We start from the raw sequence: 72,089 nt of genomic DNA on the forward strand, positions 1-72,089 counted from the left end.
TTGTTTATTATTATTAATAATAATAATAGTTTTTTATTGTATACTTTGCTCTGTTATATACACACACACACACACACACACACACACACACACACACACACACACACACACACACACACACACACACTCTATATATATATATATATATATATATAATTCTTCAGTATTAGGTGATACCTTTTTTATTTGGACTAACAATGTATGTCATAGGACAAGCTTTCGATAGTTTTCTTCTCTTCCTCAGGTCAGCAATACTGAGAAAGAGAGGAAAACTCTTGAAAGCTTGTCCTATGACATAAATTGTTAGTCCATATAAAAAAGGTATCACCTAAGACTGAAGAACACATATATTCTGCACTATCGTATATGTATGTGTATATATTTGTGTTTGCCCTTGTATTGCTCCTCTAATTGGCTCACCTGGTACAGAATTTGCAAGTGCTATGCCAAGCTGCACATCAAAAGAGGAGGATGAAGATATTAAAAGGGGGCTGAAGCCTCCCACCCCCTACTGAAACACGTACTTGACACAGTTTATTCATAAGGGATGGTTATTTGTGGGGCAATATGGAATAAGGCATTGGCCCAGTACGGTTGTTGAGCTCTCTGCCTTGAGATGTGAGATGTAGGGCGGCTGAGGGATTGGTGTGACTGTCATTTCTTTGATCACAAAGGGTTACCCATCAGTGGTGTCCAACTCCAACCCCCTTGCTGACCATGTCCAAGGCTTCAGCTGATCTGTATGAAGACACGGATTGCATCTGTTCCTATGGGATGAAGTTAACCTGGGATATTAATGACCCCAAACTCCCGCAGGTAAGCTGGGATCCCATTGCAGCGAATGACAACTGATGTTCACATCATTCCTGTTTGCTAATCATCTGCACTTAACTTGCATATTGAGACAGAAACTCAGCAACATTTAAATATGTGTTAAAGGTTAAAAAGGGACGCTCTTGAAATATTTTCTATTCGGTTTTAAGATAAGCAGAGGTTGTTGCAAAACTGCTTCCATTTTCCATGCTTGAAATGCTTGTGTCTTTAAAAATGTGTGGGGCAATATTTTAAAACACACACCTGAAGGAAATTGACACGTGTATTTATTGCAATAATAACATGGATCAATATACTGTACTGTATATACAAATATAGGTCCAGTAACTATGTAACATGAGGTTGAAATCAATGGACATACTGTATGAATTTGTTCAACCTCACCCATCACACTGCAGTATGTAACTATGTCATAGTTTGATACCTGCTCACAAGGGCAGATTTAAGACAAGCAGATTAAGAAAGATAAAGGCAAACTGAGATATAATCAGGTGTTTCTCCTTTGCAAAAAATGTTCAACAGTTGCTTCAAAATTGGAACCCAGAAATATCCCCTCGTTTAGCTGCAGGGGAAGCATTGTATGTGGTGTGATTTCGGGGTGAAGCAGGTGAGGGGACCTGTCTGCGACGTGTCACTGTGCCCATAATACGAGACCTATATTTTTCCCTGAAGAAAAAAAGTAAATATATATGTGTGTGCCTGTGTGTGTTGCTATAGTTTTCGAGAGTATTTTACAGAGGATAACTGCTATTGTATAATGCTACCCTATCTCATTTTAATAATATATAATGATACATTCACAATGGCAATATAATATAGGTGTCATTGAGTAATTGAGTATTTTTAATGCTTGGAATTAAATTGGATGTTTTTGGTATAAGTAATCATTTGATATGTGTGTGTGTGTGTGTGTGTGTGAGAGAAAGTGTGTGTGTGTGTGTGTGTGTGTGTGTGTGTGTGTGTGTGTGTGTGTCCTTGTTTACATCAGCATAGTTTACTTCGCTGAAACGAATTAAAATGACCTTGACATTGTCTTACCTAGAATTCATTTTAATGAAAAATATGAGCCAGAAAGGGAAAGCAAGATACAAAACAGCTAGTCCTACCATTGACAATATTTCGTTATGCCTTTGATTATGTTGAGTATATTACTGAATACTTATTCCATTTGGTGCTATTTTCCAATATATACTGTAGATGACCTGCATAGGAAGCAAGATTTGGAAATTAGAAAGAAAATGACAAATAGATACATCATAGCCTTATCTGCTTCTCTAATATTACTTTTTTTTATAAAAAATGTTAGGAAATTGGAAAACAAAATGTTAAATACTTTTTGTTAAAATAATAATAGTAATAAAAATAATAACAAAAGAAAAAATGAAACGGAATATACAGTATGAGCACTCAGAAATCTCCCCTTAAAAAATGAAATACTTCAATAATATTTCCTCAAAAAAGTAATTTTTTGCTATATAAAAAATGATCAATTAGCTTCTCCACTCCTCCACATCACACTATATATACATCAAATAAAATATATAAACCCCAATTAAAAACAAGAGGACACAGACACCTGAATAGATCTGGAAAAGCATGGAAATCAGTGTGTATGAATTCATGAGACAACTGGCTAAATTATGTTCTATAATTAATATGGAGTCGTTCAAACCATCTATATCCAGCACAAGTCCCAGCAATTGCCAAGAAAGTGCATGAAACTCACTAAAGAGATGTTGACTCAAAAGTTCTGAACAGAAATGAGAAAACTCCCATTATTTCACATACCTGTATGCTTTTCTCTTGAAAAAATGTGGGATTGTTTTTGCACTGGTCCTGCAGCTAAGAGATTGAGACCGATTTTTTAATTGTCTTTTAACTGCAGTTAGGGGAAAAAAAAAAAAAAAAACAACAACAACAACAGCACCTGATTTCTCACCGAAAAAAATCCCATTGGAAGCAATAAGGATTTTCTTGTCATAAATCTGGGGCTGTTTTTTGCTTCTTTTTTCTGCACCCTGTTCTCAGTCAGGAGACAATGATAAATGATCCATAAGGAAACTGCATTAATGTCTTATTAGTCCTCAATACATGAATAAACTATTTTTATTAGGTTTATCCAATGTAATAAACGTATCACCATATTTAGCAAAGGGAAAAGCCCGATAACTTTCAATAATATTTTCTTAAAATGAGTTCCAGCTACTTACATCGGACAATAGGGCCAGTCTCCTGCTAGCAACAACGTATCAATAATATTAAAAATAAAACAAAACACAACATATAGCACCAGGTTCTTAGACTGTGATAAATTGACGTATTCATTACACATTCCTGAGACTTGACGTTCAAATATATATATATATATATATATATATATATATATATATATATATATATATATATATACATACATACATACATACATATATATATATATATATATATATATATATTTATATATATTACAGTGTTCGACAAACCTATACATTTGCTCGCCCCGGGCGAGTGGATTTAACCCCCGGGCGAGTAAATATTGGCCCAAGCAGCACACGTTTGGTACTAGGTGGCGAGTAGATTTTTTTGTGTGGCGAGTAGATTTTTTGGTGATTTGTCAACCACTGTATATATATATATATACTTTTTGTTGCAAATTATTGCACCGTGGCTGTGTGTGTGTGTCAAAAAGTCTTCCTGCATGTATTCTGTGGCAAAACTGGAGCAAAACATTGCACTACAGTATACAGATGCAGCGGCCGTTATTCGAACACTTCATGCGGTGTATAACTTGGAATACCCATGTCATGGCGCATCATTTCTTCCAACCGTACTGCCTTAAGACGTGAGTGCAGGTCAGTGCAGAAAATGGCATTTTAGTGTTCTGGTTTTTTAAACACCTGCAAATTGACACAGTAACACAGTACTGTACACATTAGAATTCATTTCTGCCACGGATACGCGAAGAATTGCACCCAAAGAAATCAGAATCCATGAAATTCAAACAAATCAACCGCCATAAACACAGGTGTGCCTGCCGCGTGGATACAGCAGAGCACACGAAAACAGCTCCGTGAAATGTTAGAATAACGGCCACTGCATTTGTATCTACTGTATCAGATGCGATAGGAATGTTTTTCCTTGATAAACTTGATAAAAAGATTGTGTTTGCAGCCGGGAGACTTGGATAAATGACCCTCATAATTTATAAGCTCCTTAAAAAAAATATTTTGGATGTTCTGCATTGGTTTAGAAAAAACAGTGGTGCCCCTTTCAAAGACCTCCAGGTATACAACTGGGACAACACTGCAGCAGAAAGTGACTCCTGCTGACTTAGTAAAGAAAGAACATGTCTTATTGGGTTTAACGGGAATTTCGTTTCTTGATGAATCCGGTGGCAGGTTTCGCCCCATCTTTCCACCAAATATGCTGTCAGGGAAGCTTGATACATATCCTTCTAATAATCAGACACAATTTACTTGCAGGGATATTACCATTGTATTGTATTGTATGTCTTTATTTGTATAACTCCATTAATGTACATAGCGCTTCACAGTAGTAATACACGTGGTGGTCATATAAATAACAAATAATATAAACAACAGGTCATGGGAATAAGTGCTTCAGACATAAAAATTAACATTTAGGAAGAGGAGTCCCTGCTCCGAGGAGCTTACAATTTTCACAGGACATCTGAATGGGTCTATTCACTAAAGTCTCCCGGCTCCAAACTGGGGCAAATAATGACCCCAGATTTATCAAAGAAACGGGATCCCATATAAAGCATTTTTTTTACACTGGTTTATCAAAGTTTTGCAGTCAGGAGACTTCAACAAATAATAACCCTTCAGGGCGACTCAAAGGGGTTTATTATAAAAGTCTCCCGTCAGTGAATCTGTGGCAAAAGATATTGCATTATTCCCAATTAAAAACCAATGGCGTTTTCTTCTTTAATAAATCTGATGCAATCATTTAGCAGAGGGTTTTGCTCCGATTTAGCAGGTGGGAAAGCCCCAAACTCCTAACAAAGCTGTATTTAAAGAACCTGCTCTTTCATCCTGACACCAGGAAAACATTCACAAGCGTAGAAGTCTGCGATATCTAGTGCAAATGTGTCATCACTTTTACTGGAGTGTTACTCTTCAATTGTGGGCTTCTTCATGACTGAAACCACTGCCCAAACACCTGAATCTCCCATCACTTTGGCATGTTGGAGATTGTATATTAAAAGTTTTTTTAAAAAATCAAAGTCCCCCTGTCTGCATCAGATTGCTCAGATTGATCAGACTGATCAAATTAATCAGATTGGTTTCAAAGGGATATTTGTTTCTTGATAAAGTGCTTTGTTTTTTTGCCCCAGTTTTGCAGCTCGGAGACTTTGATACTGTACATAATCCCCATCGTGTTGTGCAAAAATATATATATTACACTATATGTATCAAAGAAAACAAATTCTATTCATTTCCATTGGAGTTTTTCTTTGACAGATATGAAGCAATGATTTTGCTGTATAAGTGCCTAACTTTTGCCTTAAAACATAGTACTTTGGTCTTATGGGGTTATCTACTAAAGTCTTCTGGTAGTTAAACTGGGGCAAAGTCTGTGCAAAATAATTGCAACAGATTTATCAAATGAAAAATTCCCATTGCTTTAGTGGTATTCCCTTTCATTCATAATTATAGCTCTAGTGTCGCACTGGGTTTGCCCTACGTTTTCAGCCAGGAGACTAGTAAATAGACCCAATAGTCTATAGTTTTGTTTGATTTAAAGTCCAGATTCTTGTTTTCATCTTTCACAGGACCATGTGATGGTCATAAAGATATATGTACATATATCAAAATCTCCTGGCTGCAAAACCCCGGGAACCCATGTGCAAAAATACTGCATCAGATTGATTAATTTCCCTCTCATTTTAAAGAGGCAATCCAGGCCACACTTAATAATAATAATAATAATAATATATATAAAGACAAAAGGGACAGGCACTCCTAAATGCAAAAACGTTCAAATGTATTGACTCAACGTTTCGGTTCCCACTGCGACTTCGAGAATGGTCCCATTGGGGAACCGAAACGATCAGCAAAGACCCTGCTTCCTAGGGTTAACTAAATGTCCGCCTTTAAGTTTCAATCAATTCTTTAGACAGTGTAACTCAGCTGCTAAAATATATTCTTACATTACTAAAGTAACATTATCTATTATTACAGTTTGCAGCTGAAACGGCTGGGGATATTGGCATCAAATGATCACAAACAGGAAAGTGTTACAAAGATCTTGCACTTCTGGGGAGGTGGGCTAAAGCTTGATATAGAAATCAGAGGATGCTCTGTATATTAAAACTTATTAAAAATGGCATTAAGACTTGCATTTAAAACAAAATGTAGTAAGTATTATCTAATACTACAGAACTGATTTATTTAAAAAAAAAAACGCTTGTAGGATATTGCTTGCATTTCTCCTTTAATGGGTATGTTTCTCTTTGATAATTATGGTGTAATATTTGTGTTAGAGTTTACATACATATATATGGTGTGGTGGGTGTAGGATTTGATCCTACAGGGTGTTGTGTGTGAGTTTCAATGGGAAATGTTTGTTTTCATTCTGTGCAGTGTTTGCAGCTGCAAGAAACAAACCCCAGAAAGGGAAATCTAATACTAGCATAATGAGTTATATTATTGGGGCAGGAAAGTAATTTCACTGAAATGGGACTACTTTCTTAAAATTAAAAAAAAAACACGTGTGCTGTTTGTCTGCAGCCTGGAGAATTTGGTAAAAAGTCTACTTATTGAATTCAATCGGGAATTTGAACCAAAAACCGCAGGTCATTATGCTTTATTAGTGCAACTCCCTACAGATGCATTACCCATGTGATCTCCTCCATGAATATGCTGAAATAAAAAAAAGTCACATTCCCATACCCATTGGCTGACAACACATAGGCTAAACATCTCAGGCTGGTGATCACATATGTTGGTTACTTAAGGTTCTCAAGGCTTTGGTAGAAGCAGCTAATGGAGGCTGGAAGTGTATAGAAATGCATGGCATCAAAATACAATGCGTCATGTTTATTTTGTGAGGGTTAACTATATTTCATCACTGCAAATCACACTTGGTTTCTGTGATTTCATCCTATGCAATGTTATAAGATCTGATATTATTATTTGAGTGATGTATTTTGCTATCTCTCTTGGCCAATACTGTATATTGGGGTTTTCCTTGTTTTTAAGATGTCCTTGATGTATTACATCTGTTGCACTTGACAAGAAGTTTTTCTATGGATATTATGTATTTACTATATTCTATCTATTATTAAGTTTTTTTTCCTCCCCCTCCCCCCTTTTTTTCTTTTGACCTGCTTACCATAAATCAGTTTTCTTCTGTTTTTTTGGACATTTAAGGTCTGGAAAATACTTTGTATATACCATGATTAATTTACCATGTTGATATACTATATATTATTGCAACATGGATCTTTATCTAACATCAATGGTTTAGATTGTATAGGAATTCTTTGTTCCTAATTGTCATAGCAACAGATGTGATTACAATTAACTGCAATTACCTTCAGCTGCATTTTCAGTACACAGGAGGGACTATATTAGAGTGCTCAGCACACAGTCCCAACCATACTCCTTGAAAAAGAGCCTGAAACGCGTAGGAGGTTTTTTTCTGTTGTATTTTGTTTGTTGTTTGTTTTTTATGTAGTCCAATAAACTTTTTTTACCCTTCATCCTTCTGGTGAGCTGATGGTGCTTATTTCTGGGACTCTGCTGTTTCGTGCCAATCTATTGTTGTTCATGGTGATCACATATGTTGGTTACTTAAAGTTCGCAAGGCTTTGGTAGAAGCAGCTAATGGAGGCTAGAAGTGTATAGAAATGCATGGCATCAAAATACAATGCGTCATGTTTATTTTGTGAGGGTTAACTATATTTCATCATTGCAAATCATACAATGCCTTTGTAAAATGAATGCCAATGTGACTATTGTTAGGCAAAGGTATACATGAATATAATGTACCAAATAAGGAAACATGTTGATCAGGGGAGTAATCTGATTGCCATAAGTTGGAGTCGGGAAGGAATTTATTTTTCCCCTTATCAGACAGCATTGGATGATGTGTCACTGGGGTTTTTTATTTGCCTTCCTCTGGATCAATATACTGTAAGCACGAATATAGGATAAGTACAGCGGCGGAATTACAAAGTGCCCTTAGGCACTCGCCTGTGCCTGCCGCCTGTGCCTGCCGCCTGTGCCTGCCGCCTGTGCTTTCCACCTGTGCTTGCCGCCTGAGCCTGCCGCCTGTGCCTGCCGCCTGTGCCTGCCGCCTGTGCCTGCCGCCTGAGCCTGCCGCCTGTGCCTGCCGCCTGTGCCTGCTGCCTGTGCCTGCCGCCTGTGCCTGCCGCCTGTGCTTGCCGCCTGTGCCTGCCGCCTGTGCTTGCCGCCTGTGCCTGCCGCATGTGCTTGCCGCCTGTGCCTGCCGCCTGTGCTTGCCGCCTGTGCCTGCCGCCTGTGCCTGCCGCCTGTGCTTGCCGCCTGAGCCTGCCGCCTGTGCCTGCCGCCTGTGCTTGCCGCCTGTGCCTGCCGCCTGTGCTTGCCGCCTGAGCCTACCGCCTGTGCCTACCGCCTGTGCTTGCCGTCTGTATCTGCCTCCTTGCTGCCCCTTCAGAAAACGGCGTCAAATGACGCCACGGACGTCATCAATGTGATGTCGCACGGCACCACGTTACTATTTTAATGCGGCGTCGTTACATCATTTGACATCGCGACATCACTGTTGCCATGGCAATGAGATGCCATGGGACGTTGTTTGTGATGTCTGTGGTGTCATTTGACTCTAGATTTTGAAGGAGAATCAGGGCAGCAGAACGGAGGCGGCCGGCACTCGTAAGTAAGTTCCTTCCCATTAGGTACAATAGGCAGAGAGCACGGCAAATGCAAATGGGGATGCCCCCAAATTTTGCTGCCTTAGGCCCGGGCCAAACGGGACTAATGGAAATCTGACACTGGATAAGTATCTGTTGTCTACATTTAGCATAGGATGAACTTGATGGACATATGTCTTTTTTCAACCTCATCTACAATGTAACTATGTAACTACAATGTAACTATGTAACTACAATGTAACTATGTAACTATATAACATGGCACATCGGAGCATTAGTAAATGATCTCCTGAAAGCAGCAATACTCCTAGAAGCCTCTATGACTATATACTGTAGTGTGGGAGGGCGCAAACTTTTGGAGCTGCACCCCCTGCCTGTTACTCCTCACTCTCACGTCCACTTACCTTGTTTGCCGGCGTCTACTGACGCCGAGGGGTCACGTGACCCTGCAGCGTCATTTGACACCTCATTACCATGGTGACGCATCACAGGAACTATTCTGAATACCGGTAAGTGATTTGCAGGGGCCTCACACGATCCCCCGGCATTTAATTTAAATGCCTCGGGGAAGATGCCGCAGAGCAGCTGCAACCATCAAGCCCCCCCAAAAAATTCTGCACCCCTACTTTGCGCACCCCTGCTCTAGGGTCTTATTCTATATCTACCAAAGCGGCTGCTTGGTTTTGTTTTTTGGTAAAAACTCCCAAATGCCTAAAGGTATTTTTGTCTGAAACGGACTAAGTGACAACTTTGGCAGATATTGTATTACCCCCATAATGTGAGTATCTTTCCCCCTCTTGATCTCTTGGACACACACACATATATATATATATATATACAAATATAGCTGTATGCTCATCTGCATGTCTTAGGCAGGTCTGCAACCCCGCCTTTCCCCATTATCACCCAGCATACAGCACTTCCACTGCAGCAAGGGATTCTGGGAAATGATATGCAAATGAGCACACAGTGTCACTTTTTGCCTCAATAACCATTTTTAACATGGTTCCCTATAGGCTTAAGCTTGCTGCATGGTCACAGCTTTGAGCACAGCCAGGGTTAAGGTGCATACCCAGAAAACCACCCACAGACAGCTGTTTCGACCTTGATGGGTCTCATCAGTGTGGGGTTGATTTTACTGGGAATGCAAGAGAGGCTATGGGATAGGCTAAACCATAATACCGAGTTAAGTTATGGTGAGTAAAAAAAGTGACAAAAACCCTCCACAGGAAAGCAAATATGCAAATATAGCTGTATGCTCATCTGCATGTCTTAGGCAGGTCTGCAACCCCGCCTTTCCCCATTATCACCCAGCATACAGCACTTCCACTGCAGCAAGGGATTCTGGGAAATGACATGCAAATGAGCACACAGTGTCACTTTTTGCCTCAATAACCATTTTTAACATGGTTCCCTATAGGCTTAAGCTTGCTGCATGGTCACAGCTTTGAGCACAGCCAGGGTTAAGGTGCATACCCAGAAAACCACCCACAGACAGCTGTTTCGACCTTGATGGGTCTCATCAGTGTGGGGTTGATTCTAACTGGGTCGAAACAGCTGTCTGTGGGTGGTTTTCTGGGTATGCACCTTAACCCTGGCTGTGCTCAAAGCTGTGACCATGCAGCAAGCTTAAGCCTATAGGGAACCATGTTAAAAATGGTTATTGAGGCAAAAAGTGACACTGTGTGCTCATTTGCATGTCATTTCCCAGAATCCCTTGCTGCAGTGGAAGTGCTGTATGCTGGGTGATAATGGGGAAAGGCGGAGTTGCAGACCTGCCTAAGACATGCAGATGAGCATACAGCTATATTTGCATATTTGCTTTCCTGTGGAGGGTTTTTGTCACTTTTTTTACTCACCATAACTTAACTCGGTATTATGGTTTTTATATATATTAATATATATATATATATATATATATATATATATATATATATATGTATATATGTGTGCATTTTGGACCCAATAAACCACTTTTATATTATAGTCTCTTGGGCTGTGCCGGTATATTGCATCTCTAGGGATCCTCACAGAGTATATATAGAGTTCTCCTCTCGAAAGCTTGTCCTATGACATAAATTGTTAATCCAAATAAAAAAGGTATCACCTAATAGTGAAGTATTAATTTATTCTGCACTTTCGCAACTGGACTAACACGACTATTTTGATTAGCACGGTCTCCTGCTTTAATTATACTGGTGTAATACTGATTCAAGGCACACATGGTACTAAAAGTAATTGTATCCTGTCCCTGATATCATGCTTCTGTGTAGGAGCTGAAGCAGTTTGACAGCTTCCAAGAATGGACGGATGGCTATGTGCGCTTCATATACAGCGGGGAGGACAAGAACGCCCAGCGCCACCTCAGCGGCTGGGCCATGAGGAACACCAACAACCACAATTGCCAGATCCTGAAGAAGTCCTGCTTGGGAGTGGTGGTCTGCAGTCGAAACTGTATCCTGCCAGATGGCAGCAAGTTGCAGCTCAGGCCCGCGATCTGCGACAAGGCACGTCAGAAGCAGCAAAGTAAGTAGGAGGACCTTTCAGCAACTTTTGTAGCTTTGTTAGGCACGGAAAAGAATGTATATTCGATGTTGGGTTTGATACCATTATGTTTTGTGTAGGTGATGTGCCTTTGACGAGTCAGTCCCTGGACCAAAGTGAAGTGCTGGCAGTGGCATATTTATTAGGCTGAGATTATACCAAGTGCTGCAAGGTGGCAGCACAATTCTGTGCCGTCACCCAGCGCTGCCGCAAAGCAGCATCTTGATTATACCTGGGAGAGAGAGCAGAGGAGGCTTGGAGGCGTGGTGGAGGCGTGGCAGTGAGCGGTTCGCCCTCATTGGCTGAACCGCTCATGTGACACGGCCGTCACAAGAAAAAAACTAAATCCTCTGTCTCTTCCCCAGCCGTCTGTTTGGCAGTCGGCCACTCTGCGACCATCGCGTGCGGTAGGATTTTTGCATATTATTTTGGCGCCGCTACACGCGATGCAGCGCGCGTTTTTGGGTATAATCACGGCCTTAGTCTAAATGGACTGTAACTAACACAAAGCAATTGGGATAGGAATCACAATCAGGATAGGAGCTTGCGGTATAGATACTCTATTGCAAGAGTTACCCCAAAGTAATATAGTAACAGAGGTTATAAGGTCTAAAAAAAATAAAAAACTTTATTAATACATTACAATGACATAAAATAAGGACAAATCTGGTGAGCAGTTGAGTGAGGGGTTAACCAGAAGTTGGTGTAGTAATAAATTGCTGTTATGGGAGCTAGATCCCCTGTATTGATTGGAGTAACCAGACTAATCTTTTTAGTGCACCATGTTAGGTAGTCTAATAGCATCTGCATATGGTTCTGGATGGCAGTAAGAATCAAGCAGGATCTAGAGGTAACCAAGCTGATCTTATTAGATCATCACATTAGGTGATCTGTGCGAATGGTGACACTGTGTGTCTGGTATAAGAGCTTGGGAGAGAGAGCCCCTCCCTTCCCCCCTCCCTCCTCCCTTTCCCCCCCCTCCTCCCTTTCCCCCCCCTCCTCCCTTTCCCCCCCCTCCTCCCTTTCCCCCCCTCCTCCCTTTCCCCCCCCCTCCTCCCTTTCCCCCCCCCTCCTCCCTTTCCCCCCCCCCTCCTCCCTTTCCCACCCCCTCCTCCCTTTCCCACCCCCCCCTCCTCCCTTTCCCACCCCCCCTCCCCCCCCCTTCCTCCCCCCCCGCTCTCTCCCCATTTAGACATTTATCCGAGGCTCCCAAATCTTAAAACAGGGAACTCATTCTATGGCGCAGGAGGGCTGTCAGCCTCTCCATCCTCATAACCTCATTAATTCTCCTCGCTACCATACGTTTTGCGGGAGTATTCTGATTCTTCCAATATACTGAGATCAAACATCTTCCTGCCGTTAGAATGAGAGATCAATTTTTTATTACTGTGATCAATGTCCTCTATTCGGTTGCCTAGAACTATAATTAATGGATCCCATGGAATTTTAATTGCTGTTAACCACCTCTATCAAACTTTGTCCTACCTTCAATACCTCTGAATTTTGGGGCATAACCACAAAATAGGTACAAGATCATCAACCTGGCCACAACTCCTCCAGCATATATTTGAAGCTGCTGAGTGGTAAACAGTGTGATACACACTACATGCCTTTTACCAACTTTTTTCATGTACGCAGATATATTACCCCCTTTTTAATTCTATAATATATTGTTGAATTTGCTTCACTATTTGGCGTTGTGCGCTGTTTTCTTTTGTTTCCATTCTCTTAGTGTGTGTGGGGTGCTGAGCCACCCCTGCGTTTACAGCTGCAGACGCCATTATCCCCAACACGGTTATGTGGCACTTATTATTTAATGTATAATTATCTCACTGTGGGAGTTGTGGTTTAATTTTTTATAAATTTGTTATCACTAAATTGATGGTATAGTCACTGCACTGTATATATTTATACATTTAAACTTTATAGGTAGTTAGGTAGTAGCGCACAGTTTTGTTTTTTGTGTATATATTTGAAGTACCTGGATAAATTAGAATAAGTCTCTTTGGAGTCAGATATCAGCGAAAAATTTATAAATATATATATTTCTTGATCTTTCAAAGTCTCTGTAGAAATAGTCCCTCTCCCCTCGCGCCCCCCTCCTTACCGTGGCTCTGATGTTCTGGCGTCATGACATCACGTTGCCATGGCAATGCGACGTCACGTTGTTATGGCGATGCGTCACCAGGAGACTCTGAAGCAAGGTAAGAGAGCGTCACAGAGGCCTTCACCGCTTCCCTGGCATTTAATTTAAATGCCTTTGGGAAGCGCGCCTCTGTAACCCCCGCGCCCCCCGCCCCCTGCAGAGAATTTTGCGCCCCCCACTTTGCACACCCCTGTCAGATAGACAACTGACGATATCTATTTTACTATTATACTACATGATATCTATTTTAGGGGGGGTGGGGGGCTCTCTCTCCCAAGCACTAATACCAGACACAGTGTCACCATTTGCACAGATCAGTAGATTACCTAATGTGATGATCTAATAAGATCAGCTTGGTTACCTCTAGATCCTGCTTGACTCTTACTGCCATCCAGAACCATATGCAGATGCTATTAGACTACCTAACATGGTGCACTAAAAAGATTAGTCTGGTTACTCCAATACAGGGGATCTAGCACCCATATAAGCAATTTATTACTATACCAACTTCTGGTTAACCCCTCACTCAACTGCTCACCAGATTTGTTGTTGCTTTTAGGTTTTACTTTCATTACCCCTATTTAATTACGCCATTGTATTAATAAAGCTGGTTTTTGTACCTTCTAACCTCCGTTAGTACGTTTCTTTAGGGTAACTCTTGCAATAGAATATCTATACCACAAGCTCCTATCCTGATTGTGATTCCTACTGTACCCCAATTACACATACTCCAATTACTTTGTGTGAGTGACCGAGTGCATGCAATCTGGGGACTTCTAGTTTCTCTACATCCACTCTGGGGGATGAGACACCTGTGTTTGTCTGCATGTATACCTAGTGCCTGTGTTTGTCTGCATGTATATCTTCTCCCCTAGTGCCTGTGTTTGTCTGCATGTATATCTTCTCCCCTAGTGCCTGTGTTTGTCTGCATGTATATCTTCTCCCCTATGGCACCCGCTACACCCCGCATTCTAGGAGTGCTGGTATCTATTTTGTTTGTAAATGTACTGTGGGTTACCTGCACGTGTCTTTTTTAAGATCAGATAAATACCTATTTTTCTAATGCTTTCAATGTAACTAAATGCTTTGTAGTGTTTTTACGACCTTTACCTTATTTCTTTTGTATTTAGACTGTTGGTTAACTTCTCTACAGTATGTATCAGCAAATTGTTATTAATCCATGAGGGTTTTCCCTTTTGGCGAGGGGCGCAAACCCGTTATGACACCATCGTTAGGGAAAGAAAAAAAAATTCCCAAGGTTAAAAAAAGGAAACATATTCGTGTGTACTTTATTTTTAAAAATTACCAAGGGAAATAAACATTGATAAAATGTTTAAAAACAACTTTTTGGCCCAAATATTTCAGTCTGCCTCTTTAAGCAAGTAGTGATACTGTGCTTGATTGTGTCAGATCTAGAGATTGGCAAAACTGTCAAAATCCATCTCGTAGAATTTCCTGATCTTTCCTTTTAAAATCTGCTTGCCGGTGTAAAATCTGTCGGCGAATGGTCCCAGTTTCAATCCATTAGGATGAATCAAAGACCGCCATTGGATACAATCGCTGGTGGATTTAAACGATCCAATCCGCGAGGCGATTGCTGAATCTGCGGATTGGATGGTCGAAGAAAAAAAAAAAAAGTCAGAAAAAAAACGAATCTTTTTGAGACAGATTAGCGGAAATCCGCAGACCCAACAAACCGGCCAATCCGAGGCGGTCCCAAATCCGCAAAACAATTCGCCCGTGTCTAGCGAGATCGCAAACTTTTCAACGATAAGGATTATACTCTTAAGGAACCGTTTTATTAATTATTTTTAAAAAAATATATATTTTACCAGGAAAAAATACATTGAGAGTTACTTCTCGTTTTTATGCATGTCCTTTGACATACTTGAAAACGAGAGGTAACTTTCTAACAAAGTGTAGAAAATGTATGCAGGTTTAACAGAGAGCCTCCTATCCTTATAAAGGAGGGGGGGAGGGGGTAGTTAGATGGACAAATTAAAAAGTAGTGGTACTATTGATTATATTGAGTCCTTCTTATTATAGAAGTTCTAATACTGTATGTGAACTTTTGACATCAGTCCATCAAAAAGTAAAGGTTATGCACACTAAATATTATTAAATAACAGCAATAATATATTACAAAGAGGTTACCAGGGGCGTCCAGAGAGACAAGAAGCCACATAATTGAAATCAATGGAAAGGTCTCCAGGTGCATCAAACTGTCTTTTTTTTTTTTTTCAATACAAAATAGTGTTTATATCTTTATGTAAAATAAACACTATTCTGTATTGAGAATACAGCTTGGAGTGCATAGAGATCTTTGCAGCTTTTGACAACACACACACACACACACACACACGCACACACGCACACACGCGCGCGCCTTTGGCATATCTGAAAAAGAGACTCCTGGTCTGAAAAGGTCATATATTTACCTGTAGTATTTGTGTAAATCCTATGTTCTATTATACGTAGTGAAGAAACAAATATATAGTTTTTTATTGATACTAATTTAACGCATTCTGCTATATAGGGATTTATATTTAAATAATGCTTTAATGTTTTTTGACTCTCTTTAGCTTGTGGTATCTTTTATTATATTAACATGACATGAATATATGTGTTTTTCCATACATGAGATTTCAAGACCTTCCAAAAGGTCACTTGTGTTGGAGCTCACATCTGAGAAAAATAAGTTTTCAGTCCTAAAACTCATGAATAAGAAAACACATGCATCATATTCATTTTAGTATTTAAAAAGGTATCAAAATCTAAAATGGATCAAACTTTTAATAATCTTTAAAATCCTCACTTGCTATATATTGATTCATTTATTACTTTTATATACTGTACCTATTACATTTTCTTTTTACATTTAAAACAATGCCATATATATAACTTTCTAAGGACAGCACATGTTTATTGTATGTGGCATAATTATGTGTGTATATCTTTTTTTTGTATATAGCGCTATCCAGGTACATTGTGCGTCATAGCAGTAATACAAGTGACATAATATTATAACATATAGTGGGCATAAGCACTTCAAACATAAAAGTAACAATGATTTCATTCATATTTATGCAAAATCGTGTGTAGTGTAAAGAAATAGCATTTTAATGTTATTGTTTTACATATGTGTTTCACAGTTTTTCATGCCTTAAGACTAGACATCTTTATTATATGAGAAAGTGCTGATAGTACTGTAAGTATTCTGGCCTGGATAAAAGAACAGACTAACAGCTAGATGTTCTAAAACATTCAATCGAACTCGTGAAATCATCAATGCACTTGAACACTGGTTACTCAAACAAAATGTAGAGGTTTAGCGACACACCACCATCCGCTCAATAGGAGAAGGAGTGGCTCAGTGAGTAAAGACACTGACTGGCACTGAGTTTGAAGTAGGGGAGCCTGGTTCAATTCCTGGTGTCGCTCCTTGTAACCTTGGGCAAGTCACTTTATCTCCCTGTGCCTCAGGCACAAAAAACATAGATTGTAAGCTCAATGGGGCAGGGACCTGTGCCTGCAAAATGTCTCTGTAAAGAGCAACGTAAAGCTAGCAGCGCGATATAAGAACATGCTATTGTTATTATTTATTATTAATTGGAGAAAGAGGGTGACCACATTTTGTTCAACATAACATGTTTATTGGAACATGGTAGCTGAAGAAAAACGACCTACATGTTTCGTACTACGCACTTGCTCACGGTGAGACCTTTTGCGTAACGCGAAACATGTAGGTCATTGTTCCTCAGCTACCATGTTCCAATAAACCAGGTTATTTCGAACAAAATGTGGTCACCCTCTTTTTCCAGTTGAGCGGATGGTGGTGGTCGGAGTATTTCTCTTTTATCTACAATAATATCAGAGCACAGCTCCAACGGAAGATGTGAGTAGGAGGTTGTACTTTCTTTTTCACACAACTGTGTGTATATATATATATATAATGAAACTCCACCATTGCATGTGTTTTTTTTGTTGTAGAGAAATTGTGCAGCAACTGTAACTCTGCTCTTGAGCTGATCCCCTGTCGAGGTCACAGTGGTTATCCTGTCACTAACTTCTGGCGACTAGACAGCAAAGCCATCTTCTTCCAGGTAATTCATTGTGGCATGTCAATTTAAATATTAGCTATGTTATATGAGCCTAAAGAAAATAGACATTTTATACACACACTATAGATTTTTTGTATTGTTTTCAGTCAGTATTTAGGTTGTGTAGAAAACTAGATTCTTTGCAGGTGTGGTACCATTTGTGAGATTAAAATAAAAATTACTCCCATGTATGCATGAGCAAGGTTAACTATATGTAACCCTCCTTGCCTGGCTTGTAGGGAGATTACATCCGTATACAATATTTGGCTACTCAGTGTAGGTTACCCTAACTCAGGGTGCTGTATTCAGACGGCAGGGCGATGAGCTAGCAAGGGGGAAAATAATGGGTGCCAGGAATTTTTTAGTACAACATCAATCTTTATTCATGTCCCCAGTCACTGGGACACATCACACACATATAACAATATTGCACTATTCTCTCGTGGTTATTCATGAATACTGTGCTTCCTTAAATGCCCACTCAACCCTCAGAGGGAGGTATATCTGCTTAGTTGCTTTACTGGTATTGGACCCGCCCCCCCTTGTCTTTCAGAGAAGTTCTGTTATGCCCATTTAAGCTGGGCCCTTACTAGGATCCTGGCTGCAGGTGCAGGTTATACCTTTGTCCTGTCTGGAAACTGCCACTTCAATACAGGCTGAACCGAATACTGGTATGGATCTGCTGTAGAGCAGATCCTCTGACACCCGGGAACCCTCTGTCTGAGGCCCACTGTGGCATGTCACTTTCCCCTCTCTAGGACCTGCTAAATTCCTCTAGCATCTTCTTGTATCATAACTTAGAAGGCACTCTCCTTATCTACATGTAGCCATGCTGTAAAATGGCTGCAGTCATCTCTCCTGCTGACAGTAAGGCCTGGTAAGTTATGGGGATGCCAGCAGTAATCATGGAGGTTTGCCCTCACACCCTGGTGAGGTGCCCTATGTATGGATGGGAGTGGTCACAGGCTCTGACTCCACGGTTAGTGATGTCAGAGTTGTGTCAGCCCCAGAGGATACATAAGGCACAGCACTGATCAAAAGTTAGCGAGTTGGAAGTAGAGAGTAAGAGTGTGTTTGCTGAGTTATGGAGGAGGAGTTAAGAAGCTGTTAGAAGGACAGTGTTGGAACTGTGACCAGGGACCTGGTCACAGGGAGATATCCCTGCGGGGATAGGGAATCCCTACATTAGGAGGACTATACCTTTCAAAGGGAAGTACGGTGAACAATGGAGGGCTAAATTCACCCATTGTGGAGGGCAGCTGGCCCACCGTGCAAATAAAGATGTTCCTGTTGAAAGATACCCTCGTGTGTAAGTGTGGAGTGATTACGCAGGGGGCTGCACCACAGAGGAGTTCCTCACCAGGACCATCCACAAGCGGACGCTGGGATCCTGATGAGGTGGAGGCGCTGCACTGGATATAGGTAGGACTCAGCACACTACCTCAGCTGCCTGTCTGGGTTGGCAATCCCCAACACAACATCATGCGGGAGACTCAGGAGTCCTGTTGCCAACAGGTGCACCACCAGACATCACACTGTAATGGGGACTGGTTAGACCACAGGGGCCAATATGAGATTGGGTGGGTCAGGCCGGTGCAGAAAACCCGTTACATTTGGAGGCGCTGCTGAGATAGACCTGTCAACAGGACAGGCTTTTGCTAGGTCACTTGGAAACAGGGAGAGTGTCTGCTGCCACTTTGTGCTGCGTTGGGACGGACCTAGGGGTAGTCAGGGGGCTGATGGAGTTTGTCAGTTCGCAGGGACGACCTAGGGGCCTGAAAGGAGTTGGGGGTTTGGAGCCGGGCTATAGCTGTCCTAGTCACCTTGAGGTAGTGCTAGTTGGTAGGATGCCTAAAGGGATAGCCTGTTAACGTGGTCAGGAATCCTGGAGAGGGTCTGCGCTAGGCTAACCAAGATAGGTAGACGCCCAAGTACTGCATGGAAGCCCCAGAGTACTCTAGCCCATTCCAGACCACTTACCGTAGGGAGCACAGACTGGGAGGAAGGAGATACAGCAGACACTGAGAGAGTGAGCCTAGCCTGAGGTAGTGCATACATGAGTCCAGCCTACATTAGGTACATATTGTGGTGCATCAGGGAAATCTTTATTGTGCCGGTGTGGTTGGCTGCCCCGCAGAGAGGAGCCCCATGTACAATCAGGACAAACAAAAGATGAATACAGCGACCGCAATAATGGAGGATCCGCGCGGTGCGGATAGTCCAAAGTGGCGACCGGAGGCTGATGGGGAGAGCACACCTGGCGTGCGTCCCACTGAAGAACAAGCTGTTGTCGACATGTCTGTCACGAGCCTGCTATGGAGTGGAGTAAGAGCCGTGGCTGCCCCGTTTTGGTCCTGTCTGGGACACGAGGCGCTACCCTGGAAGACTGTGTTGAGGACATTGTTATAACAGGAGGAGAACACAGTGAGAGTGACTGTCAGTCGACTTGCAAACAGATGAACGCTACCTCATTCATTGATCAGACTGACAGAGTGACCCAAAATGGCGGCTCCCGCTTCCCAGGGAGACCGCGTGGGCCGATGGCAGACTATTCTGCAAATGCACAAGTTACAAAGAATTGGCCAGAAGCGGCGCCAACAGGAGAGCCCCGCCCGCATGGGGGGTATGGCGCAAAAGCTGCGGCCGCGCCTTCATGGACAGTAACTCACCCAGCCACAGTGCTGAGTCAACCGATTAGTCTATGGGACCCTCCCCTAATATCAACCAGGGGGAGTGGTTTCCAGCTATGCCCCGTGGGTATGAATCCCGCGGGCCCAGGAGCTGGTGCGCTGACGGCACAATTACCAGAGGTAGTTCCGGCAGCTGAAATCGTGTGCAAAAAAGAAGGATACTTTGCACGCAAGGCAGCTGAAAGAAAACGGCTGGAATTGGCGGCAAAAAAGGAACCCCACCCTGTTGGGGATAAGGGCGCGAAAGCTGTGGCTGCGCCCTCTAGGACTGAAAGAGGTGCGGCCTCAATTAAAGGACATCCTATTCCCTTGTGGGACCCGCCCATAATCGCTACTCTTGGGGGCAGATTCCAATTGTGTCAGATGAGGGCGGAGCTGAACCAAGGTGTGGCTGATCACCCAACCCCTGTTGGTCACTCACGCGGAACCAGCTTCCAGAACAGACCAGTGTTGAAAGTGGCTCCCACCAAGACAATGGCCTGCTCCCCAGACATGAACCGGATGGTATCTACTCAACCCTACGCAGTACCAGGGGGGTACTAGTGATACGTGTAGGGGACGCGGAGACAGTAGTGGGCCTCTGCCTGCAATGCAGACTGCCCGGCGGCACCATGGGCACGGTGGCGCGCTGTCCCCAGTGTGGCACACAATACCTGTGGCCGATGCCCACATTTGTGCCCATTCAGACCACTGAACCAGGGGGGAATACGGCTAGGCTGTCCGCCGAGTCCCCCGGTGCCCTATGGACCAAGGGTGCGGATCCAGAAGAGCGTGAAGTGATCGGTCAGGCCACTGACCGAGAGAAAAGAAGGCGGTCGCCGCGCTCGGCGACCCCAAGTACCCTTAGTGCGGATCCCTCGGACGAGGGGCCCAAGGAGTTAACCAGTACCCTAGTCTGGCCGGTGGCGGTGTCCTGTGGAGGGAATGGAATAAAAAGACCACTTACCGGAAGTGACAGCGGAAGGAGCCGAGTGTCACCGGTGGAGCGGAGACCGGAGAGGCGGAGCCCATCTATTCCGGGGGCCGGCGGGCCCAGTGGCAACGGGCGATCCACGCCCACCCTGCGGACTGGTAAGGATAGTCCCTGTCCTTGCCAGGCTCCGATACCACCGCTAGAGGAGGAGAGGCCGTGCCAGGCCAGGACGGCGCACGTGGGTGCAGGCGGACTTCGGGACATAATCGTGGAGGAAGAGATCCCGCATGGGGGTCCATCCCAAGATGGCGGCGTATCCGACTCCAGCGATGACGGCGTTTCCGGCGGAGGTGGCGGAACCAGCGGAAGTAGAGGACACGCGTCTCAGCGATCGGGTGGTGGTTCCCGATCGACTAAAAAGACCCGGAGCAAGCGGCGGACAAAGAAGGGTGAGACGCAACCGGCGATACCATTGTCCAGTGGTACGGGACAATCTGATGACGACGAACGGGTCGGAACCCCGCGGCTGCCAACTGCCTACCCCTATGCCCAACCCCACGCCCTAGATAATGCCCCTGTCCCAGTCACCTGTTCCCGGGGATCATCATCCAGTTTGGGGGTGTCGGAAGAGTCCTTGGGGGTTGGTGAGAACCGGACTGGGGAAAGACTGGGCAGCTTTGCTTCCGAGGGCGGTTCAAGGGGAGGAGGACAATTGGGACAAGTATCAAAGTCCCGGTGGGTGCCTGAAGAGGCGGATGTGCCTTCTGGGGAGGGCCCAAAACATGAGAGATGGTCCAGGCCCCGTTCCGCAGGGACCTCTGGGGTATGCTCCTGGGGGGGTACAGATGAGGGAGACTCTCTAGAGTCTGGGCCCGAGAAGCCTAGGGAGACCCGTTGGTGGGCGCCCTTATTTGAGGGGTACGTGGGGTGGATGGACCGCACGCGGTTCTTGCTAGAGAAAGATGACATCGTGGACTACTGGTGGGCTAAAGGGGAGTTCACGCCCGCCGAGAGGAAAAAGGAGATGCAATTCAGGTGGTTCATGATAGGCAGGAATGAAATAGAACCCATGGGTCCTGATATATTGTCAGACCCTGTAGACCCAGATGAGCCCTTGTCCTGGGTATTACCAGGGAGAGCGGGGAACGCCAACCTAACTAGGAGTAGTCGGGCTGAAAGGGCGATCACTGCAAAATATAAGTACTCCCATGGGTTGGAGTTCCCGTACGTCCCTGAACCCCTCATGCAGGAGCTTGAGGATAACAGAGACCAGTGGTTAAGGGAGACCATAGAGGAGTATATGGTCAACAAAGGGGGAGCCATTACTGGTAGTAAGGCAGAAGAAAGGATTGAGCACCTGATAAGGGTATGGAGTATCGGGCGAAGTGTGTACAAACATAAAGTAATGTACCGGCCTGAGAGGGGTCTGCCGCGCACTTACAGTGTGACGGTACTGGACATGGGGGGTCAGGAGGTGAAGAAACCCGATCCCCGGCACTACTATTAGGAGGTACTGGGTAGCATTACGCGGGTTTGTGGCTGCTGGTCAGGGCGTGCTTGGCGCAATGTGACTTGTTGTTTTATAGATATGATGTATGCTAATACTAATAATGTGTGTTCCATTTTACAGTGCTTCCTGGGGAAAGGTATTCAAATTTAGGTCCCAGCCGGGGACGGTGGGATTCACCAGGGGGAGAATGTAGCCATGCTGTAAAATGGCTGCAGTCATCTCTCCTGCTGACAGTAAGGCCTGGTAAGTTATGGGGATGCCAGCAGTAATCATGGAGGTTTGCCCTCACACCCTGGTGAGGTGCCCTATGTATGGATGGGAGTGGTCACAGGTTCTGACTACACGGTTAGTGATGTCAGAGTTGTGTCAGCCCCAGAGGATACATAAGGCACAGCACTGATCAAAAGTTAGCGAGTTGGAAGTAGAGAGTAAGAGTGTGTTTGCTGAGTTATGGAGGAGGAGTTAAGAAGCTGTTAGAAGGACAGTGTTGGAACTGTGACCAGGGACCTGGTCACAGGGAGATATCCCTGCGGGGATAGGGAATCCCTACATTAGGAGGACTATACCTTTCAAAGGGAAGTACGGTGAACAATGGAGGGCTAAATTCACCCATTGTGGAGGGCAGCTGGCCCACCGTGCAAATAAAGATGTTCCTGTTGAAAGATACCCTCGTGTGTAAGTGTGGAGTGATTACGCAGGGGGCTGCACCACAGAGGAGTTCCTCACCAGGACCATCCACAAGCGGACGCTGGGATCCTGATGAGGTGGAGGCGCTGCACTGGATATAGGTAGGACTCAGCACACTACCTCAGCTGCCTGTCTGGGTTGGCAATCCCCAACACAACATCATGCGGGAGACTCAGGAGTCCTGTTGCCAACAGGTGCACCACCAGACATCACACTGTAATGGGGACTGGTTAGACCACAGGGGCCAATATGAGATTGGGTGGGTCAGGCCGGTGCAGAAAACCCGTTACATACAACATAGTAAATAAGGGGGCCTGGTCTGTTCTATTACTTTATGAATACATCCCTTTCTACTCTCCCCTAGGCCCTTCTCCTCTTTTCCTTGCAGAACCTGAACCTCTAGAACCTTGCTCCTATCCGAAATACCCCCATTGTGATGTAAGGATACATATGACAACACAGGGTGGGGCCCAGCATACACTAACCCTCTAGTAACCCCTTAGGAGGGGGGTTACATATGTAAAATCCTTTTGTCTATCTAATATAAAGTTATATACAAGAATGTGCTAAAAAAATATATATATATATATAAAATATATAAATATAAAAACAAGGCATACGCTAATCAATGAAATCAAGCATATATAATGCTCAATTGTGCAGGTTTTCTTGTGAGTACAAATCCACTCGTCTATTAATTTGTTAATGAATCGGTCCAGTAAGATCGTTTCTTTTTCTTGAAAGGCTAAAGGAGTCCATGATCATCCAAGGCCGGAGAGTAAATCTGAGACAGAAGCCAGAAGAAGTGCGGTGAAACGGCAGATGTCATCTTCTCACCTGTCCCATAAAAAGAGGCTTTTGGAGTCTGAGGTACAGTAAAAATGATCTATCATCCATCTTTCTTAGCTAATCATCTATCATCTGTCAATTTATCTAATTATCTATCATCTATTAGTTGTATATTGATCTAATTATCATCTAATATCTGTCTTGTTATCTAATTATCTCTCTGTCTGTCTATCTATCTAATTATCTATTTATCCATCTATCTGTAGCCCCTCTATATTCCTGTACTGTACCTCGTACTATACGCCTGGTGCTGAAGTGGGAGCCTTATGCCTATGATAAATACCACATGTGGGTGGAGCAAACAAGGAGACACAGCTGCCACAACACTTTGTTATAATGAGAGGTAACTCTCAATGTATTACTTCCTGGTAAAACATTTTATAAATAAATAATATAACTGATTTGATATATATTGAACGGGTAGCAAGAACCTCTTGATCCTTAGAAACAGGATCACAATATATAACTCACAAGACATTCTCATTACAGTTTACATAAGCACTGTGCGGGTGTGTGTTTTAATGTCAAGTCAAAAGGCCTCCCAATCCTGGGTACTCAGGCCTATATTTGAGGTGCTGGTACACGTTGGAGCTTGTGTTTGTAACTGGGTGTAGCAGGCCTGTACTTTACAAAGGTTTATTTTGGTACCACTGTTTTCTATGACCGTTAGGGAATCCAATCTGTTGGCTGTCTCCCCTCAGTACGACTCCCAATCTCAGCTGCTCTCCATCGTCTCAGCAACTGCAATCACACCCACTCGGGACAAGTGCAGGTCCCATCACACAGATTGCTCTCGATCAAGCCTGACTCCTTCAGGCCCATGCAGATCTGCCTCTAACTGACATGGCTTCTGCAAACAAACAGACAAAAGATTCCCCCTTGAATGCACTCAGATGGATCAAGTAGTAATGATGTAATATATTAAAATCCTTTTAATCAATAATAAAATAGTAGTTGTACAGAGGGGTGTGGTACAAAGGTCCAGGGCCACCCCCTTAATGACATACCAAATAATCTTCCCTATTGAAATAAATAGGGAAAAAAGCTAAGAGAGTCATTACATCAAATCACATTGGTATATTAGCCACAGTATTCATAAATAGATTCCTGCAGAAATGTGTGCTAACCTATGATAAGGCAGCACTTTTGTCTAAAAGAATCACCAGTCTATACAGATATAAGGCTGCTGATGCTAAATCTGGAGGAGATGGATACCATGGAGGTAATTGTAAAATACCAAAAACAGGCTGACTGTAATAATAAGCCTGTCTAATCTATTGTGATGGTGTAGATCAAAAAACAGCGTAAATGTCACATTACAGACACAATCAGATCAATATGTATAATCGGCATAATGAAATGGAGAAAAACAACTAGCAAACATATGTAATCCTGGAGAGGGCTGGCACAAAGTGTGCATGTGTAATGCCCTGAGGCACGGTTCACCGACCGTATCAAGTTATAGCCTCATGATCAGAGAACTTCATATACACTAGCTTTTATATGAAAAGAAATGTATGAGATGACAACATATATCAGATGAATTGCTAGTGTCCTCCTTGTACTGAAACACTAAGTATGAGTCTCACAAAGAGTGTATATACTGGTGGTAGACAGAAGGATTATATCAAATGCCAATCCTAGTTAAAGTCAGACTCATATTGCAGCAGTCTAAATTAACACACTGCTGTGCCACGCACATATACACAGAAGTCTCATTATGTAGCAACTGTATAGTAAATAACTTACAGACATAGAGACACTTGAAATCATGAGTACCCCCTCTCAGAGCATAATAGCATGATGTCAACATAAAGGGCTACAAAAACGATACACTTAGCTTAGTTTCTGGTGTATCAGATGCTGGATTGTACTGCCCAAAGGAGTGGGGGTCGGGAGACTGCACAGCAATGTAACCGCAGAGTAGCAGTGATGTAGCTGAAACAGCTGAAGTAGCTGGAGCGCGTGTCAGTGTGATCCGTGCTGTAGAGTGTCGTCACGCCGTATGGTCACCTGACACTGTACGTTTCGCGCGTGTTCGCGCTTTCTCAAAGGTGAGTGCACGCTGTGGGCATGCGCAATAAATAGCAGATGGTAGTCATGGCAGGCTCAAGGAAATTTAACCCCTATGCTGCTGTTTAGGAACCTGTCACAATGCCAGAAGCTGTCTGTGTTAGTTATCTTCTGTGCAGGCTAACAGCGTTTCAGCTAGCTTAACGATAGTAAGTGTGATGTGTGCTAGCAGGGTAACTAGCACACAGGACCCACTACATCAAGGGTCATGTAGAAATATACAAATGCCCGGTAGTGGATGGAATTTTTTTTTTTGCTGATCAGCTGTTCGCTCAACAATGGCTGTAGGGCTACGTTAAGTCAACGTTGATGGCTTACATATGCTTATGCAATTTAGGATCTCTGTAAGGTATCTATATGCCCCATGCTATGGGAAACACATATGGCCAAATGCCTATACGTTACAAAGATCACTTGAGTGAGTCATTAAATCCCAAAATGTTAAAATCAATTGGGACAGTGAAAAACCTCGAAATCCAGACAAATGCAGAAACAAAGTAGGTACAGGGATAAGGCAAGTAGGTCAGGTGGATGCCCATTCAACCCTGAGGTGTAACTGAAAACAGACCCAGGGTAAAGGTAGGGCAAAGGGTAAAACTGACAGGGATGGTAAAACAAATGCACAATCGCAGAGGCTAGAACAAAAGGACACCTACATTAAGCAAAGGGGTTCAAATAAAGGGAGAGAACACAAATTCCTCATTAAGCCCCTTCGGGGTCAGGGTTCCTAAGGTGTAGATCCAACGAGATTCTCGTTTAAGAATCTCGTTGTCCCAGTCCCCCCCTCTGCTGTGGTTGGAGACAGCTTCAATGCCAATGAACTGTAAAACTGTGGCCAAGCCCTGATGGTGGTTGTGAACGTGGTTGTCAACTGGAGTATCGCGGTGATTACGAATGTCACCGAGATGTTCCAATACTCTGTGTCGTAGCTGTGTTTTAGTTTTTCCAATGTATTTCTTGTTGCAGGTACAAATAATCTAGTATATAACTCCCACAGTTCTACAGTTAATAAATTGCTTTATAATGAAACTGTGTGTATCGTTCCAGTTATTGAATGTTTTTGTTGGTGTGCATGATGAACAGGCTCTGCAGTTGTGACATTTGAAGAAACCAATGGACCTGTTGGCCAGCGAAGTGCCAGCGGTTGGTCTCTGGTAGTGGCTATGGACCAACAGGTCACGGATACTAGTAGCTCTTCTGCTGACTAGAGTAGCTCTTTCGTGAAGTATCTCTCTAAGTTCTTCATCTTCACGAAGAACGTACCAATATTTATTCAGAATGTTTGTAATTTCTGACCATTGGTTGTTAAACGTACCGACAAAGCATATGATCTGTTTCTCATTCGTGGAAATCGCTTTGTCGGCCAAAAGTGTGTTCCTTTATGTTGTACATTATGTTGTGGATGAGGTATATAGACGATATCTTTGTCTTGTGGAGGGGCACCAAGTTGCTCTTTGACGAGTTTATTGGTAAGCTGAATATTAATTCCCTCAACCTCAGACTTACATCTGAGATTGACCATACAAGCATTACGTTCCTTGACCTCACTATTTCTAGGTCTCCCCAGGGAGCCCTACTCACATCCTTGCACCGTAAATCCACTACTACCAACAGCCTCCTCAGAGCTGACAGTCACCATCCGAAACACCAAATTAGGGGCATCCCCATAGGTCAGTTCTTACGCCTGAGGAGGAACTGTTCATCTCATGAGGACTTTGAGATACAAGCTTCTGCTATGAAGCTTAGCTTTAAGGCCAGAAGATACAGTAATAGATCTATCAAAAGGGCCTATCAAAGAGCTAGATTCACTGACTATGCTCTGAGAGGGGGTACTCATGATTTCAAGTGTCTTTATGTCTGTAAGTTAGTTACTATACAGTTGCTACATATTGAGACGTCTGTGTATATGTGTGTGGCACGGCAGTGTGTTTATTTAGACTGCTGCAATATGAGTCTGACTTTAACTAGGATTGGCATTTGATATAATCCTTCTGTCTACCACCAGTATATACACTCTTTGTGAGACTCATACTTAGTGTTTCAGTACAAGGAGGACACTAGCAATTCATCTGATATATGTTGTCATCTCATACATTTCTTTTCATATAAAAGCTAGTGTATATGAAGTTCTCTGATCATGAGGCTATAACTTGATACGGTCGGTGAACCGTGCCTCAGGGCATTACACATGCACACTTTGTGCCAGCCCTCTCCAGGATTACATATGTTTGCTAGTTGTTTTTCTCCATTTCATTATGCCGATCATACATATTGATCTGATTGTGTCTGTAATGTGACATTTACGCTGTTTTTTGATCTACACCATCACAATAGATTAGACAGGCTTATTATTACAGTTAGCCTGTTTTGGTATTTTACAATTACCTCCATGGTATCCATCTCCTCCAGATTTAGCATCAGCAGCCTTATATCTGTATAGACTGGTGATTCTTTTAGACAAAAGTGCTGCCTTATCATAGGTTAGCACACTTTTCTGCAGGAATCTATTTATGAATTCTGTGGCTAATATACCAATGTGATTTGATGTAATGACTCTCTTAGCTTTCTTCCCTATTTATTTCAATAGGGAAGATTATTTGGTATGTCATTAAGGGGGTGGCCCTGGACCTTTTATCTAAGCTAACAAATGCCTCTTCTCTTGGTATACAACATCATGGGTATGGTGGAATCAACACACAGACAGTTCTTACAGATTGCATTATTGTTACACCACATGGTCCTACAACTTCCAGGGTCACGAATTTCTAATGTTATTGATACCGCCCATTTAGCCACACTAACCATGGGTTTTCTGTCGACACACCTGGAGAATCATAGGTTAGTCTCATAAGAGACAAATATAGGTAGGAACCTCGCTCTGACCCCTTGGTGGTAGAGGCGTGCTTCCTAGGGAGTAAATCGATAGATTTTTGGGGGTGTATCTAGAAAGGTACACAGAAAGGGTCCCTTTGTAGCGCACCGCAGACCGTTATAGAATAAAAGTCAGGGGTGAAAATAAAAGTGTATGGCACAATGTGTTCGTATTTTATTTATCAACAAATGAAGGTGTAATAAAAACAGTATATATGTTTCTATTCTACTAAATATACTGTGTTAAAATAGACACTAGACAGGTCTAGAGAGTCCACTATAGGCTCCCAGTAGGCATAAGTGTCAAGTAGTACTTGCTATTGCTGAGCTATAATGGATCACTTTAGTGACTATGAAATTGTTCATGCATCTATACTCGTTCAAGGGTAATACAGAGCACAAGGTAAGTACTCATCAGTAGGATGGATATCTGTTGATATTAGGTCTTAACCCAAGCCCTATTCAATACTCTAGATGGCTCAGAAAACCAGGTGTGGTGAACGTTTGTGGATAGACACTGTGGTTCTAGAGGTACAGTGAAGTGGGCACTGGTGTTAACGTATGCACTCGTGGTCATCCGCATGTAGCTGGGGTCCACTGCGCATGTCTGATGGCACGTGCAGGGGTTACTGGCTGCCCACTGCGTCTGGCAAGGTAAGTGTGATTTGTTTCTAGAGGAGTCTTGCCAAACAGAGCTTCACATAGAGGAGGAGGTGGGATTGATGTAGTTCGAGGTGTGGACTAGGGGTAAAGTGTAGTTTAATCCCCTCGAGAAAAGAAAGTATACTTGTATCCTCTTGTGTCAATTTAATGTATTTGACAGGGTAGTTTGTTAAGACCCACACATGTACTGTTCTGAAGTTAATGCTGTTCTCATACGCACAGATCAATGTTTTGGTTAGAAATTCTAACTGCGTATGCGTCAACTTCACTGGGATTTGCTGGGTGTATCGTGAGACTCTGATAGTCTCTATAGGGAGAAACTGATGCTGCTTGTAGCACTCGATGGTAAGTATGGTTTGAACAGTGTCGCGCCAGGGGGTGTTACCGGGTCCCTTTTGGGAAAAGGGGGGGGGGCAAGTTTGAATGCAGAGTCTAAATAAACCCTGCTTAGTGGTCCGCACTTTGCGGTAAAGTACAAGGGCTATTTGTCATGTGTCTCCTAGCGCCCCTTGATAAGTGTCCGCGGACCCCGTATGAAGGCACTTATTTACGATATCCGTGCTAAGTAGGTAAGTATAGGTACTGTTAGTGGCTAAGGTGATTACGGTGATACCACAATCATCCCAACAGGTATTTCTGCCCCAGATTCTCAGAGACATGGTACTCCGGGCACTACATAACGATCATGGTCATTTTGGCATTGACAAAACTTTTGCGTTACTTCGTGATCGATTCTATTGGCCGAAAATGAGAGAATCAGTGGAGATACATTGCCGGCAGTGCACTCGTTGTATACAGAGAAAGACACTCCCCACCCGTGCGGCCCGATACAGTCAGATACGCTGACTCCAGTGAGCCAGCCACTAGACCTGCAGAGCACGTGCTTTGTGCCCAAAAAACACTGTGTAGACATATTGAGCCCCTCAAGGGCAGAATTTGACGTGCCAAATGAGACTTGTTACTCTTCCGAGGAAGTAACCGAAGAGCAACTTCGCAGAAGCCAAAGAACTGGTTAACCTCCAATGAGGATGGCTTACGATCAATTTGGGGCACCCCATTATGAGGCTCAGTAGTGGGCTTGCCATAAAGTGAGATCTGTAAGTGGCATGTTCAGTGAAATGTATACCTCATGTAGAGTATATAGAATAAGGTGTACAAAATGTGTAAATATGTTATGGTTACGTTCCCAAGCGGGGACGTTGGATTCTGCGAGGGGGAAAATGTAGGGGTGTGTTAGTTGCTTCCTTTTGCTGCAGCGCATCTACAGAGGAGTGTTGGAGGGTTCCTCGGCGGCCTGACAGCATAGGGTGCCGCCATATTGTTGCGCAATAGTAAGGAGCACTGTCTGAGCAGAGAGAGGTCACGCATGCGCAGGGCAAGCGTGCGAAAGACGGACCAATAAGATAGAGGCTCCGCCAGTAACTACAACCCCCAGGAGCCTTAGCGAAGTCACCTGACACCAGGGAGCGAAAGGAAGGGCTGGATTCGTGGGAGGCAGGAAAGGGAAGCGTGGGGGAAAGGCCACGCTAGTCAGAGGGCACCGGAGGAGCAAGGGAAGAGGTAGTGTGGGTGCAGGGGATCCGTGACCCACCTGCATAGGATAGATCTTCCCCGTAGGCCCCAAGAGATTCCCTGAGCCACAGTAGATTGTGTTGCTGCAGGGACGCCCTGTAGTGATAGCCATTCATCCCTTACTGTATAACAGATAGGGACAAAGTGTGCGGAGTTGCAGTTGCAGTTGCGACTAGTCGTCTGAGACCAGACGGTGGAGCATCGTGACATCGGAAAGACTGCGCTGGATCGGCGGATCCTTTTTGAAGCTATTACCGGTCACCACAGTGACCGGAAGGTATTTACTAAAGTGCACCAACACCGGTCAACAGGCGCTGATCCTGCCTTGGGGAACACTCTTTGGGGACACTAGTGGAGTGGCTAAAGGACTGAGCCTATATACGTATTACGGTACATAGACACGGTGTAGGGGCACGCGGTGACGGGACAGTGACATTACTCATTATGAGAGTGGCCGCGCCACTAGTGTTATAGTATAGTATAAGCTAATGAATGTGTTATGTGTCTTGCCCTAATTAAGTACTAAGGGTTACACGTGCGTTGCAGTAAAACAGTTCCAATCATATGTGTGTTGCTATTGTTCTTACCCAGGGGAATCTTACGCGATGGGGATCCTGGGTAAGTGGAGGCGCTGCCAATAAAATAAATATTACCCCAGACTCCCAGTTAGCGGTGGCCCAGATCTCCTGGAGTTCACAGGTGTGTGCAGTACCCATAGTCACTCTAGAGCGTAGGAAAGAGGGCTACATACTCTTTTTGTCATATTGGCCCTTGTTTCCCTTGATTCTTTATATCAGCTGCAGTGGTGACCTGCTTCTATGCTTCTTGTACTGTTCCTTAAGTTTCTGCACATACAGTACTGCATGTAGGTGATAGGGGATGTGCCATTTGCAGCCAATCAAAAAGCGTTTGGTAATCTGGGTTCTCGTCCAAATATCAAATAGTAGGGTGAATAACCTGTTGAGTCATTCTGAGTACAGTTACGGTATATGCATGCACCAGATGGTGTACGTGCTGGCTCCACTGTTCCTTCCCTTGGGAATTTAAGGTGCCCATCATGTTGAACAGGGTCCTGTTAAAACCTCTCTGGCTGAGGATCTCCCTGAGGGTGATTGAGCGTAGTTCAATATTTTTCTATTTCACAGAGGCATAACGGCTCTTTGATAAGGCGACTTTCAAAACCCAATCCTTGATCAGAATATACCCTAGCTGGCAATCCATAATGGAGCAAATACTTTTCCCAGAGCACCTTAGTGATGGTAGTGGCAAGCTGCTCTTTTGTCAGGAATTCGTGGGTGGCACAGTATAAACATCATTATACTGTTTGATACACTAGTTAGCATAGCAGCTTCCCCCTGTGTTTAACACCAGGAGGGAGATTCATTAAGCTCCTGGAAAATTAATATGCATCTGATACCTGTACCTCTGTGCCAAAGTCAAAAATAATGATAATCAAATATTTTTATATTGTACATTGATACATGCTATTGTAATGCATTAAGTAAACCCTTCCCTAACACCTTGTTACGCCGGAGTAGCCCGCAGACCAGACCTGTCCCTAGAACTGAGGTGGCAGGTATGAATACACACACCGACAGAGCCAGGGACGTGTCCGGGTTGTGGTATTAGATGGTGCCAGGCCAGATGGGGTGTATTGCGTGAATACTTGCCAATACCGTTTTCCCAGAAGAATGGTCGTTGCCGTTGCCGAGATCAGGGGTAGGAGACGTATGGAGGGATCGAGATGAGTGCCGTGGTCGAAGGGAGCCAGAAGGCACGTAAACAGGAATAATCCGAGGTCGAGAGCCAAAGGGGGTAGTTTGCCAAGCCACGTCTAAACCGAGAGTAACAAAGAACAAGCACTGTGAAACACCCATACAAAAACTATGACGAGCAAGGAAGCACAGAACAGAGAGGGTATATAAAGCTGTAACAGCCAACCAGGAGAGGGGGCGTGCCTGGAGGAGCCCAGGGAGCTTCAGTGCATTGGCTGCTGTTCTTAGAGCTCAGGTGACACTCAGCAAGAGCCAGATTGTAACCATGCGGTGTTTGGGGGCGGAGCCTGAGTGGGGATAAGTTCAAGGGCTTTTGTGTGTGCACTGTAAGTCCGACGTGTGCATGAGAGGAAGCAACGTGGGGTGCGCACGCCGCGCCGATGGCTGCGGCGCAGAGCGTGGAGGAAGAACCTCGTGGAGCGTCCCACCATGCCGAGGGGTAAGTGATGAAGCTGAAGGGGGCTTGCGTGGTTGTAGTGGAAGGGTCTGAGCAGTGTAAGGAGAGAGCTCCGCCTGAGGCGCTGTGTGATCACATTCCTAACAGTACCCCCCTCTTCAGGATCTGCCTCAGGACGATCCAAGAACGGCTTGTCTGGAAATTTCCTCCTAAAAGTCTTCAGGAGGCTGGGCGCATGGATGTCTTTGAGCGGAACCCAAGACCTCTCCTCGGGTCCGAAACCCCTCCAGTGGACCAAAAACTGAAGCTGCCCCCTGGAGATGCGGGAGTCCAGTAAGGCTTGTACCTCATATTCCTCGTTATTGAGTACCGTGACTGGATCTGGCTTGCTGGTCTGTTTAGAAAAGAAACGATTGGCAATGTGGGGTTTTAATAGCGAGGCATGAAAAACGTCTGGGATCCTCATGGAGGGTGGTAGCTTAAGGCAAAACGCCACTGGGTTAATCTGCTCCACGACGGGAAAGGGTCCCAAAAACCTAGGAGCCAGTTTAGGGGAAGGGACTCTCAAGTAGATGTTTCTTGACGAGAGCCATACTAAATCCCCTGGCTTGTAGTTGGGTGCCGGCCGACGATGGTGATTGGCCTGAAGTCTACCAGTATCGGCGGCCTTGTGGAGAGACTTTTGTACCTTGGACCAAATGTCTTGGAGAGTGGAAATCCGTTCGTCTACCGCCGGTACCCCAGAAGCCAGATTGGAAATGGGTAGGCAGGGAGTGTGAAACCCATAATTGACAAAAAATGGAGATTCTCGGGTGGATTCACTTCGGGCCGAATTGACCGCGTACTCTGCCCACGGGAGGAGTTGGGACCAATCGTCCTGGGAATCGGAGATGAAACATCTGAGGTATTTCTCCAGCGACTGGTTAGTTCTCTCTGTCTGTCCATTGGACTGGGGGTGGTATGCAGAGGAGAAGGAAGAGACAATTCCCAGTCTTTTAGTGAAGGTCCTCCAGAACTTGGAGACGAACTGGGATCCTCTGTCAGAGACAATGGAAGACGGAATGCCATGGATCCTAAAGATATGCTCGGAGAAAATGTCTGCTAGGGCGGGAGAGGAGGGCAGTCCCTTGATGGGGATGAAGTGGGCCATCTTTGAAAACCTGTCTACGACAACTAAAATGGTGTTGAAGCCCCTAGACCTAGGGAGGTCGACTATGAAATCCATGGAGATATGGGGCCATGGACGAGCAGGCACTGGCAATGGGAGGAGAAGTCCCTGAGGTCTCTGTGGAAGTGTCTTGTTCTGGGCGCATACAGGACAAGCGCGAGTGTATTCCGCAAAGTCTTTAGACATACTGGGCCACCAAAAGTTCAGACGAATTAAGTCTAACGTGCTTCTGAAGCCCGGGTGACCTGCGGGTTTAGAAGAGTGTCCCCAATCTATGACCTCTGGAATGAATCTGGGCGAGACGAAGAGCCTGTTAGAGGGGATCGCCGTGTTTGAAGGGATCTGTTGCTGGTTCCTTTTGATCTTGTCTAGCGATTTGAAGTAGCCAAAATTCTTTCAGGAGGTAGGATAGGTTCCAAAGTTGCCTCAGGCCTGTCTTCCGAGGAGTATTGTCTGGACAACGCATCTGCCTTCATGTTCTTCGTTCCCGGGATATAGGATAGGTGATAGTTGAAGCGAGAGAAAAAGAGTGCCTAGCGAGCTTGTCGAGGACCGAGGCGACGTGCTCCTTCGATATAAAGTAAATTTTTGTTGTCCGTTAAAATAGAAAATGGCTCCCTTGACCCTTCCAACAGATGTCTCCACTCTTGTAGTGCCATTTTAACGGCCAATAACTCTCTGTTGCCAACGTCGTAATTCCTCTCGGCGGAGGAGAATTTCTTGGAGAAATACGCACAAGGGTGAAGTTTATCCTGGGGCGAGTACCTATGTGATAGTACAGCCCCTGCACCGCAGTCCGATGCGTCAACTTCTATTACAAAGGGAAGATCCATGTTGGGGTGGCGCAGGATCGGTGCCATGACGAATGCCTCTTTAAGGGCCTGGAAGGCGGAGATAGCTTCGGCCGACCAGGCAGAAGGGTCAGCCCCTTTCCTAGTCATCGCCGTGATGGGGGCCACTAGAGTGGAGAAATTGCGAATGAACTTCCGATAGTAGTTCGCAAATCCTAAAAAGCGCTGGATAGCCTTGAGAGTTTCAGGTCTGGGCCATTCAGTAACTGCCTGGAGTTTACCTGGATCCATCAAAAAGCCTTCATTCGAAATAATGTAGCCCAGAAATTGGGTAGAGCGTTGATGGAAGGTACACTTCTCTAGTTTGGCGTACAGGTGATGTTTGAGTAGACGTGAGAGAACGTATGAGGTGTGACGAATGTGATCCTGGAGATTCTTGGAGAAGATCAAAATGTCATCTAAATAGACAATAACAAAGATGTTGAGCACCTCCCGAAATACGTCATTAATAAAGTCCTGAAAGACAGCCGGGGCGTTACATAAACCAAAAGGCATGACGAGGTACTCATAATGCCCACAGCGGATGTTGAAGGCCGTCTTCCACTCATCGCCCTGCCTGATGCGGACCAAGTTGTAAGCCCCACGGAGATCCAATTTGGAAAAGATCTTAGCCCCACGCAGTTTATCGAAGAGTTCCGTGATCAAGGGGAGAGGATAGCGGTTCTTGATGGTGATACCGTTCAAGCCCCGGTAATCAATACATGGCCTCAGAGTACCATCCTTTTTCTTCACGAAGAAGAACCCTGCTCCCGCCGGGGAACTGGAGGGCCGTATGAATCCTTTCTCAAGATTCTCCTTTATGTAGTCTTCCGTGGCTTGAGACTCAGGTATCGACAATGGGTAAGTCTTGGACTTGGGCAAGGTGTATCCTGGGACCAAATCGATGGGGCAATCGTAGGACCGCTGAGGAGGCAATTGTTCTGAGCGGACCTTGTTAAAGACCTCGTGGAAAGGGTGGTACACAGGGGGAAGAATGGAGTCCTGAATCATTGTGTTAGCCAAGAGTTTGGGAGACTTCCCTGAGCTCGGTTTCCAGGTGATGGGGTTAGGTGAGACCCAGTCAATTGGAGGGTTGTTCTTCTGCAACCAAGGTAGGCCGAGGGTTACCAGCGTACCTGGGGCGTGGATGGCGTCAAGGACCAGGGTCTCGCTGAGGGAGTAGGTAGATAGGAGGAGAGGTATGGTCTGTAGCGAGATAACGGCTGGAGACTGCGAACGACCGTCAATCCCAACCAAGGCAATAGGTTGGGCCTTCTTCACCAAAGGTATCCGGTTCTGTTTGGCGAAATCGATGGCTACAAAGTTTCCTCCAGCACCGGAGTCGATAAAGGCAGCAGTAGATGTGCGAAACTCAGCGCCTACGAGAGAAATAGGAATCGTAAGTTTCTTAGGCATTGCCTCCTTGGGGAGGGGACGAGAAGAGATAACACCCAGTGAGAGCCCCTCCATACTCTCTGAGTGTTCCCATTTCCCGGACGCAATGGGCATGCACGGACCAGATGTTCAGGGGATCCACAGTAGAAACAGAGTCCGCCGGCGTAGCGGTGTTGTCGTAGTGGATTCCAGATCTGTTGCATCCCTAATTGCATTGGCTCGGGAGGCTCCAGTGCCAGCTGCTGCGAAGGAGGCAGTCTAGGAACCAGAGGAGAGTTGGGGAAGGGTGCTTGGAAGGTTAGTGGCCGGGCATGCTGACGCTCCGAGTGTCGTACCTGGATGCGTTGATCAATGCGTACGGCCAAGTCGATGATCGCCTCCAATTGGTCCTGGGTTGCCGAGCAAGCTCGTCCTTGATGGACTCTGAGAGACCTTGCCAGAAGATGGAGACGAGCGGTCTTAGTCCTCATGCGAAATTCCACCGCATACTGTGTCACCGATCTTCACCCCTGAGTTATCTGGAGGAGGGAAAAAGACGCCATCTCCCGGCGTGCAGGGGAATCAAAGACTTGTCGGAACTCACCCTTGAAGGCTAGGTAGTCTTGTGTCAGATCCGGGGTGCCATTTCAAATTGAACCTCGCACTGGTTAAGTAAACCTCTGCACTCCTGCTGGTTGCCAGCGTACAGCTTGGGAGGCGGTATCTTCACGTCCTGACTGCTGGGTCTGACTGGTTCTGCAGCCTGTGGAGGAGAAAGAGGAACAGGTGCTTCCGGTACCAGAGCCGAAAGTTTGGCCATTTGGCGTGTTAGGGCCACAATCTGATCGGCCATGGCCTGGTTTTGCTGTATCAGCGTAGAGATTGCTTGCCTCAGTTCGGCCTGGTCTGCGTCTTGTGGGCTCGTCATAATGTTACGCCGGAGTAGCCCGCAGACCAGACCTGTCCCTAGAACTGAGGTGGCAGGTACGAATACACACACCGACAGAGCGAGGGATGTGTCCGGGTTGTGGTATTAGATGGTGCCAAGCCAGATGGGGTGTATTGCGTGAATACTTACCAATACCGTTTTCCCAGAAGAATGGTCGTTGCCGTTGCTGAGATCAGGGGTAGGAGACGTATGGATGGATCGAGATGAGTGCCGTGGTCGAAGGGAGCCAGAAGGTACGTAAACAGGAACAATCCGAGGTCGAGAGCCAAAGGGGGTAGTCTGCCAAGCCGCGTCAAAACCAAGAGAAACAATGAACAAGCACTGTGAAACACCCATACAAAAACTATGACGAGCAAGGAAGCACAGAACAGAGAGGGTATATAAAGCTGGAACAGCCAACCAGGAGGGGGGGGCGTGCCTGGAGGAGCCCAGGGAGCTTCAGTGCATTGACTGCTGTTCTTAGAGCTCAGGTGACACTCAGCAAGAGCCAGATTGTAACCATGCGGTGTTTGGGGGCGGAGCCTGAGTGGGGATAAGTTCAAGGGCTTTTGTGTGTGCACTGTAAGTCCGACGTGTGCATGAGAGGAAGCAACGTGGGGTGCGCACGTGCGTGCGGGGTGGCGATTCTGTGCCGATGGCTGCCGCGCAGAGCATGGAGGAAGAACCTCGTGGAGCATCCCACCATGCCGAGGGGTAAGTGATGAAGCTGAAGGGGGCTTGCGTGGTTGTAGTGGAAGGGTCTGAGCAGTGTAAGGAGAGAGCCGTGAGCTCCGCCTCAGGCGCTGTGTGCTCACATTCCTAACACACCTACAGTACAAGTACGAGTAGTAATTAAAAAATTCAAGTGCAAACTGCCTTGATATACCCCTTTGTATCTAAAGCCCTCTCCCGCCTTAAACCTTTCTCACTGACTGCCCCACACCTCTGGAATGCCCTTCCCTCAATATCCGACTAGCACCCTCTCTATCCACCTTTAAGGCCCACCTTAAAACACACCTGCTTAACGAATCATATGAGTAGCTCCGTAATAATATACACCTGATACATAAAGCTTGGCCCCTTGCAGATGCACTTACCAGTATGCCCTCCTACTGTATCTGTATGTTCCTCCTACCAATTAGATTGTAAGCTCTTACTCTTTTGTCTGAATCACTTATTCCCATGATCTGTTATTTGTATTATTTGTAATTTATATGATTGTCACGTGTATTACTGCTGTGAAGTGCTATGTACATTAATGGCGCTATATAAATAAAAACATACATACATGAATGAATGTTCAAAATGCCATTTAGTCGCTGGTGGTGAATGCAATTCTCACTGCTTAGGAGTCTTTGTATCAATGCAGAGAAAAGTGTGTTTAGACGCACTGGTCTGGTTTTTGGAGCAAAGCTGCAGCATACGTAACAACAGTTTCTTACAATCTGTGCACCATGGAACGCCTCCCAAACTCCTGCTACTGACACTCCCAAAGGTGCATGCTGGGGCAAAAGGGGACAACATTGGAGCAAAATGCTTTGATATGTACATTGGATGAAAATGCTGTTTTTACGAGTAATCAATTAACAATTTTGTCTAGCAATAGAATGCTAAATGTTAGATTGTAACATTACTTCAATGTGTCATACGAAAACTTCCTGTATTCCAATATCTGTTCTGGGAAGCAACGTGAACATTTGATCGATCTCTCTCACTCTCTCTCATCATATTAAGTTAGTGTCTATAATATGTGAATGGTGATGAAACTGTAAGTTATAATCTTCTCATTCAATTTTGTCAAAATAGAAATGTATAAAATCAATGTGTTATTCCCTTTTTTAACTTCGACCTGTGCTCATGTTACTTTTCAGATGGGAAGATACAATGATAGTGGAGGCCATTTCACCAACATCCATCCTGTGTCTTGCATGGAGGGCTCAGACCGGTTCAGTCTCGTAACAGATGGCAATTTCCCCATTCCACCTCAGCACTATGCTTCATTTCAGAACACAGACCCTTACAAATCTACCTATGAGTCTGTAGGATTTCAGGGGGATGCTGTGTCGTCATTTCAAAAATGTTCCAATACAAGAATATATATGCCCAGAGCACCATGTGGCTATGATTTTCCTGTACCTAGCTACATAAATTCCAGTTCATACCCAGCACTTTATAAAGATTCAGTAAGTAGTCTACCTGATGCCGACCGAGTTCAATTAAATGGGCCTCAAACTAACCCCACTGCCATGAATACACATGAAAGGAACTATGATGGTACTGGTAAACATCACGGTTGGAAGCAGATCTTTGGAAAAGCTGGCTATGGAGACAGGAGTGACTATGGGCAGATCCAGGCAAGCACTGGTCACTCTTATTACAATGGAGAATACCCCTGCAGATATGGTAGGACTCCCTCTCCAGTTTCTCCGGCCTTACAGACTGTTATAACAACAACAACTAAGGTATCGTATCAAGCCTACAAGCCTCCTGTGGTGAAATACAGTGACAATATATGTGATGTCAAATCTCTGCAAAACTGTACCCACATGCAAGACAGTATTTCAGAAGGTATCTTTCCGGAAATAAAAGCTCAAGATGATTTTAGTGTAATCAAAACGGCACTCGGATACCAGGACCAGATTCCTAACAAGCCTGAGAGAATGGATAACCTGGACTTTTATCGATACGGCCCATGCATGGGGAATAACTTCTCAGGACAATCTTACAGATATGAAAACGCTGAATATTAAACAATGGAGACATAGTCAACAGCCTTAATGATCTGCATTAATTTAATTCAAATATGAGTTAATCTAAAATTACCATCATTTTAATGGCATGCAACACCTGTATCACATCTCAACGTTATTGGGAAAATGTGTAACCAAGCAAACTACTGTATATTGTCACCACTTCAGACTGTGTAAATAGCTGCAATCAATGTATTTATGACAATGTTACTGAATATTAGCCATGGGCAACATTTGTGCCGGAATTCGAATCTGCTGCGAATCGGCCAGTTGCTTTCAGCCGCGGATTTCCGCGCATCAGGCTAACAAAAGGCAGATATTTTTCTGACACTGAAAATCCGTCCAACGGATTCTGACAAATCCAGTTGGGCGGATTCGGAATCTCTGAAGTTTGACAAAGAGAGAGAGATCTGTCTTTGGATTTTGATGTGGGTATTGGATTTTGGAGAAAAAAAACAGTGCCAAGAAATGTGCAGATCTGATTTTGACAGGTTTTCCCATCTCCACTGAATATCCCGTGTACAATGAATTATTACTTCATTTAATTTCCAACCCACAGACACATGTGGATAGCAGTTTACAAAGAGTTAGATGAGCAGACTGCCTGTTTTTTCTTGGGGTACAATCTATAGGGGAAATAAACTAAGCTCCGATTCCACGTTCTGCCAATCAAGTTAATGGCAGTTAACCCAGGATTAGAATGCGGTACCCTGCATCGGAGTTTAGTGAATACCAGAGTATGAGAGAGAGACCAGAACCCTCATCAAAACTGTTTCATGTGGTCTTTTATGATGAACATTAATTGTGAAATATTGGTTATGATATCTCTTTGTGTTTTCAAGTGTTAGTTGCAAATGTAGAGAAAGTAAAATCTGTACAACTAATATTTTATTTTACATAGTAGGGTAGAATATACTGTACCCAGTTAATTTCTTGTCAACAAGCTACAAGCTATGTTAATTGTAATATCATCACATGTATGACATCTCAGTAAATTATATCGTTGCAAAGTGGAATTATTGTACTTTTTTTGTATTTAGATTTTCTTAATAATGTGTGTATATATATATATGTACACACAATATATACAGTGACAATAAGCTCCCTTACATAGCGCTGCCGCCTGTCCTGGCTCTTTATGATAGTCTCTAGGGTTATCAAAAAGAACATGTAGCAGGGTTCCCCCTGGGCCCCCCTTACCTCCGCTTAGTGGGGGGAGCTGTTTCAGGGAGCTGCAGGGGTGAGTGCGTTGCCGGGGGCTCCCGGCGGCATCTGCAGTCCGGCTCCTCCATTTTGTGTGCGTTCACGCATGCGCGGAAGCTCGCGTCTGCGCCGTGTAGCCCCAGGAGATGTGGCGGCCATTACCGAGAGGGAGGCAGGTCGCAGATGGCACTCCATAGTGCAGGGATCCCTAGAAGTCGCGCATGCACAGTTAGGGCGATGCGGCGGCCATGACAGAGCTGCGCAGGCTCAGTTGAGAGTAGCAGCGGCCATTAGACATCGCGCACGCGGCCCCAATGAGGTCTTGAGAGGACTACAACTTCCAGCAGCCTCTGGGGACTGCCCTTTCACCCAGATCACATGCAGCCAGACAGCCACTAAGGCTGACAGATTCTCATGCTGCATTTGGATACATTGTTGTGTGCAGAGTCAGGAAGCAGAGTGTGAAGCACATGAGTTAGTCAGACTGAGGAGACAGTGGGGGAACGAAGGGGGGCAGAGAGCTGCAAGCTTCTGCCCTAGGCCAGAAGTACCCCAGGCTAGAGTTGAGGCCCTGACCACCCACTAGTGAGGGTGGGTGTTCATAGGGACAGGCCCTTAGGTAAGGACCCTGTGCCCCTTCAGCTGTGTGCTAGGCAGGGACCTAGTGATACTGTAGTGTCCGCGGCAGTTCCTTAGTGCAGGGAAGGAGAGTGAGAGGCCCTGCTGCAGTTCCTTAGTGCAGGGACCCAGTGATAGTGGTTGCTGCATGTTCCTGTATGCTGTGTTGCTGATCCAGAGACTGTCCTTACGGTCGGACGTCCGGCTGGACCCAATCCTACGCGGAGGTACAGATCAGTGCTGGACCAAGCAGATCCGGTAGACCCTTTGCAAAGACACCCAGGTGCAGGGGCACCTGGGCAGGTATTTACACCCTTCCACACGTGCACCAACTTTACCTCGCTCCTCACATGTGACAGGCCTGTTCACACACTTGGGTGGGCTTGGACTCTCTGGACACGAGGTTGGGAAGGGGGTGTAAGGGTATAGCCCAGTTAGGGGCAAGGTATAGCCACCAGCTAAAGGCAGAAGGTGGCCTATATATATTGTTGTGTATGCTGATGTGTATTATGTTATGTTATGTATAGAGCTGTTGATACTCTGTAGTATGATACTGTGTGTTGGGTTGCTTGCCCAGTAAACCTTTTAGCCATAACCCTGGTGTATGTGGTTTCTGGGTGGGTTCCTATGCTAGAGCCATTCTACATTCCTATAGAATCCTACATAGGTGGAGGCGCTGACCGACGAGAGAACGTTCTAGAGAAACACCCCAGGTTCCCATCAGCAGAGGCTCAGCCCTCCTGTGGACCTGCAAGTATACGCACCATGCCTGGTAACATATAGGTTCCCCCTCACATGCACTCTATATGGGAGAATACCCGTTACAAACACATAGCACAATATTGGATCATTCAGGCTTCTGTCTGTTTTTATTCCGTCCCAGTAGGGGACTGCAACTTTAACGGATATATATATTTGAGGAACTCTGTCCTTAACCTTCAGCACACTGTCACTTTAAGGGGAAAAAAAGCATAAGATGAAAGCCTACTCCATGGTAGGGAGACTAACTATACAACAATGTCTAACTAACACACTGGCAGGCTATCTCCAGTTACCAGTTTTAAACAAAGCACTTTGTATCGTACAAACCTAACTGCCAAAATACCTGTTACTCAATTAGGAGAGCAGGCGAGGGGAATTAGAACCATTGTGAACTCATCATCTGGATTTCCCTTACACCAGCCTCTGTAACTGAGAAGCTGTGGGATGGTTCACATTTACTCTCAGGCTGCACTTTCTGATCTAAATCTGACAGAAAGCTGCCTAATATCCTGGGCCTATGTCACAATAAATATATATTTATTTATATACTGTATGCCTTTAGGGAGAGGGACTGAGTTTGAAGTAGGGGAGCCTGGTTCAATTCCCGGTGTCGGCTCCTTGTGACCTTGGGCAAGTCACTTTATGTCCCTATACCTCAGGCACCAAAAACATAGATTGTAAGCTCCAGGGACCTGTGCCTGCAAAATGTCTCTGTAAAGCAATACATAAAACTAGCAGCGCTATACAAGAACATGCTATTGTTATTATTACAGCTTAACCCCGTTATAGCGTGATCCGCTATTACGCGAATCCGCATATAACGTGGTATTAACGTGACTCCCATTTTAAAATGAAAAATAAATAAATAAAAATTGGGGGGGGGGGTGTGGGGGGATGGGGGGTTTGGGCAAAATTGGGACAAAACATTAATAAAAGCTTAAAATAAAATAAAAACACAAACCCAGCAAAACAGCACAATAGAACAGAAGAATACTGTATAAGTGAATAGGACATAAGCTGAAGATCTCCTACCTATCCTCTTTATGGGATTGTGCTGCCTCTGCCACTGCTCTGTGGGCAGCTGTGGGTGCTATTTGCGGGCTTTGGGTTCTGTGCACTGTGCGTGCTCTGTGGGAACTCTGTGTGCTGTGGGCGCTGTGTGAGTTCTGGGCGGCACTGTGGGCACTCAAGGCCACGATCACAATGCACCCAACCACTTCAAAGGCCAGCATCTTTCACGTTAACCAAAAGACCACACAGAATTACCCCCCTCCCCAACTCACACAGTACCCCCTGCTCACACAGTACACCCCCTGATCACAGTACCCCCCCCTGCTCACACAATACCCCCTCCTGACAGTAACCCTCCCTTCTCACACAGTACCCCCTCCTGACACAGTAACCCCACCTGCTCACACAGTACCCCCCTCCTGACACAGTAACCCCCCCTGCTCACAGTACCCCCTCCTGCTCACAGTACCCCCCTGCTCACACAGTACCCCACCTGCTCACACACACTGTCGCACACACTCATACTGTCACACAATGACACACACACACACACACACACACACACACACACACACACACACACACACACACACACACACACACTGACACACACACACACACACACACACACACACACACACTGACACACACACACACACACACAAACATATACTGTCACACACACACTGTCACACACACACACTGACACACACACACTGTCTCACACACTGATACATACTGTCACACACACACACACACACACACACACACACAGCAGCAAAGAGAGAGAGAGAGAGAGAGAGAGAGAGAGAGAGAGAGAGAGAGAGAGAGAGAGAGAGAGAGAGAGAGAGAGAGAGAGAGAGAGAGAGAGAGGCAGAGGCAGAGGCAGAGAGAGAGAGGCAGAGAGGGAGAGAGGCAGAGAGAGGCAGAGAGGCAGAGAGAGGCAGAGAGAGAAAAGCAAAGAGAGAGAGAGGGAGAGAGGCAGAGAGAGGCACATAGAGAGAAGCAAAGAGAGAGAGAAGCAAAGAGAGAGAGAGAGAGAGAGAGAGAGAGAGAGAGAGAGAGAGAGAGAGAGAGAGAGGCAAAGAGAGAGAGCAGCAGAGAGAGAGAGCAGCAAAGAGAGAGAGAGCAGCAAAGAGAGAGAGTGAGAGAGAGAGCAGCAACAAGAGAGAGAGGGCAGCAAAGAGAGAGAGAGCAGCAAAGAGAGAGAGAGCAGCAACAAGAGAGAGAGAGCAGCAAATAGAGAGAGAGCAGCAAAGAGAGAGATAGGGAGCAGCAAAGAGAGAGAGAGAGCAGCAAAGAGAGAGAGCAGCAAAGAGAGAGAGCAGCAAAGAGAGAGAGAGCAGCAAAGAGAGAGAGAGCGAGAGAGAGCAGCAAAGAGAGAGAGAGAGCATCAAAGAGAGAGAGAGAGAGAGTAGCAAAGAGAGAGAAAGAGCAGCAAAGAGAGAGAGAGAGCAGTAAAGAGAGAGAGAGAGCAGGAGAGAGAGAGAGAGAGAGCAGGAGAGAGAGAGAGAGAGAGAGAGAGAGAGAGAGAGAGAGAGAGCAGCAAAAAGAGAGAGAGAGAGAAGGAGACATGATGGAGGGGAAGAGAGAGAAGGAGACATGAGGGGGAGAAGAGAGAGAAGAGAAAAATATGCTGGGAAAAGAAACCTCAGGTTGTTAGAGAGAGGATGACAGGGGAAAATATATGGGAGATTAAATAAAGAGAAAGGCATGTGTGAGAGAAGAGGGAGAAAAAAGACATGAGAGGGAAATAAAATAAATACATGAGGGGAGAACAGAGAGAATATGAGCAGAGTAAGAAGAGAGAGTTGTGGGGGGGGAGAGAAAGTAATGGCGGGGGTGGAGAGAGAAATGCTCGGAAGGCAGGAGAGAGACATGCTGGGGGGAGAGTAAAGAGAAACATTCTGTGGGGGGAGGAGATAAAGATTCTGTGTGGGAAGGAGAGAGAAAGATGTGCTGGGAGGAAAGGAGAGAGACATGCTGGGGTGAAGGGAGAGATGCTGGAGGGGGGAAAAGAGAGAGACATGCTGGGGGGAGAGGAGAGAGATGCTTGAGGGGGGAAACGAGAGAGACATGCTGGGCAGTGGAGGAGAGAGACATGCTCTGGGGGAAGGGAAAGAAGAGAAAGATAATAAGGAGGAGGGGGAGAGATGATGAGGAGGAGGGAGAGGATGATGAGGAGGGGGAGAGATTTGAAGGGGAGAGAGGATGATGATGAGGAGGAGGGGAAGAGATGATGATGATGATGAGGAGAGATGAGGGAGAGAGGATGAGGAGGAGGAAGGGGAGAGATGAGGAGCGGGAGAGAGGATGATGATGAGGAGGGGGAGAGATGATTAGGAAGATGAGGAGGAGGAATGATGAGAGAGAGGATTAGGGACAGGATGGGGGAGGGAGAAAACAAATCGCAATCAGAATAAATATTAATGGACCCTGAATTTTTTTGCCCGGGGGCCCGCGCATGTCTAGCTACGCCACTTTTTCATTACAAAAAGTTACATGTGTCATACAAATTTACATATATATACAGCTCAACCCTGTTATAGCGCCATCCGCTATAACGCAGATCCGCTTATAATGCGGTTTGAGCTGGACCCCGAATATTAAAGAAAAAAAAAAAACACTGCACACACTCACACACTCACAGCATGCACACAGCCTCACCCCCTGCCTTTGGTGCCAGCTGCTGGGGCATCGTGGGGCTGCTGGATCGGGATTGGTGCGGGGCTGGGGGGGGATCGATATGGAGCTGCTGGGGCATTGTGGGGCTGCTGGATCAGGATCAGGATTGGTGCGTGGCTGGGGGGGATTGGTGCGTGGCTGGGGAGGTGGGATCGATGTGGAGCTGCTAGGGGAAGTGAGTCTGCGAGGGGAATGCTGGGATTCTGGTGGATTCTTGGGGATGTGTAGGGCTGTCGGCACCTCACTCCACCTCTTCCTTCCTCCTCCCCCCGATCGGGCGCGCGGTGTCCATTTAAAAGAAATTATCGCGATCCCGGTTATAGCCCAGTCGGATCGGGTGGCCCCCGAGGACCGCGCTATATCGGGGTTGAGTTGTATATACACTGGCGACACACTTTATTCGAGCTCGGCTAGTCCCACGAATTCGGGTATACCCGGGTGTATTGAGGTTTGTGACTGTTTTCTGCCCGAGTGCATTGGGTTATTTTCCAGGCAGGGATTGAAGCATTTTATTCCCCCTGGCTGCAATACTGCACAGTATATATATATATACTGCATTACAATTCATGAATTTATGCCATCTGGTAGACACGCGAAGCATTGCAGCCTATTAAATCCTAATCATTATCATTTAACAGATCAGCCGCCCGTCAGCCAGGCATGAACCATGGCTGGGAAGGCAAACGCAACGGGGCTTGTCAGAGGTGAGGAGCGGCGCATTCCAGGTATCTGCCAGGTACATACTGGGTATTTGCTCGAATAAAGTGTGTCGGTGCAGTATATGAAACACATCATATACAGCTGCGTGAAAAAGAAAGTACACCCTCTTTGAATTCCATGGTTTTACATATCAGGACATAATAACAATCATCTGTTCCTTAGCAGGTCTAAAACTTAGGTAAATACAACCTCAGATGAACAACAACACATGACATATTACACTGTGTCATGATTTATTTAACAAAAATAAAGCCAAAATGGAGAAGCCATAGGAATTAAGATGCTAAGTAACAGACAGGTGCTGCTAATCAAATGCCCCTGATTTATTGATCACCAGCAAGTGTACCCACCACTATAAAAGCCGAAGTTTTAGCAGTTTGCTGGTCTGAAGCATTCAGGTGTGTGTTAACACAATGCCAAGGAGGAAAGACATCAGCAATGATCTTAGAGAAGCAATTGTTGCTGCCCATCAATCTGGGAAGGGTTATAAGGCCATTTCCAAACAATTTAAAGTCCATCATTCTACAGTGAGAAAGATTATTCAAAAGTGGAAAACATTCAAGACAGTTGCCAATCTTCCCAGGAGTGGACGTCCCTGCAAATTCACCCCAAGGTCAGACGGTGCAATGCTCAGAGAAATTGCAAAAAACCCAAGAGTTACATCACAGACTCTACAGGCCTCAGTGTCAGGGTTCTGCTCGCCACAAACCAGGGTCGGACCGCGAGGCTGAGGTGGGGTTGTAAAAGCACCGACCTGAGACCGCGCAGGCTGATCCGGATTGCGCAGTTCGTAGTCATATGTCGCAGGATCAGGATTGGAGAAGACAGCGTCGTCGTTGTACAAGCCAGGGTCAGAACAGGAGACGTCAGGATAAACATTGTCCATGCAGGAGTTCGGCAATAAGGAGATAGGAGAGACCCGCTTCAGCTTAGGAGCGCGGGGTTGGCCTTTGCGCGAGCGACGACCATGGCCCATGGTGCTGGTCACAGGAGATGGTAGGCAGACCAGAATAGCACACCGTCTTGCTGCACGGGTGCACCAGTGCTACAACGCAAAAGTCCTGAGCGGGCAAGGGAATCCACTGTTTCAGCGCAGGAACCAGGACACGGCCTCTCTATATTAGGGAAAGAGTAGGCCCCAGGAACCAGGAAGCTGTAGATACAGGGAAACCTCCGCTTCAGTGCAGGAATCCAGGAGACTGCAGAACGCAGGGACGAAACCTCTGCTTCAGCACAGGGGAACAGAAGCTGAAGGACGCAGGGAATACCTCCGTATCAGCATAAGGGAACAAGCGGCTTGAAGGGAGCTGAAGGATGCAGGACGTAACCTGGAATCAGCATTGGAGAACAAACGGCTTGAAGGAAGCTGAAGGACGCAGGGCGTGACCTGGTATCAGCAAAGGGGAACAAGCGAGAGCTTGTGGCAAAACAGTTGACATCCAGTAAGGACTATGCTCGGCAGGGAGCATTATGGGAAGACAGTACTTAAAGGCCAGCAGGCCAATCCCCGGAGGGGTGTGTGAAGGTACTGCTCCAATGAATGAATGCAAGTCTAGGTTGCAGTGATAGGCTGCACAGCTGCAGTAGATACCAGAGGGAGTGTGTATTGCTTTGATGAGTGAATCCAGGCTGCAGCAAACCTCAGGAGAGCTGATCCAGAACTGCACTGGTCTGCAAGGTAAGGCAACCAGTAAACCATGGAGCGGATTCCTTACAGTACCCCCCCCTTCACGCGAGACCTCCGGGCGAACATGAGCACTCATAGAGTTGGAGGACCGGGAATTGTTGCTGAACAGTCTAGGATTGGGGTTAGAGTCGTACTCCAGTGACTCATGATTAGTCCTTAGTGTACCCCCACCCCCCGGTGAGAACTGTGGCCAGACAGGACCATCCATGGGCCTTGGGGACATTGGGCCTCATGCAGTAAGCGACGATTATGTGAAATCGGCAAGCTTATCGATTAGTCATGTTATTGGCGTTTTTCCCTCTCCGTATGCAGTAAGTGCCGAATACATTCAAAATCAACCAGAAAACAAATCCGCCCACTCTCACGATGATGAGCCGATCACACACAGGTGTATCGGCGTGCGTGGCGGGGTGCTGTTAGGTTGCACAATCACAAATCTTGCTGAATCAGGCGAAACAAGCATGTTTTTGATTGCGCGCCATATTTAAAGGCAACGTGTACTGCTAATCATTCTCTGTGTTGTTGGGAGTGAGAGAGAGAGAGAGACGCACAGAGCTGGACGATTGAAGATTTGCATATTGACTGAGAGACTTGTTGTGTATTGGGTGAGCTTTGTCCTTTGTTGTTTTGTTTACATCTTTGTCTTGTTTTATATGTGGAAGTGTTTCGTGTGATTGCCTGTACATTTCTTGTCTGTTTTTTGTGAGTGCTGGAAGTATGCCCGCAAAGCGTGGGAAGAGTGATGCTGGTGGGAGTGGGAGTGCTACTCGTGGGAGTACGCGTCGGAGTGAACGTACTGTTCAGGGGAGTGATGTTGCTGGTGCACCGAGTGGTGTTGCTGGGAGTGGGAGTGCTGTTGCTGGGAGTGGGAGTGCTGTTGCTGGGAGTGGGAGTGCTGTTGCTGGGAGTGGGAGTGCTGTTTCTGGGAGTGGGAGTGCTGTTGCTGGGAGTGGGAGTGCTGTTGCTGGGAGTGGGAGTGCTGTTGCTGGGAGTGGGAGTGCTGTTGCTGGGAGTGGGAGTGCTGTTGCTGGGAGTGGGAGTGCTGGTGCTAGGAGTGGGAGTGCTGGTGCTAGGAGTGTGAGTGCTGGTGCTAGGAGTGTGAGTGCTGGTGCTAGGAGTGTGAGTGCTGGTGCTAGGAGTGGGAGTGCTGGTGCTGGGAGTGCTGCTGGTGGCGCAGTTGCTGATGGGGTGTCTGGTGGTGGCGTGCTTGCTGGTGGCCAGCTTTTGGAGGCTCTTCCATTGGAAGAAGGAGAGTCCAGTCAGCACCAGCCAAGCTCTGACCCTAAACCTGCTCGGAAAAAACGTGTGGAGAAGCCACGTAATCCTCGCTTCAATGACCAGGAAAATAGGGCTCTTGTCACTGGCATTCTGGAGCACTATGACAGTCTCTATGGACATTTAGTAGGTAAGTGTAACTTTACGTTTATTATTCAAATACATGTGATCCTAGGTCATCTGAGTTTTGTTCATATGCAAATATGGGTACACAATATCTTTCTATGTTCATTAGTGTGGAAACACAGCTTTTTATCATGCCTTACAAGGACAAATAAACACAGGCGGTCAATTTGCCAGAACTGCATACAATATGAATGCAACCTTGCTTACATGTATAGGTTTAGTAGTGAATGCTCATGTGCTGCACATATTACACATAAAACAGCATGTTTGCTATCTCTTGGAACAGCTAGCAGTGTAGGAAACTGGTGCTTATATTATTATTAATTTACCTCATATCTTTTATATGTTTTTCAAGGGCGGACAAGTGCAGCAAGCAAAAAAGAAATGTGGGACACAATAGTCATTGGTGTCAATGCCTGTGGGAATAGTGTCAGGGACAAGTATCATTGTCGGAAAAGATTTGATGATATTAGGTCCAAATTGAAAAAGAAAATACAAGACCAACGCGTGCATGCTACTGGCACTGGAGGTGGGCCCACACCACAACGTCTCATATTGACTCCATTGGAGGAGCTGCTTCGGCCAAAATTACTTACCGTCGTCGTGGAAGGCTTGGCTGGTGACCGTGACATTGGAATTTATCCGTCACAATTTCCAGCAGGTGATAAATATTACTGTACTAGGCGTGTCGTTGCTTACAGTTATTTTGCATATTTACACTGCTTTTTATACTGTCTTCACAATATAAGCATACCTGCATCTATATATGTATATGTCTGATTCTGTATATATATATCTCAAAATAGACATATATGTAGTAGTCCTACTAAAAGCAGTAACTAATATAGCACGTGCCATTGCGTGCTCATTTACATGTGAATTCCCAAAATGCATAGCTGCAGTGGAAGCAATTGATGGTGGGCGAAGATGGGGAACAACAGGGTAGTACACATGTGTAACACATGTTCATGAGAAATTATTAGTAGCTACAGGTACAGAACAGAAATATGTATCATATTATTGTGTATTTTATTGATTTTACTCCGACAAACATGACATTACTGCCTATTTTAAGCATGCATCAAAGAAATTGCATGTAACGGCCTACAAACATCACTGGCACTAACACATCTATAGTTGCTTATGAAAAGGTCCATTTTTGCTTTATGTCATATACAGACAGCATAATGAGGCACACGTATCATATGTTATGTCATTGTTTTCATAACTTAAACACTGCAGATGACTACTTAGCTCATCTACCATTGTGTTAAAGCAGCTGCAATTAATATCTCATCACAGCATACACTTCAACAGAGGGGGTGGGGTTCAGCACACACACTAATTACAGCCTCATTTCACGGTCAACTTAGTTCACACCATTTGCACCTGTTTCAAGTCATTGAAAGGTGTGGCTGATTAGGCTTTTTGGGGAAGGGAATACCTTTCTTACAACCTGAATAGCACAACTGAAGTTAATCACACTCATTTGAAAGCTTAACTCTAGCTACTAAATGCCCCAACAACTCATTACTTATCAAAGCGTACGTCACACATTAGTTCACTCATATCTATAGTTGAACTACTATGAAAGACACATTATCACACACTGCATGTGTTGTCTTGTTGAGTCACAGCCACATTCAGGTGTGCCACATCTTCGATTAATGTACCACACATATCCTCTACCAAAAACAACACTTTTTGCAATATGACCACCTTCATGATAACCATTGTGAATGGTCATCTCATGATAGTTATGTACATTATGATACTGATATCACTACACAACATATGATTTTTATGTACTCATTTAATCTATTTATCCTCACGCTTTACTGCAGAAACATAGTATGTTGTATGTTAGGGAACTCAAAAATTCTAAGTACACAGGCATGTACAGTGTTATTACAACTATTTATGTTCACTTTCACACACATTTTCGGTTAAGGAACTGATGTTGTTAGTTAATCATAAATACAGAACATACAATAAGTGTTTGTTCAATATTTACACATGTAAATGTAAAACTTATGTTATTGTTATATATAGTTGCCCCTGGAGGACATGTGTCACCTGAGATGGAACAAGTGTCTTCACCTGGGTCAGCCAGCTCAACACTACTAGAAGGTGAGTGTATCATTTGCTGGCCATATAATATGTGCTCTTCTATATGTTATGTTGTCATGTGCATTATTTGTTTTGCACATCTTCTTTAAATAGGATTACTTAGTGTCAGTGAAAATTAAGTGTAAGGCAACATGTATTGTGTTAGTGATGTTAATTATCATGTAGGACTTCTGAGTTTAGAGCAACTTTTCATTCATTCATATTTCATACTGAGTCCAAACATTATTCGTAAGTCAAGGTAGTTTTTAATGAGGTTATAAAACGTATGCTAACATGTTAGGTGTTACTTAGGACACAGTACAATTACATAGTAACACAGCATACATTAACATGCCATTTAATAATGTGTACATTTCTTTTTAGAACATCATGGTGATGAGGATGATGAGTATGATGAGGATGACGCCACAGAAGAGACTGAAATACAATCATGTGACCATGAAGAGGTGCCAATAGAAACTGTTGTACCGCCAAATCGTCCATCAACTTCCACATACGATGCAATTGTAGCTTCAGAGGGAAAAATAGTGGACGCAGAAAATCGTCGCCATTCAGACATGATGACAGTGCTGGAAAGGATGATTGGACTGCAGGAAGAAACAGTATCACAATTGGCACATCTCCACAGAGTCTTCATTGAAGTGCCTAAACAGTTGCAAAAAATCAACACCTCATTCGAAGCATTAGTTGTTCAGCAAACACAAGCTAATTACTGGAGAATGACTAATGTACCACAATTCAACACCTCCCAGCCAGGATCTGTTCATGCAGGTCAGTTTTCACCACATTCATCTGATATTCATTCACCAGGCCCAAATGTTACCGGTCAAGTAGCAGACATTGCTGTGCAGGTTCCTGATGACATCCTACCGCTGCCATCTGTACAAATTCAGCAGCAGACACCTACAAAGGAGGCGACAAAAACAAAACAAGACACACATGAAACAGACCAACCATCACTTGTGCAGTGTCTACCAACTTGCTCACATGTGTCACTGGGCACAAGCCCTGTCCGTGAACAGTCACTACCCAAAAGCCCTGTAGGTGAGTCGCTGCCCAAAAGCCCTGTAGGTGAATCGCTGCCCAAAAGCCCTGTAGGTGAATCGCTGCCCAAAAGCCCTGTAGGTGAATCACTGCCCAAAAGCCCTGTAGGTGAGTCACTGGCCACAAGCCCTGTAGGTGAGTCACTGGCCACAAGCCCCGTAGGTGAACAGTCACTGGCCACAAGCCCTGCCCGTGAAGTGCCAGAGGCCACTCAAAGTGGCTCTGTTGTGCCTAAAGTTGGTGGCAAAAGAAAAAGGAAAATTCAAGAGACAACAAGCAGGCCTGTTACTCGCTCGCAAAAGGAACAAAAAAAATAAATGTTATAATTCAGAAAATATGTGTTTGGCCTTGTTTTGTTGACTTCAGATTATCTAATTACTATTGTATGTATGCTGAAGACTGTGTTGTTTCCAAACTTTCAACTATGTTCTTGTACACGTGAAGTTTTGGAAATGTTAACACTCATAATTAATTGTGTTATAAATATTTATGTTGTAATCGTCTGTTCAGTAATGGTCCACCAGGAGCCAGTTGCTAAGTTTAGAGAAGCTGCCATTGACTTTGCAGCAAAACATTGCATTTGGGTGTGTTAATTGATGTAAGAATTGCATATGCATATTAGTCACATGCAATTATTAAAACACCTAAGTAAGTGCAAACATCTTTCTTGTACGTGTACAGCAGGATTATGTGTAAATTATTACTTACCTTTGCCTTGCTTGGCCATTGTAATTTTGTCCTTTAATCAGTTGTGTGTTCGTTTCTATAACATCTCAGAATGTATAATAATATATATACACACACACACACACACACACACACACACTGAGTGTGAGTGTGAGTGTGAGTGTGAGTGTGTGAGTGTGTATATATATATATATGTATATATGTGTATATATATATGTATATATGTGTATATATATATATATGTATATATGTGTATATATATATATATGTATATATGTGTGTATATATATGTATATATGTGTGTATATATATGTATATATGTGTGTGTATATATGTATATATATATATATATATATATATATATATATAGTACTATATAAACTGGTATACACAAACTAATACACTTCATGCTTCCTTGTGAAAGCACACTATTTTAATAATACAGGCCTAATGTTTGAGAAATATCCTAAGTATGAGACTCTAACAGTATTGTGCTTAAACAAATGTTTATTACTTCATTCAATCATGTTTCTCACCATTTAAATAGGTTTCATACAAGGTATACTTAATGCCATCAATGTTGTGTGTACTCCTGCAATATAAAAAAAAAAAAAATATTATATATAAATATATATATATTTTTATAAGAGATATATTTATATATATATATATATATATATATATATATATATATATATATATATATATATACACACGTATTTAAACTCATGCAGACAGGGAGTTAACCAGACTTTCACATACACACAGAAATGTAAGCGGGGAAAAAACATTTCTTTTTGCAGGTGTGTTTTTACTGATATGCCTGGCTAAGAAATATTTTCACACACTGGTCTTTGTTAGTTTTCAAAAAAACACTATGTGAACGCATTCACAGTCTAGGGATGTTTTTCACAAACGAGATAAAAGAAGGAGAAATGTTTCTCCCACAGTCCCATATCACGAACCACAACTGTTAACCCAATTAGACAAACAAATCCAATTGGCGTTTGAAATAAGGAGTCAAAGTAGTTACTTTTGTTGACCTTGACAAGGAAAAACAGGAGTTTGTTAGCCATTCAGCACATTCATTTTGATGAGCAAATAACACAGACCTGCACACAGCTTTTGTGCTACTCAGACATGGCTGATGAATTCGTTAACAATATTAATCCCCTTTTAGGGTATAAGTACATGATCTGTGAAGCCATCTTGAACAGTCGCGGACAGAAAGCAAGCACACGCCAAATCGATGATTTCATTCGAGCAAAATATCCTTATTACCAAGACCGTAAGCATGCACGGAATTTTAATTCCTCAATAAGATTCACTTTATCAAGTAATGACTTTTTTGAACGTGACCAGGATAAGCTACAACACACCTATGGTTTCTGGAAGATTGCCCCGGAAAAACAATTTATCCTGAAAGACGGCACTTATATTGTCGTGAAAGGCATATTTATTCCTAATGGCAATAGCAATGTATCCGCTACTACTGATCCGTTTGAATCGATACGTGCTGCAATATCTGCAGCCTCCATTCCTGAAACCCACATTGTACAAGAACAAAAGTACTATGATTATGTACCAAGCCTTTCAGCTGAAATTGCATTGGAATGGGAACCGGAAGAAATGAACCTACCTCCCGACCAATTATTTGAAGAAAGCAGTGGCGATTCCTATGAGCGCATCCTGGAGGAGATATGTGCCATACTGGATTCAGCGGTTGGGTTAAGCGTGGATGAAAATGGCTTGCATTTCTGGAGCGACCAGTTGCAGCCAGGCGAAGAGTTAATTCTAGAAGAATGGTAAATATAACAATCGTTATGCGTTGACTCTGCGTTTAAATTTTTTTTTTTTTTGTAACCACCATTTTCACTTTCAATGCGTGGATACAGCGTAACATTGCAGACTGCATAACATGTAGCGATCACAAACAAATTGTTTCCTAATACAATATAGTAGGACCTGAAAGAGTAGTACACATTGCTGACGGAATAAATATACGTACTTTCCTATCCCTTTAAACATATTAGCAACATTTTACCATTACTCTAACACATACCTGTTTTGTTATCATGCAACATCTACAACATTGAAAACCGGGTCCACCACGTATGACGTGGGACCCTTGTCATGGGCCAAGGCGTCCTTAAAAAGGATTAGTGATGTAAGTCCCGCCCCCAAGCGACGTGCGCGCCTCAAAGCCTATTGGCTGTCATGTTTTGTTATAGTAACGGTAACTGCAGTGTGTGATGCGTGCGGCTCAGTGTTTGTAGGCGTACCCTGGGCGTTAGCTGAATGTTAATTGAGTGGGAGGAGTGTTAGCGTGCGTTTCACGCTGGCTTAACATGACGTCACACGTATTGCATTTGCGCATTGTGTTATCGGCCGTGCTTTCTGTTCAAACACGTCTGTTTAAAAAGAATACAGATGTACTCGTTTAGAACGAATGTAGTTTCGTCTTCATTGTATTTGAAATAAAGATGTTATGTTTACTGGTATTTTCAACATGTATTGAACGCACAACGTACGCTTTGTTTTGCGCATGCGCTAACAGTTAGTGGAGCCAAGCGTGAAGTGCGTGCGCACACAAAGATGTGCGCGCACATCTTTCAGTATACAGGCAACGTTCACTTCTTATACATAGTTATGCCTGCTACAAATTTAAAGAAACATTACATACTGATGAACAGTTTTACTTCTAACATATAAGTGAGTGACGTGTGTATCTACACAATCATATAGAGCTGCGTAACGCGTTGTCACGGATGCATATCTAGTAAGGTGCCATCTTTGACCATCATGTGTTTGCTGTATTTCAGAGATGTCGGGGAAGATACAATCGGATCAATGTATGATTTCAGAAGAGTCTACCTTTATATGAGATGATTGTGAGGAGGAGCCACCGACTACTATACTACATATGGAACTAATTTTATATTGCTTGCAGCGCTTATTAACAAACAATTAAAAATGTGATACCCTTATGCCTATATTGCATAAGCACTTAATTAACATAATGATGTTGCAAAAGAGTGCCTCATGAATTTTTATTGAGTGTTCTTTAATGACTACTAACATTTTATGACATGGTGTGTTTTATATATAACAACCATTCCCACTCTGCTAACACATTTGTGTATTCTAATATGTAATGGAACGTATGACTGTCGAAACTATGTAACAATAATAATAATAATATGAGCATGTTCATGTATAGGGCTGCTAGTTGTACGCAGCGATTTACAGACACATGTTTCAGCCTGAGGTCCCTGGCCCGTGGAACGTACAAATGTTTTTTTGCCGCATGAGGCACAGGGAGATAAAGTGACTTGGCCAAGGTCACAAGGAGCCCACACCGGGAATTGAACCAGACTCCCCTGCTTCAAACTATCAGTGCCAGTGTGTGTCTTTACTCAGTGAGCCACTCCTTCTCCCAATGTAAAGGACACTTACAACCAAGTAGCCATTTATTTTTAAAATCTCTTGTTACATGGGTATGTAGATAAAATGGTTTGGGACTGTAGCAAATAATGTTACTGGCCAGATGTTATGGTCCCCTCCAATGCATGATGTTCTGAATATGACATCACCATCATGTTATGAAGTACGTTTCTGTGTATATTTCATTAACCTAACTAACTATAGTTTACTGTGTTTATTAATCGTTTAGAAATACATAGTATAGTCAATATGATGATATAAGCTACCATAATAAAGCTGGTGTTATCATTTGTCGGTGTTATACATGGATCCTACACCAATTGATAGAGACACAAACAGTTGTCTTAAAAAGTGTGTCTATGCTAGTGATGAATGTGCTCCCGTAAGTAAACAAATAAGTACAGTTATCCCCTTTTCTCCAACCACCTCTATATTACATTAATGGAAATTATAAGGAAACATACATAAAATGTGATGAAATGTGAGTAATCATTTTGTAATACAATGCACATGAAAGCTCAAGAGTAGCTAAATGCATATACATGATACAGAAAGTACATATATGTAACATTTGTGTTTAAACCAATATGTTGGGTTTTTAGTTCCAATAATTATAGGAAGATTGAGGTAGCCACATCTTATGAGAGATGTCAGCAAATATACATACCATGATCAGTCATACTGGAGATATACCTATAATGCAAAGGAACAATATATAAATTGCAAACATTGACATGCCATCTTCAGTACCGTAAACAACACAGCAAAGTGTGTATTTGGTGTTAAATGTACAACACCATGTATATTTCATGACATTCAAAATGTAAATCAGCCTGGTGTACACATCATATGGATGTACATGTTACACTGCACCAATAACATTGTATGTAAGCATACTAGAAGCATGAATGATTATGGGCATAATATGTGTTTTGTCTTAGCATAAGGAATAACACAATGCTAAAATATTATTGCTTTGTTACCCAAGTTGTATTCACATACACACAACTAAAGTACAATTGAAGAGGGATTATATAACCTGTGCAACAATAACATACCGGTGCCACATCCCTTTGTGCACACAGCAGAGAAAAGAAAGGTGTGCAACCCATATTCATCTGTGTCCTAACAGAAGGTTATATAAAGAAACATTATTGTTAATATAACATAATTAAACTATAAAAGTAGTACTAGGAACATATGAGTTTGTACTTACAAGAAAAAAATGAATTGATGAGATTCTGTCGTGTCTGGCCACCACTGGCTGTTTGTTCATTTTCAGCAGCTACATGGGTGGGATGCTCGTCTACCAAAGCCTCAGCTAGGTCTGACTGTACATTGTGCCTGAGTGCAACATTGTGCAAAATGCAACAGGCAAGGATAATATCAGACACTTTTTGAGGCTTGTATAGAAGAGCCCCACCAGTTCTGTCCAGACACCTAAACCTGGTCTTGAGTAGGCCAAATGTCCTCTCTATAACAGATCTTGTAGATATATGGGCTGCATTGTACCTGTCCTCTGCTTCAGTTTGAGGGTTTAGCACCGGAGTCAAGAGCCACGGCCTAATTCCGTATCCTGAGTCACCTATAATGAATGGAGCACACATAAGCTGACATTAGTGATCAAATTGTACAATGCCAACATTCCTAAATCAACATGTGTTTTGTGTTAGAACATGTAAATATGTACTCACCCAGCAGCCAACCAGGTTCAAAATGTCCCTCTTCGAACGCATGGAAGACTGAAGAGTTCCTCAGGATAGAGGAATCGTGACTGGAACCAGGGAACTTGGGTACCACATGCATTATCCTCATCGTGGCATCACATACCACCTGTACATTGAGTGAATGGTAGTGCTTCCGATTGCGGTACACATGCTCACTCTGACTAGGTGCAATCAAAGCAACATGTGTGCAATCGATTGCACCCAGCACACATGGTATCCCTGCTATATTATAAAAGCCAGTCCTGACTTCCAGCCACTCTGTCGCCTCTGTAGGAAAATGAATATAATTCCTAGCGCGTCTATTGAGTGCATAGAGAAACTGGGTCAAGGCCCGCGAGAATGTAGATTGCGAGACCCCGCCCACTATGCCCACAGTTGTCTGGTATGACGCGGAAGCAAGATAATGTAATGAGCACAGCATTTTAACAAGCCCAGGGACTGCACGACCTCTGGCTGTGAAAAAATCTAAATCCCCCCTTATCTCCTCATAAAGAGCTAAGATTGCTGCTGAACTCAAACGATAGCGACTTACAATCTCCTCCTCACTCATCCCATCTAACAGGGTTCTCTCCCTGTACAGACGCGGACGAGGCACAAGTTGTCTCCTCTGTCTTCTCCTCTGATCTCCTGTCCCTCTACCTGTCCCTCGGCCTGTCCCTCTCCCTGTCCCTGTCGTATCCGCGTCACTGTCACTGTCCCTCGGTGTGTCCCTCCCTTGCCCTATATGATTGTCTTCATCATCAAGCATGTCATAGAAAAGAATGTTCCTCCGTCTCCTAAACATTCGCAACATTTTGAAATGAGTAGCTGTGAATGAGCAGGTAATGTGCGTCCTTTAAATAGGTATGTGATGATGTCAGGTGACATAGTAAAATGCAAGGTGTTACATTACCATAATAAAGTACTTCTGTGGCAAGCTGTGTGCACTTGTTGTTCTAAGTATTTGTTGTGTGTATTCTGCAGGGAATGATGATATTTGGCAATGATGTGACGTGAAGCTTTGTACAAAGATTGCTTGCAAATAAATAGTTGCATGTGCAATGCATGTAACACTTGTGAACGCAAGAGTCAGTCATGTAATGAGACAAAAAGGCTGAGATTGACGTGGGAAAAGTTTTGTGTAACATGTGTAATTATCCATGTTATTGTGACATGTTGGCAACAATGAATAGTCGTGTGCATATGCATGCATTTGTGTAAGGAGGATAGTTGGTATAGAATGAGTTTACAAGGTGTCCCAATGCTGAATTACTGTACATGTGTGTATAAGTTAGGTTGAAGTGCTTGTAATGCAACGGTTACAATGTAAACATGCAATGTGATTGAGCGTCCAATAAGTGACGTCATGAAAATAGGGAGGACCCAAAAGTATATGTAAACATGAGAAGACAGATGTACATGAACGTTTAAAGATGCGTGTCACATTACAAGCATTGTGTAATGTAAAGGAAGATGAATATACTGTGTATGAGTGACATGTGTGACATGTGTGACATCATGTAAATAATTGTCGCTGAGTTGAGTAAAATGTGTGATATGATGTGAGGTTCTCCTTTAAGAGTGTAGTATAGTATTTTCCCTTGCCACATCATCACATGATGAGTAATGTGACCCGCAAATGCTGAAAACATGTAAAAGTCGAATGTTATGCAAATAAGACACATCAGCTGTGACACAATGCAGGGAATGCCCCCACACTGTAATGCAAATCCCCCTTGTATTGTGAGCAATGAAACGTAAACAGTACTATACTGTTATACGTCCCCGCTCCATTGACTTCCATTGATGTACAGAAGATGTTTTTTTTCTAAGTGCCGTTCCGGCAGCCTTAGCGATCGTTCTCCCGTCCAAACTGCCAACTTTAGTTGGCGGGAGAAATCGGCCATAACATCTCAATTTCGTAGTGCCGATCAGCCCCGATAAGCTGTTTTTTTTTGTTGAATCCAGCCGATTTAAAAAAGTGGCGATCAGTGTCGAAAACAGGCTTATCGGCAGGCGACTGGCCATAACCAAATTATCGGCTCCGAAACCTGGCGATATGAAGCACTTATCGGCGCTTACTGAATCTCAAACCCAATTTTGGCTATAACATGGCCATATTTCCCTTATCAACGCTTACTGCATGAGGCCCATTGAGTTGTTCCTAAAATTCTTTAGGTAGAAAGGGCATCCGTAAACGAGCAGTTCTTTAGTGAGTACAGTTCTAAGAAATAAGAGTAGTAGAAGAAACATCCTTGGTACATGGCTCGCCCCGCAAAATGACTTGGAAATCCAGGGTTGTGAAGAACCAGAGGGTTCCAGAGCAGAAATGGCAGAAGAACCCTTACCGGAAGCCCAGTCTTTAATAAAGGAACCTGAATCTAGGATCAGCGGCCCTGATAATTGATCGAATACACCAGGAGGAACTTTGTAACAGAAAAAGTCTTGGCTGACCACTGCATGTTGAAATTTGCGAGAAATATTTCCTCTAGAAGGCTCCCAGGTAATGGTTAGTAAGGGTATAGGCTGGTTGGAAGCATCTCCCGGTATTGGTATGGAAGGTGACAAGGCAAGCAGTAAATCCGGCATAGGGACCAAAATCTTGGGATACATACAGAGTATTTCCAACTGAGAGGAAATAACAGGGGCAACCGAAAATTCCGAGGGACAAAACCATGGTTTAGCAGGAGCAGAGAAGCAAACAACAGTAGAGCTCTCCAATACTGGGAAATCTTCATTGGGAGATAGTATTGTCAGTGAATCAGGAATAGTCCTTGGGATCTTCAAATCAGTAGCTTGAGAAAAAGGCAGAGCCAGGGTAGTGGTGGGAGGGAAGCTAACATCAGAAGCTGAAGTCTGTACCTCAGTGACAGAGCCTTGAGAATCAACAAGCAGCAAGTATGAACTATGAAAACTCTTAATGACAGGCACCTTAGGAGTACAAGGAGTCTTTTCCGAAACTGCAATGGCCCTAACCACAGGGGTACCTAACCTGTCAAAAACATGAATAGGTGTGTTTTCTAGTGCAAAATCTCTGATCACAGGACTCCTAACCGATAGTGAGGGTGTCTGGGTTTGATTAGAGAAAAAATCAGATGTATTGATAAGTGACTTAGAAACAACTACTGAGGTTCTAGATTTGCTGGACATGTGAGAAAAAATACCCTTTAAGACAGGAGCTTTAATTTCCTCCCAGAGTAACCCCATGTTTGCTGGGACATATTTAGACACAGTACTGAGGGACTGGGTTTCAGCAAAGGCAGGACAGCTAAATAGCTCAGATTTAAACCCCAGGACTTGTAATATGTGCATGGTGACCTCAGACAGTACTAAGGGAGTGATCACAGATATGCTGATCCCCAAAGGATTAGCCTGGAGAGAGAAATCAGGGGGACCCCCAGACAGGATACTCATTGTAGAAAGAGCTTCAGAATCAGAAGGAGAATCATTACCTCTCAGAGTCTCAAAACTAGTAAGACACAATTCAGCGAAAAGGGATACAGTGTGCAAGCTTTTTACTAATCTATATGAAAAAGCGTCACTTTGGGGAGAAAACCGTGCGTCAGCAAACATTCCTGGGAACATAATATGAACCCCAGGAGGGACATACAGACTACTGTATGCTTTTAACCCTAAGCATAAAGAGGAGAAGAACTCAGACAGTACACGGGGGTTAATCATAACTGTACTGGTCTCTGAAGTAGGTATTTGGTAAGGAATATCTGGGAAACCAGAAATTACTGCAGACTCCATAATGTGGGAACTATGCGCTGAAGCAGGGATCACCGCTATGTGGGCGACAGGCTGGTTCAGTGAAATACCCGGGAGAAGGAACTCTGCGACCAAGCTTAGGGAAAAACCTGACTCCTGAATACATTTATCAGGAACCAGAACTTTAGCCGAAGTCTCCGGAGACGAAACTGCGGAAACTTGAGCTGAAGCAGGGGATTTATAGCAAAGAATATCTAGGGACTCCGTACGGTTATAGGAATCCCTCAATGCAACCTCTGCTGTCTGACTTGTGGACTCATTCTCTGAGGCTAAAACGAAGGCATTAACTTGGAGGCAGCAAGAATTTACAGGGGTTAATGCAGACAGTGCCTGAGAGTAAAACACAGGAAATTTTCTCTCTGTATTAGGAGAGACAAGGGATCTCTCCTCTGGAGCTAGGGGCATGACCGTGGCTGGCAGAGAACAGGGAATTATCAAAGGAGACTCAGAGAGCTGCCCCTCAGGGGTTAATACAGAAATGACCCTGGGAACAGAACTTAGGGATTCTTTCTCTGACGGGGAAAGCGCACAGGACTGCCTAGCAGAGTTTAAAGCTGGAAAACCCTGAAGAGCTGGAGTGACAGATTCGGAGTTAGAAATAGGGGAACAAAGGGACTTATTCTCTGATAGTAGAACCTTAGTGTTGGCTAGTGAAACATATGTATTCTCCAGGGGAACCTCACAGGACTGCTCGGCAGGGGTTAAAGCTGGAAAACCCTCAAGACCTAGAGAAAGGACTTCTGAGCTAGAAATAGGAGAACTAATGAACTTATTCTCTGATACAAGAACATTAGTGCTGGGTAGAGCAACATATGTATTCTCCAGGGGGACCTCACAGGACTGATCGGCAGGGGTTAACGAAAACATATCATTGGTGTCAGGGAACCCGGGCATACACTCAGGGCAAGGATCCGTGGTAGACAAGGGATACAGCCAAGCGGCAGCGAAGCTGGCGAGGGGAGGATCCTGTTCCTTTATGCAAATGTCCAATGTCATGGAAAGGATATGGAGTGTTTTTTGGGCATCAGCCAACATGAGGAGAGGGTCCACTTTTGCTATATAAATGTCTAAAGACAAGGCCAGGGAAGAGAGTTCCTTTTGGGCGTCGTCCAATTCTAAAGGGTACACATTTTCCCAAGTTAAGGGGTAACCAGGAAAGCAAATACAAGCGGCCAGCGATTGTTTTAAGTCCCGGAGGCGGTAAACCTTCATCATGAGATCATTACGGCATTTGTTTTGCAAAGGGGTTAAACCTACAAACACAATCAGATCTTCAATCAGGGGTATTATCTCACATAGAAATTGGTATTCACACTGGGACTGGTTTACAGGCTGGGACAGGCTTTCAGACAGAAACTTACCAACCCTCACCACAGGGCGGTCCGAGTTTGTGCGGCCGAGCATACTGTCAGGGTTCTGCTCGCCACAAACCAGGGTCGGACCGCGAGGCTGAGGTGGGGTTGTAAAAGCACCGACCTGAGACCGCGCAGGCTGATCCGGATTGCGCAGTTCGTAGTCATATGTCGCAGGATCAGGATTGGAGAAGACAGCGTCGTCGTTGTACAAGCCAGGGTCAGAACAGGAGACGTCAGGATAAACATTGTCCATGCAGGAGTTCGGCAATAAGGAGATAGGAGAGACCCGCTTCAGCTTAGGAGCGCGGGGTTGGCCTTTGCGCGAGCGACGACCATGGCCCATGGTGCTGGTCACAGGAGATGGTAGGCAGACCAGAATAGCACACCGTCTTGCTGCACGGGTGCACCAGTGCTACAACGCAAAAGTCCTGAGCGGGCAAGGGAATCCACTGTTTCAGCGCAGGAACCAGGACACGGCCTCTCTATATTAGGGAAAGAGTAGGCCCCAGGAACCAGGAAGCTGTAGATACAGGGAAACCTCCGCTTCAGTGCAGGAATCCAGGAGACTGCAGAACGCAGGGACGAACCTCTACTTTAGTGCAGGAATCCAGGAGGCTGAAGGACGCAGGGACGAAACCTCTGCTTCAGCACAGGGGAACAGAAGCTGAAGGACGCAGGGAATACCTCCGTATCAGCATAAGGGAACAAGCGGCTTGAAGGGAGCTGAAGGATGCAGGACGTAACCTGGAATCAGCATTGGAGAACAAACGGCTTGAAGGAAGCTGAAGGACGCAGGGCGTGACCTGGTATCAGCAAAGGGGAACAAGCGAGAGCTTGTGGCAAAACAGTTGACATCCAGTAAGGACTATGCTCGGCAGGGAGCATTATGGGAAGACAGTACTTAAAGGCCAGCGGGCCAATCCCCGGAGGGGGGTGTGAAGGTACTGCTCCAATGAATGAATGCAAGTCTAGGTTGCAGTGATAGGCTGCACAGCTGCAGTAGATACCAGAGGGAGTGTGTATTGCTTTGATGAGTGAATCCAGGCTGCAGCAAACCTCAGGAGAGCTGATCCAGAACTGCACTGGTCTGCAAGGTAAGGCAACCAGTAAACCATGGAGCGGATTCCTTACACTCAGTTTGCATGTTAAATGTTAAAGTTCTTGACAGTACAATTAGAAAAAGACTAAACAAGTATGGTTTGTTTGGAAGGGTTGCCAGGAGAAAGCCTCTTCTCTCTAAAAATAGCATGGCAGCACAGCTTAGGTTTGCAAAGTTGCATCTGAACAAACCACAAGACTTCTGGAACATTGTCCTTTGGACAGACGAGACCAAAGTGGTGATGTTTGGCCATAATGCACAGCGCCACGTTTGGCGAAAACCAAACACAGCATATCAGCATAAACACCTCATACCAACTGTCAAGCACGGTGGTGGAGGGGTGATGATTTGTGCTTGTTTTGCAGCCACAGGACCTTGGAACCTTGCAGTCATTGAGTCGACCATGAACTCCTCTGTATACCAAAGTATTCTAGAGTCACATGTGAGGCCATCTGTCCGACAGCTAAAGGTTGGCCGAAATTGGGTCATGCAACAGGACAATGATCCCAAGCACACCAGCAAATCGACAACAGAATGGCTGAAAAAGAAAAGAATCAAGGTGTTGCAATGGCCCAGTCAAAGTCCAGACCTCAACCCGAATGAAATTCTGTGGCAGGACCTTAAGAGATCTGTGCATAAACAAATGCCCACAAACCTCAATGAACTGAAGCAACGTTGTAAAGAAGAGTGGGACAAAATTCCTCCACGACGATGTGAGAGACTGATAAAGTCATACAGAAAACAATTACCTCAAGTTATTGCTGCTAAAGGTGGTTCTACAAGCTATTGAATCATATGGTGTACTTAGTTTTTCACACATGGCTTCTCCAATAAATCATAATGGTGTAATATGTCATGTGTTGTTATTCATCTGAGGTTGTATTTACCTAATTTTAAGACCTACTGCACCGACACACTTTATTCGAGCAAATACCCAGTATGTACCTGGCAGATACCTGGAATGCGCCGCTCCTCACCTCTGACAAGCCCCGTTGCGTTTGCCTTCCCAGCCTGGGTTCATGCCTGGCTGACGGGCGGCTGATCTGTTAAATGATAATGATTAGGATTTAATAGGCTGCAATGCTTCGCGTGTCTACCAGATGGCATAAATTCATGAATTGTAATACAGTATATATATATATATATATATATATATATATATATATATATATATATATATATATACTGTGCAGTATTGCAGCCAGCGGGAATAAAATGCTTCAATCCCTGCCTGGAAAATAACCTAATGCACTCGGGCAGAAAACAGTCACAAACCTCAATACACCCGGGTATACCCGAATTCGTGGGACTAGCCGAGCTCGAATAAAGTGTGTCGCCAGTGTAAGGAACAGATGATTGTTATTATGTCCTGATATGTAAAACCATAGAATTCAAAGAGGGTGTACTTTTTTTTCACACCACTGTACATCATATACTATATTATGTTTCCAGTGATTAAAGTGATATGTTTGTGTGAACTAATATGGTATATAATGTAATAATGACTGTATAAAGTTTTGGTGTACAATAATGTATATCCATACTTATCTCAATAATATTAAGTGAACTGGGGAGGAACCCCTGCTGCAGCTAAACAGTAGTAGGTGTGACAAGAACGTGTGGGTGCTGTGGGGCGGATGAACTAACAACAAACTAGAGAAGAAAAAGAACCCCACTATGTTAGCACACACACACTGAGCTTGGATGATGTATGAATCAATTAAAAGTATACTTTATTAGGAACAACTGATAAAACAAAGGGCTTTAAAATAAACATTTAACAATGGCACCTGTGTGGAACCAATAGGAGTGAGTTGACTCCGGTTAGGGAAAAATAATCCCTCTTACAGCGTATGAATATTAGCTACTGAACCTAGAAGGTTGACTGACTTCCCGGGATGTGTGCATTTATCAGACCAAAACCAATCCGGGCTCGCCCGGCCGCTTTCACAGTCCCAAGATCAGGTGGCTACACTGTTACCTACCCATCTTTAGGGACAAGGGGTTTCTTATTAGATAGCCCAGTATACCCGGACTAGCATTTGGCAATTTACCTTTTTAACAATTCATACCCGTTTGTATCTCATGTTCCCTAGATAGGTGGCTAATTGTAGTCAACCTTCTAGGTACAGTGGTTAATAATCATACACTGTAAAAGGGATTATTTTTCCCTAACCCGGAGTCAACTCACTCCTATTGGTTCCACACAGGTGCCATTGTTATATGTTTGTTCTCAATAATATTAAATAATATTGTATTTATTTTAATGTTCATCCTTCCTTTATTTGAATTGTACATTAATATAAAGTAAATATAAATTAATGCTGTGGAGATATGTATGGATATACATTCTTGTACACCCATACTTTATACGGTCATTATAACATTATATACCATATAATTAAGTAAAAAAGTTAATAAGTGTAAAAATGATAAATTTCTATTATAACAAGATGTGCATTCGCTTTTGGTAACACATCAAAATCTCTATTAATAGCGCTTCCTTAATAACAATTCTTAAAGTTTGACCAATATGCACGTGCAGTGTATTGGAAAATGAGTCTCAGCACTAAGATCATCCCCTTTCCTACAGCTAACGTAACCAAGGTGGTTTTTCTAACGGACCTTATTTATGCATACAGTGTGATTAGCTTTGAGGATCCCCGTTAAAATGAAGGAAAAATAAAGTCTGTTACCTAATTAGGCAAGGTAACGTTATTTGCCCTTATTTAGTGCACTTCTCAGGATCTACCCAATAGAAACAAAGTGGTGTTTCAACTCAGGTCAGCTGCGATAGTTGCAGATTGAATTTATATGATGATTCTTCATATTACATTTTATTCATGCAATTCGGCTGTTCTTTCCTCTGTTTCCAAGTTTCTTGCCGTCTCAGTTGTCCTAGTTGATAATCAGAGTACAATATTCAGCACGGGGAAGTACACTGTCTGTTTCTGCTCCTAAGGCTGCGCTTATAGTGCCGGTAACAGCAACGTGACGTTGCGTCAAAACAAATGCATTGCTGCTGTTGCGTGCGCTTATAGTAAGCGCAAGGCAACAGCGCGACGTAGCGACGGATTGGTCGCGATCGCTGGAAGTTATCTCAATTTGATTTTTCCAGCGACCACAGCCTGACGTCGCCGTTGCATCGCCGGCACTATAAGTGTAGCTGAAGCTGAAGCTCAGAATGTTCTGCTAAGTATAAAGGGTGGAGGAGAGGTATGAGTTGATGATACTCAGAATTTCTTAGAGATCTCAGCATAATGTATTTCCTATACATACATTCATATGCTGTAGTAACAATGCCACAGTTTTCATGCACATTCCCTAAATCTGTTGGTACTTATTTTCTGGTATGTGGATCTATATAGTTTGAGAAAACATTGGGAGGCAAAAACGTTCACCATTTGCACTTAAAAAAGACTTTGGAAGAAAGTTATCATGCATGACAAACCAGTGGAAACATGTCATAGTGTACACACAGGAGAATTTGTGGTTTATTTTTTATTTGGAACTACATGCTGTTTTCAAAGCCATTCAATATTTTGCAATCAATTAAATGTAAAAACATGTGCTCTGTCATTTATTGTTTGTGGCGTAAGCAGCTCAATTGGACTAATTAGTGAGGTGTGTAAAAGCAGCATTCATCATACGCATAGTTTGCAAACACCGGTACATCCGTCTGAATTCTGTAACGCTCACTGAAAAGATTGTGTTACCTAAGGTCACATTGGTATATAGATGATAAGTAGCCCACAAACAGTTGTATTTAAAATTAGATGTTTTAAAAGAATGCATTTCAAAGCATATACTTGTGCAAATTTTTACCATTATGGTGGAATCTTGCGACTACATTTTCGAATCCTACTAATACAGTATTTAGTTAGTAATATGAGTTATTTAGTTGCATCCCACAATTGAACTATGAATTATAAACTGTATACAGTTAACTGCATGTAAGCACATTTGGTGATATGACAACAAATTATATCCACAGAGAACAGACTAGTTCTTTCATACTGTATCCATATATGCTAGGACAGGAAAGCAATGTGGGATTAAACTACATAAAATTAAAGTCACTGTCAAAAATTGGTGAATTAAAGCTTGCTACTTTCAAATGTGAATGCATTGGAATTTACAAGTCTGTACAGTGGGCATTCAACCCAGACTACAAAGTGCTAGTCCCGTGCTAAATAGGAATATACTAGTTCAAATCTAGTACTAAATACTCCAGCCACTCACCTAAATATGTTTTGGAAAACAAAGGGGGTATTTGTCCAAGTCTAGTTGCTGCAAAACGTGTGCGAAAAAGCAGCAGGCTAATGAAACAAAATGTCAATGAAAAAAAATTGGATTTTGTATTTGCAACCAGGAGACCCCAAAAGCATATTCTGCCATGTGTCGTGTATACGCTCTTCCATGGGGACATGTGTATGTGTGTGAAACGGGTTTAACAACAAACTGGACACCAGTTGTCTTACTCACCTCCCTTCAGAACACTAAAATGAGTATACGTAGCCTTAAAATCATCATACAACATCCCAATTACTCTGCCACCATTAGAAATAAGGGCTTACACATAGAAGACCATCATGCTCCAGAAGAATATACACATTTAACTGAACCCAATTTAATGAAACAGGGCGGTAAAACATATTTGGAAATGAAGACAATCCCAAAGGAAACACAGGTGCAATTAGAGCTCAAAGACAGTGATTTGAGTTTAGATTTATTATAACGAGAAAAGCTACAGTGCTTGTACAGACAAAAGGATATGTAGCACACTTTCCCCTACCCCCTGGGACATATGGCGGCTACTGTGTGTGTGGTGCATTACCTGTGGCTCACAGGAGGCCTGAACCTCCACTGCTGGGAGCCTGGGGTTTACCTGATCTGTCTGGTGACTGCGCTTCCACCTGCGCGGGATCCTAACAGTGTGGGATAACCCCGTGCAGGGCACTATATAATAATACACACTGGTCTGGTATAACGAGTTCACTGAATGCGTAAGAATAATAACTATAATAACAGAACCACTCAGGCCTCGCAGGGCCGTAACCCCACACAGTGCCACTAACACTGTGTCCACACCCCGATGGGGTTTACCCCAAAGTACTGAGGTGCCTCTGGACACCCAACCACCCTGGTATCCACAGAGTCAACCCACACCAAAGTCTGTGTGCCAGCGCTCCCCACACCCGCGTGTTACTGTTGGTGCACTTGTAGAATGGTGGTATACATGCCGGTTGCTCCAACACCCGGTAGCGCCAACTGAAGATAAGGGATCCGCTGACCAGTGATGTTGTCCACGATGGCGTCTGCGTCCACGTGGGGTGGTATCCGGTTGGAGTGTCCCACCGTGAGGATAGTCTCTGTGCCTTTCGGTGGTGGTCTGGTCCCAGACCACAGGCTGGAACTGCTGCACGGCGTTCGGCTGTGTCCCTGACACTAATGATGCTAATGGGCCTGTCGTTATAGCAACTAAAGGGGAAATGCTGCACAGCACATAACAATAATATAAAGATACAACTACTGGTGCTCCTGGTTCAGGATTCTCTGTGATGAACAGAAAGCACACTTGCCTAAACCGGTGTAAAGAGACCCCTATATTACCAGCACTCACTGGGAAATGTAGTATGTGTGAAGAATTTAAAACGTAACCTTTATTGGTTGGATTTAATTCATATAAAATGGTTAAACACAAGCATGAACAACACTTAGGACGTCTGGTCAGAAAAAACGATAAAATAAATATTAAACAATATGCTCACAAACCTAAATTTGGTTGTCGTAAACCAAAGGGACTATTATCCTATAGAGATATGGTAGTTTAGCCACTATATGGTAACAATGATGTAAATGGATAAAATACAGCTGCGGCCGCCTTTATCCTAATTGTCCGGATCCGCGGCGCTCTGCTAACCACGGCCAGATGCGGTATATTTTCTTTTTTCCGTAGCGCTTTCCGCTATGTTAGCGCTCGGATTTTTAGCGCTGTCCGCAATACTACAATACCGTCTAAAAACACATGTGGGCGTTCGCGAGCTGTTGTCTTAAAAGTCTAATAAGTCTAATGCATGTCTAATGCATTGTCTGTGTGCGCGCGCAGTATTTGTAAAATGGAGGATTTACAGTATACAGTATTACAAAAATATAGCGTCGCGTCTTCTTCGAATATAAAATTATCACATTTCTATACAGTACTATATG

The 72,089-nt window shown here is 44.1% G+C and overlaps 2 protein-coding genes across 2 annotated transcripts; both read left to right on the forward strand.

The window, feature by feature from the left end:
* Positions 1-717: 717 nt before the first annotated feature.
* Positions 718-40,556, forward strand: GCM2 (glial cells missing transcription factor 2). The gene is made up of 5 exons (XM_075589060.1): positions 718-816; positions 10,990-11,242; positions 17,397-17,509; positions 24,051-24,176; positions 39,678-40,556. The coding sequence occupies exons 1-5, from the start codon at positions 718-720 to the stop codon at positions 40,554-40,556; spliced, it is 1,470 nt and encodes a 489-aa protein (XP_075445175.1).
* Positions 40,557-52,699: 12,143 nt separating this feature from the next.
* Positions 52,700-54,134, forward strand: LOC142488172 (uncharacterized). Its single transcript, XM_075588545.1, has 2 exons — positions 52,700-52,773; positions 53,137-54,134. The coding sequence occupies exons 1-2, from the start codon at positions 52,725-52,727 to the stop codon at positions 54,132-54,134; spliced, it is 1,047 nt and encodes a 348-aa protein (XP_075444660.1). The 5' UTR covers positions 52,700-52,724.
* The last annotated feature ends 17,955 nt before the right edge of the window (positions 54,135-72,089 follow it).

The sequence above is a fragment of the Ascaphus truei genome, chromosome 2 (assembly GCF_040206685.1).
Source record: "Ascaphus truei isolate aAscTru1 chromosome 2, aAscTru1.hap1, whole genome shotgun sequence".
In the NCBI taxonomy this organism is placed as follows: domain Eukaryota; kingdom Metazoa; phylum Chordata; class Amphibia; order Anura; family Ascaphidae; genus Ascaphus; species Ascaphus truei.

Bases quoted from the DNA above. Each gene is read 5' to 3' on its own strand.
- GCM2 (XM_075589060.1), top strand. From the start codon at position 718: ATGTCCAAGGCTTCAGCTGATCTGTATGAAGACACGGATTGCATCTGT. The intron at 817-10,989 runs GTAAGCTGGGAT...GCTTCTGTGTAG, and splicing joins ATGACCCCAAACTCCCGCAG to GAGCTGAAGCAGTTTGACAG. The intron at 11,243-17,396 runs GTAAGTAGGAGG...TTTTTGTTGTAG, and splicing joins GGCACGTCAGAAGCAGCAAA to AGAAATTGTGCAGCAACTGT.
- LOC142488172 (XM_075588545.1), top strand. From the start codon at position 52,725: ATGGAACAAGTGTCTTCACCTGGGTCAGCCAGCTCAACACTACTAGAA. The intron at 52,774-53,136 runs GTGAGTGTATCA...ATTTCTTTTTAG, and splicing joins CAGCTCAACACTACTAGAAG to AACATCATGGTGATGAGGAT.